Source organism: Podarcis liolepis (genome assembly GCF_965112155.1).
Source record: "Podarcis liolepis genome assembly, chromosome: 15".
Taxonomy (NCBI): Eukaryota; Metazoa; Chordata; class Lepidosauria; order Squamata; family Lacertidae; genus Podarcis; species Podarcis liolepis.
Genome location: NC_139566.1, coordinates 6738333 through 6793817, shown reverse-complemented (window position 1 = coordinate 6793817; position 55485 = coordinate 6738333). Strand labels below are relative to the sequence as shown.

Here is a 55485-nt window from a genome sequence, read left to right as displayed (position 1 = left end):
TGGTTCCTGACATTCATTGGCTCCTATAACTAAAGTCTCTTTATAGCTTCTTGCTGGTCTTCCCCTTTCCCATAAGTTTTCCCCCAGTGAGTTTCAGTAGGAGGAGAGAAGTGGGGAAAGAGGGCAGAAATGTAGGAAAGAAAAGGTAGATAATGAAACAGACTGTTTGCATTGGAATCTTGCAGGAATGACATTTGGCAACACATGGGTTGATTTCCGTCCCGTCAGTTTCTCTCATTTTCTCATTTCTCCAGTCTTCAATTCAGTTCTCCATATTTCTGCATCAGTTCAGATGTGGTTTTAAATCCTCATAGAAATTCATGAGCATTTTAGTACACATTTTCACAAAAGCACGCAATTTGTCTGCATTTTTCCTCCTTCACATGTTTTTGGAAACAATTTCCCTTACTAGCAGGCACAATTGCTTTTCATTTTTGCAGGCATAAAAGCATTTTCATGCCCCTCCCTTTCACTGCTTTTGAACATATTCTTTTGTTGCAAAATTGCGTTGCAAAATTTAGTGAACTGCAAAATTTGTAGGGTGGGACACAGGTGGCGCTGTGGGTTAAACCACAGAGCCTAGGACAATCAGAAAGTCGGCAGTTCGAATCCCCGCGACAGGGTGAGCTCCCTTGGCCAGTAAAGCAAGATGAGCGCCGCAACCCCAGAGTCGGCCATGGCTGGACCTAATGGTCAGGGGCCCCTTTACCTAAAATTTGTAGGGTAGGTGTTTCTGTTGCAGATCATTAGAGTATAAGAGGTTGGTTTTGTCCCAGCCTTATTTGAATTGGGAGAAGCAGTTGATGGGTTTTGAGGGCAGCAAAATAACTTTTGGCAAAGCCAGCAATACCTCTAGGTTCAATCTGCATGACCGCTTGATGTGGATCTCAGGTAGAGGTGTATGAAACAAATACTCTGAAGCAAAACTCCATAACCAAAACCAATATGGTTCTTATTGACAGTCATCTAATTTCCTAGGACATTTCAGAGGTATTTCATCCAAGTAGAAAGGTTTGAAATCTGCTTTCAAATTTTGCTGTACATGAAGGCTGAAGAACATTTTGCCCTCTGGATAATAGATGAAATACAGTTTCCATCAGCCCCAGCAAGCACGGCCAACAGCCAGGGGGTGATGGGAGCTGTAGTTCAGCAACAATTGGGAGACAAAATTTATCCACAACTGTATTAGATAATGAGGTGGTGGAGATGCTCTGGGAGGTACCCCCTGGAGAGCTTATGGTCCATGTTTTCCAACAGAAAATGAACAAATCTTGGAACAGGTACTCCTCTAGCCCCAAGAAAGAGATTGTTCTCAATGAGAACTGAAAGCTTCTACCAGACTGCTTAAGGGCAACAGTGATGAGAAGGTAGGTCACTCTGCAGGTCATTCTCTGGGTGATCTGCCATGGATCTGTTAGGGATTGTAATTCCATATATTTCAGCAGAAGCAAGATGAATTGCCTATGCTTCCTTGGTCAATGTCCAGAGAACCTTCCTATCTGTTAAGAATTGTTTGCTGGTGGAGCAACCAGCCTCTGGGCAGCCATCTTTCAGGAGTGTTATACTTGCATTGAGCAGAGGGTGGTAATGAGTTGCATGGCCTTGATGGTCCTTCTCAACCCTAAAATACTATGATCCTAAAAGTCACGTTTTCAGATTTCATTTCCCAGTCATGAGCACTACATGCCAGCAATGTTAAAGTTTTGTTAAAACAAGAAGAGCTATGTAGAATGACTTCAGATGCTGGCATCTGACTCTGCATGATACATCTTCAGACAGGGCTCTGCCTCCCAGCTGAATGTTTTCCTTGTGGAAAGAACTTCTAATTACAGTAAGTAATTGAGCGCTCTGTTTATGAGCATGAGTTGCTCACAAACCTCAGAACAATAGCATATGCAAGCTACACCCTACAGGTCCTTTTCCTCATAACAAACTAAAGCCACATTCTTGTATGAGATGCAATCTCTCAATTCCTGAGGTTTCGTCAATTGAAATCAAAGGAATCATCAAAACGATCAATGTGTCTCTGGTTTCTTGCGTTTAAGCTGTGCAAGAACAAGGACTGATGGACACAGTCTTGCCACACAAGGTTGTTTCCACTGATCCAAACAATGTTCTGGTGGGGTACAGTAAGCCATCAGAACAGAAGATGATACAGCAGGGGTGGGCAACCCTATTTTTCTTCTGAGGGCCACGCAGTCTCAAGGGTGATATAATAAATAATAATATATTTTTATTTATACCCCGCCCTTCCAGGTTCAGAAAACCGGGCTCAGGGCGGCTAACAACAAATTTAAAACACTCAATTGATGCAACAAAAAACAGTATAAAATACAGTATAAAACGTGAATAACAATAAATTCATAATTCAAAAATCAATTTAGGGTGGAAATCCATCCAATAAACATTAGATGATCACCAGGGCTAGCTGGCTAAATTAGCCCTATTTGGGCCAGCGAGGAGACCAGGGGAGAATTAGCTGTGGGTCCCAGAGTGGGCAATCTTCATAAAAAGTGGAGAGGGAGGGAAGGAAGGGGAATAAAAGATCCAGTAAACCTGAAGGAGCGTCTCCACCTCCATCGTTCTGCCTGGACACTGAGGTCCAGCACCAAGGGCCTTCTGGTGGTTCCCTCGCTGCGAGAAGCAAAGTTACAGGGAACCAGACAGAGGGCCTTCTCGGTAGTGGTACCCGCCCTGTGGAACGCGCTCCCACCAGAGGTCAAAGAGAAAAATAACTACCAAACTTTTAGAAGACATCTGAAGGCAGCCCTGTTTAGGGAAGCTTTTAATTTTTAATAGGTTATTGTATTTTAGTGTTTTATTGGAAGCTGCCCAGAGTCACTGGGGTGGGGAAACCCAGCCAGATGGGCAGGGTATAAATAATATATTATTATTATTATTATTATTATTATTATTATTATTATTATTATTATATCAGGCTAAGTTCAAATTGAAAGCCAGGCGGAATAGTTCTGTCTTACAGGCCCTGTGGAAGGAAGTTAAATCCTGCAGGGCCCTGGTCTCATGGGACAGAGTATTCCACCAAGTTGAAGCCACCACTGAGAAGGCCCTGGCCCCGGTGGAGGATCATCTGACTTCCTTAGGGCCCGGGACCTGTAAACTATGATTATTCATGGACCTTAAGGTCTTCTGCAGGGCATACCAGGAGAGGCGGTCCCGTAAATACGAGGGCCTTAAGCCACATGATGATATGATGTGGGCCTCATGGATACCCTGAAATTGGATGCTCAGAAGGAATGTTTTAATACATAAAATTTCTCATTTGCTTCTTTGTTCACTTTCATCAAAGGTAGGCTGACTCCAAAAATGTATGTTCACTAATGCCTCCTTGGTTGTGATTGAGTAGACGTTGCTCAGAGTTCCAGCCAACCATGCCCTCTTATAAGCTACTCCATTCCATTCTCCTAAACACCCCTCCCAGTTTTCCATTCCCACACCCCAAATACTGTGTTTTGTGCCCCCTGCACATGCTCAACCCTCAATGGGCTGTTTTGATCTACCCAGCTGAATTTGTTTTATTCTTCTAGACACGTTGTGTTTTCTTCCCTGAGCCTGCTCATAGCCCTTTCATGTGCATAGGTGGGGTGGCATTTATTTAATGAATTTGCTATTAGAATCTGATTGCCGGACCAAGACAGCCTGAGCACAGCAGTTCACGGATTCATAAGCTCAAGACTTGATTACTGTAACACTTTATATAATAATAATAATAATAATAATAATAATAATAATAATAATAATAATAATAATATCTTTATTGCCCCTTCGGGGACAACGAAATTACTTGACTGCTCCATAAAAACACTAATTAAACAATACAGTATAATACAGCAAGGGAGATTAGATGACTTTCAAAGTCCGGGCTTCCCATTCAGGGCCAAGATTGCTCTGGAGAAGAAGCTGTTCTTAAGATGGCTCGTTCTTGTCTTCATCGACCTGTATCTCCGTCCCGACGGCAGGAGCTCGAAGAGACAGTGACCAGGATGTGATGGATCTTTTACTATGTCCAGTGCCTTCCTATGGCACCTTGTGGCATAAATCTGCTCTAAGGTGGAGAGTGGGCAGCCAACAATGCTCTCTGCTGCCTTAACAACCCTGCACAACCCCATCCTGTCCTGGGCAGTACAGCTTCCGTACCACACACATAAGCCATAAATGAGCATGCTCTCAATGGCACAGTGATAGAAGGCAAGCAGCAGTTTCTGCGGAAGATGGTTTTTCCTTAGTATTCTCAAAATACTAAGTCTCTGCTGCGCCTTCTTCACAAGCCCCCTTGTGTTGACACTACCTTAACACTTGTTTCTGATGCAGAAGCTGCAACTAGTGCAGAATGCAGAAGACAAACTGGTCGCAGGAGGAGGCTACTGGCAAAAGAGTATGCTACTCCAGTTCAAGAGACCTGCTCGGATTACCTGGGCCTTGCTCCAGGTTATTGTGTTAATTTAGAAAGCCTTAAAGATCACATGGTTCCTTGTGCTCTGCCTCAGTTGCTGAGGTCTTCTGATGGGGGATTTTGGGTGGTCTCACATGACCTTGGTGTTCAGCTAGCTTCTGCTAGGGGGCAAGCTTTCAGTGTACCTTGTTTCCTGCATGGAACTCCTTGTCAGTGGAGACTCAGCAGGAATCATTCTGACAGGGCTTTGAAAGTTTCTGGGATTACTTCTCAACTAACTTCTACTGATGTGGATATTATTATTTAACCTTTTTACAATGGCACCTCGGGTTAATAATTTACCGTATTTTTTGCTCTATAAGACTCACTTTTTCCCTTCTAAAAAGTAAGGGAAAATGTGTGTGCGTCTTATGGAGCGAATGCGGGCTGCGCAGCTATCACATAAGCCAGAACAGCAAGAGGGATTGCTGCTTTCACTGCGCAGCGATCCCTCTTGCTGTTCTGGCTTCTGAGAGTCAGAATATTTTTTTCCTTGTTTTCCTCCTCCAAAAATTAGGTGCGTCTTGTGGTCTGGTACGTCTTATAGAGCAAAAAATACGGTAATTTGTTCCGGAGGTCCGTTCTTAACCTGAAACTGTTCTTAACCCGAGGTACCACTTTAGCTAGTGGCGCCTCCCGCTGCTGCTGCACGATTTCTGTTCTCATCCTGAAGCAAAGTTCTTAACCCGAGGTACTATTTCTGGGTTAGCAGAGTCTGTAATCTGAAGCGTCTGTAACCTGGAGCGTCTGTAACCTGAAGCATCTGTAACCCGAGGTACCACTGTACTGTAATTTGGAAGTAATACTGTGTTTTTAGGTTGTATACCACCTTGTGATCTCTCATACAAACGTGCAATTTAAGTACTTCAATTAGCAAAATAAAACTGTGCTGGAAATGGTTGTTGAAGGACAGCATCAATTCTGTGAAACAAAGCAGTCTCCATTAATGTTATCCGTTCAACTCCACTGTTCCACTGCACTGCGTATACTGTAATGTTTTATTGTTGCTATGGCTAATGCGAATAAAGTTTTTATCTTTCTCTCTCTTGCCACTGTTCAGCTCCACTTATTTAAGGGTTTCTAATGGTTCTCTGGAAGACACTTCTGATGTAGAATGAGGGCCCCAAGGTATTATTTGGAGCTGGATGCTGCTGCAACTGTGCTGAAGCTAAGCTGGTCTAGGTCAGCTCAATTCCTGGACAGGAGGCAACAAGGGAACCGTACGCATTACCACATTTCAGTTCAACCACAGAAGAAAAAGCGGAGGCAAATGCTTTGCGATGCAATTGAAATTTTAATATGAGAGCAAAGAGATGCAAATAGTTCAGTGAAAAGGGCAAACAGAATACAGACTGAAAGACACCATGTTCCATAATACTTTCTTCCCGCAAGAAAAAGAAGGGTCGTAGAACAGGATGGAAGAAGATCACAAACCAAAAGGGTATACAATGCATGTTCAGAAATGGGATCATTCACAATCAGGGTTGCATTCCCTTTTTCTTTTTGGGAGGAGAGAGATCTTCTTAGGACATTACACTGGGGAATTTAGGGAAGGGCCCCAGTGTGGCATTCATATTGCAATCTCTCTCTGGCTCTTTCTCCCAATTCCATAATTCCCAGTTCAGATGCCACAGATTGTTGCTTGTGCCAGTTCTGATGCTGGGTGTTCAATCTCTCAGAAGGCAGTGGTAAGAACCGGTCCAGCTCTTCCTTATTTTTGTTTGCCCCATTGTTCTTCCATGCACATCCTTCTTTGGTCTTGATTTAGAATTGGCAGCTACCATAGTTGCATGGTAGCTGGGGCTGAGAGTAGAAGTCGGACACATTGGAGCCACCACTGCCATACAGAGAAGGTCTTCCGTGAGTGTATCTAGCACATGGGTTGTACTGCTCAATGCAGAAAGGCTGGTCAGGGCAACAGAGAGCTGGCCCTGGGATGGTCAGGACAAAAGGTGGTGGTCGGATGGTCACTGTTGAAGGAGGGCACTGGGCATAGCAAGGATCCTGCCACATACCAGAACGACGGCCATAAGACATCTTTGAGGTTTAGAGGTAGATCTAAAAGAAGAGTCAGTGTTATGCAGAATTCCCAGAAGTCTGAGACAGACACAGGTTAAGGGCTCTGTTGGATCAGACCAAAAGGCCATCTACTTGCACACCATGGAAAAGATAATCTGATTGCTTGGTAACTTCCTCTTTGTGGGAATCATAGCTGGGCAGTAATATATTCTGGATTATCAAACTCTGGATTTTCCTCATTGAGTAGAAAATTGTTCTTGTAAATCTATATGGCCTCCTCCAACTCTACAATTTAGATGAGCCAGTCTTTTGACTCAATATAAGCAATTCCCTTAACCAAATAGGAAAGTGCAGAAGGTCCCAGGTCTAAATAGTGGTGGTATCAGTTTAAAGGACCTCTCATAGAAAGAATGAGAAATACTTCAGCCTGACACATTTTAGGATAGATAGTCCAAGGGCCTGGTAGTTTCCTCTTGGTGGGACTCACAGCTTCATGGCAGAGCTATGTAGAAGGCAACAACTGCCTCCACCACTGCTATTGCTACTGCAAAGCTTGTGAGTTCTAGCAAAAAGGCAGCTACCTTCCATTTGGACCAATGATAAACCTCAATCAAGTATCTCATCTAAGCATGTAAATCAGTGGTGAGGAACCTGTGGCAACAACTGGCAACCATACCTCTACCACAAAGGTTTTGAATTCTACTGAAAAGGAAGCAACCTACCATTGGACTTTCTACCCCAATAACAATATTCAAGAAACATTCTCATCTATGCTGGTAAATCAGTGGTGAGGAACCTGCGGCACTCTAGAAGGTGCTGGACTGCTGCTCCCATTTATTGGAGAGTTGGAGTCCAAAGACATCTGGAAGACTGCATGTTCCTCACCTATATTGTAAGCCCCAGAGAGCTTTTGCCGGTTGCACTACCCCAACCCACTACAATATTCCATCATGCAAAGAAGAAGAAGCAACACAGGCCGATTTGCTTGAAACCCTCCCACAATGCAGCAAATCCCTGAGCCTACTTATCCTCAACAATCAGCAGCTACTGACAGACCCCTGCAGAACTGTGGCACACTTAGAAGAATAAGAAGAAGAAATGGCCACAGTTCCAGAATCCTAGTGGACTTACCTATTTCTCTGAGAAGTGCAGAAATTAAGATAAGTGTTTGGAAGAAGCCTAGAGCAAAGGCTTTTTATACTGCTTGGTGGTAGCAGGAAGCATATTTAAGACTTCCTTTTTTTCTCAGGGGGTATGATGGTGAGCTGATAAATTGCCACAGGGAAAATCCCCGATTGCTTCAAAGAGCTGACACCCTTTCCTTTATAATCTAATATTCATGAATTATCACCTCACTTTCATCATACATTTCTCTCGAACTCCGTATCAAAGTCTTTTACAATACCAGTGGCTGCATGACGAATATTTCAGCCTTGCATGGACAAAGTGCCATGACTCAGCATTTCGTCTTCATGAAGCTGCTTCCCGGAAAATTGTACATCACCATCAACAACTGGTTACGAGACACAGCCGGTGTTAGTGGTCATCAGGATAGAGTCACTGTCAATGCCTTGAAGCCACTAATTTGGCCACTCAATTCTCCCTTCATAGAAGACCCCTGAGAAGATGGGGATCTGGAAAAGGTACGGAATAAGGCAACCCAAATGATCAAGGAGCTGGAGCAATATCGGCAAAGGTTGCAACATTTGAAAAGCTTGCAACTCTTTAGAGAATAGACAAGTAAGGGGAGAGAACATGATAGAGGTCTGTGAGATTATGTTGGTGTGGACAAAGTGGACCCTCTCTCATAATACTACAACTACAATGGGGCTATCCAATGAAGCCGAATATTAGAAGATCCAGGTCAGACGAAAAGAATGATTTCTTCATGCAGTGCATAGTTAAACTATGGAATTCACTCATTAATATATAGTGATGGCAACGAACCTTGGAAGACTTTAACAGAGCAATAGACAAATTCATGGAGGCTATCAATGGCTCCAAGTCATGATGGTTGCCCATTGCTAACTCCACCCCTGACCAGTGGCCATGCAAGCTGGGCCTGGTGGGGGTTGTAGTGCAACCACAGCCAGAGTACCACAGCTTCCCTATGTTGGTACTAAACTAGTGCTTGAACTAAACCTTGCTGCCTATACCACCTCCATCAAAGCACAGTCTTCTTCTAATACAGGAATAGGGAACCTGTGGTCCTTCAGATGTTATTAGACTACAGTTGTCATCACCAAACCTGACAGTTATCCACGCTGGCTGTGGTTGACAGGAGTTGGAGTTCCACAACTTCTCAAAGCAGGGCTTCCACGCTTGGTCTACAACAAATTTTCTTGAGAGTCTTAAGGAATCTCCTATATTCTCTGAATAACTACTGACAGGAAGATGTCATTTTGCAGCTTCTCAGCTAGTTGTTGCTGATTTGCTAGCTGTTGCTAATGTGTTCTACAATAGCTAAATGATTTAAGATGGTTTGGCAAGTAGGAAAAAAATATAACAATATGTGGCAGATTGGTGCTGTTTCATTGTTTATGCAAGCAAAGTTGAAACACCAAGACATGTCCAAGCCACATACAAAACTCAATAGCTGCTCTGAACATCATGGACTTGAATTTTAATACTTCCTGTCAGGTAGTATTGATGGATTAATGTTTATAGTTTGTTTTCAACTCTTGTTTGGAACTCCCCTTGTCTCCTCTACAAGATGAGGAGGGAATTAAAACTATTAAAACTATGTTAATTACAAATTTTACGTTCACCCTAGTGTTGTAGGTGATGCCAGCAAGTATGTGATTATAGACATCCCTGGGATTGTGGAAAAATACAAAAGTCCTGGCTTTCTGTGTTTTAAGAGATAAATGCAATTACAAATTGTAGCACACTACCCACCCCACAGCTGGCTCTCCTAAACATTTTGGAAGAGAATGGTAAAAGATTACACTGTAAGGAGTTCGTTATTCATGTGCTAAATGTGGCCAAAGTCACAATAGCCCAATTTTCAAGGGATCTAGCCAGGGCAGATATTTCTTCAGGGTACCCAAAGGTATGGGAATCAGCCCTACCAGAAAAATAAAAATATAATCTGAGAACCTCAAAAAACCAAGAACAAATTTATTTGTTTGAAATTACTATTATTTGCACCAATAATTCAGAACATAACCAATTTCCCTCCATCTATAAATGGCTGTGGGTAATAAAAAAGGAGTATGTGTAGCTAAAGTTTGTTGGAAATACAACTCCTCCCATCACCCCAGAAAACAAGGAATATCTGTCTATCCACCTATCAGATTTATATCCCATATTTTCCCCAAAGAGTTCAAGTTGGCATACATAGTTCTCCCCATTTTATCCTCACAATAGCCCTGTGAAATAGTTTAGGTTGAGATTGAGTGATTGGCCTAAGGTCACAACCCAGTGAGCTTCATGTCTGAGTGGAGATTTGAACCCTGGTCTCTCAGATTCTAGTCCAGAACTCTAACCACTACACCACACTAACTCTCATTGTCAATGGTGTTTCTTAAACTGTTTATAGACTAACTATAGTTTCTATTATATCTAAAGTCAGGAATGTATTGCTGATGTCTCTGGGCTCTCTTTGCTTTGATCTTTCATACCTGCTTTCTGTGATGGTTTTGTTCTATGCTGACATGAATCCTGACAAGACAGAAGTACTGTTTTTGGGGGACAGGAGACAGGCAGGTGTGGAGGATTCCCTGGTCCTGAATGGGGTAACTGTGCCCCTGAAGGACCAGGTGCGCAGCCTGGGAGTCATTTTGGACTCACAGCTGTCCATGGAGGCACAGGTCAAATCTGTATCCAGGGCAGCTGTTTACCAGCTCCATCTGGTACGCAGGCTGAGACCCTCCCTGCCTGCGGACTGCCTCGCCAGAGTGGTGCATGCTCTGGTTATCTCCCGCTTGGATTACTGCAATGCGCTCTACGTGGGGCTACCTTTGAAGGTGACCCGGAAACTACAACAAATCCAGAATGTGGCAGCTAGACTGGTGACTGGGAGCGGCCGCAGAGACCACATAACACCGGTCTTGAAAGACCTACATTGGCTCCCAGTACGTTTCCGAGCACAATTCAAAGTGTTGGTGCTGACCTTTAAAGCCCTAAACGGCCTTGGTCCAGTATATCTGAAGGAGCGTCTCCACCCCCATCGTTCTACCCGGACACTGAGGTCCAGCACCGAGGGCCTTCTGGCGGTTCCCTCACTGCAAGAAGCCAAGTTACAGGGAACCAGGCAGAGGGCCTTCTCGGTAGTGGCGCCCGCCCTGTGGAACGCCCTCCCACCAGATGTCAAAGAGAACAACAACTACCAGGCTTTTAGAAGACATCTGAAGGCAGCCCTGTTTAGGGAAGCTTTTAATGTTTGATGTATTATAGTATTTTAATATTCTTTTGGAAGCTGCTCAGAGTGGCTGGGGAAGCCCAGCCAGATGGGCGGGGTATAAATAATAAATTATTATATTATTATTATTTTGCATTTTAATAAAATAAGCATTGCAAAAAAGAATAGCAACTGAAGGAGCTGACCAGCTTCACACACACACACACACACACACACACACACACACACCCCACAAACACAACCCTGGTGGGGATGGTGGAGGGTAAAGGAAGATCTGAGACATCTTGCCAGAAGTCTCATCTTCTAAATGTGAGGACAGTTGCAAACCTTATTCCGGCTTTGTTTACATGCAACATTCCAGACAACCATCTTGTGACTCCCAGTTCTGAAGATAATGAACTGTGGTTGGAAGTGTGTTGATTTGCTCAAAGCTACCAGGCAAGTACATGCCTCCACAGGCAACTGAGTCCCAGAATGGTCCACACCTTTGTGACTGAGCTCTGCCCACTTGGACCACACTGAAAGTGTGATTCGTAAGTTAAGTACAGGAAATATGTTGCTCAAACCACAGGTAATACTCGCTATTACAGATGGTGTTGACACTACGAATTGATACATCTCATAATTGCTGGGTGCCCTGGGACACCAGGTAATAATTACCTGGAAAGATATAGAAGGGAAGGTGTAATTATTCGGGCCCAAATTGCAGCGTGCTTGCCATCTGCCAGTGTTAACTGGAATGTTTGTAGGAAGAGAAGTCCAATTTGGAAAATGATTACCAGAAGTAACAGCAATTGCCAAGCAGTTGAGGGTAAAACCAAAGATCATTGCAGCAGGCTATTTGGTGTTCTTGGAGGAAATAGATTATCTTGATCCCTTTCAGTCTGGTATTAGCCAGGATTTCAGGCGACTGAAACCATTTTGGTTGCCTTTAATTATGATCTACTGTGCAAGAGGTACGTGTGTGTGGAGGCGAAGGCTATCAGTGGCTATCAAAGCTATGCTTTGCCTCCACAGCTGGAGGAAGCAATGCTTCTGGATATCCAGCTGCTGCAAACCACAGGAGGGGAGAGGGCTCTTGTGCCTGAATCCTTCTTGTGGGCATCTGGTTTCTCACTGTGAGAACAGGATTCTGGATTAGATGGACCACTGGCCTGATCCAGATGGCCTCTTCTTGTGTTCTTATGTGTGAGAGAAAGAGAAAGTGAGAGGGGAACACGTTTGCCAACTTCTACTTTTAACTATGGATCTCTGTGACGACTCTCATTTTACATATCCATGAAAAAGAGGATGTGTCCTGGAAAAGGAGGATGTATGGCAACCCTTAGCTTAAATTATCTTGATCCCTTGTTGGTTTTGAGTACCACCAGCCATGGTATCTTACTCGGACAGCCGTGTGGGTTGTTTGGGGCACAGTGCTATTGTAGTTCTGCTCCTAACTCCAAGGTTAGTTCTGGAAGGTGGAACTGGGGAACATTTTCTCCACTCCATGGAAATGAAATTATGGGATCCAAAGGGCAGTTCTTTCTCCCTATGCTCTTTATATGAAGCCACAGGGCAAAGCCATTATAAATTTTTGAGCTTGATGGTGTCCGTATGTCGACAACACGTAGCTCTGTTTCTCTATGTACTCTGAGTCAGGTGGAGCTATGTAAGTACAGTGGTACTTTGGTTTACGAACTTAATCAATTCCGGAAGTCCGTTCTTAAACCAAAGCATTCTTAAACCAAGGCGTGCTTTCCATAGCAGCGCGGGACTCAATTTACAAATGGAACACACTCAACATGTTCTGCTTCCAAGGCAAAGTTCACAAACCAAAACACCTACTTCCGGGTTTGCAGTGTTTTTAATACAAGTTGTTCACAAACTAAGCTGTTCTTAAACCAAGGTACCAATGTATTGGAGCTAAATTCAGTCAGACAAAAGCACACAGGAATAATGCAGAAAAGAACAGTTTAACATTAAATCCTTCTTCCTAGGGAGCTCTGGAAATTGTAGCTCTGTGAGGGTAGTATGGGGTCTCCTAACTACTCTCAGCAACCCTTAAAAACTACAGCTCCCAGAATTCTTTGAGGGGGGAGTCATAACTGTTTAAAGTGGTATCATAGTGCTTTAGATGTACAGTGTGAATTTAGTTTAATTGGGAGTCAGGAGGGGTGGAACAGAGGAAAGAGGGAACAAACAGGACCATCCCTACTGTAAGGCATGGGGAAGAAGTTGCCTCAGACAGCGGACACTGGTTGACAGTAAGAAGCTGTTAATGGGTAGAGCTGAGCTGGCTATAAATTGGGGAGAAATTTGATTCCATTGACATTTAAAGGAAAACCTACATAAGTGTCTTGCATTTTTTGAAATATTACTTGAACTGAAACACAGCCAACCTAAGAAATTTGCATCTCTTTGAATTTTGCAATGAGGTCCTCCACAGCCAAGGATCATGTGGGGGGGGGGGGAATTGCACACCCTGTGCTAAAGTGTGCATAAACTTGCACAAATTTATGATGATAACATACAATTTTTTCATTATATCAGAAGAAATTGCTTTGCAGAAAATGTGTATTTTAGGCAACGTTGCATGCAAAATTATGTATATGAGCAGAAATTCATAATAAAATCTTGATGAACTGTCATAGGGACTTCAAAAAAATAAAAATATTCCTGAGCTACTAGGGAGGTCTGAGTAGCAGGGCTTATTTCCTCTTTCTTTCAGTAGAACCCACCCATCAAAGTAAAAAGAAAAAGATTATTCTATTTTATTTTATTTTAAAAGGGAAAAGAAAGGGGAGGGAGCCTTTGTTGGAACTTGGTGGGCCTGTCTGTCTAATCAAAACATAGGAAACTTCAACTATAAAGAATAGTTTCCAACACTGGACTTCTCATTGGGCCATCTGGTTGGCCACTGTGATAACAGGATGTTGGAGAGCCATTGCCAGTCAGTGTACTGTAGACAATATGTAAGTAATGCAGCTTCTTATGTTCCTTTCGCCTATTTTTGACTGGCCTACATAACATAGCCTAATTCATGGGTGAGAAACCTGTGGTCCTCCAGATGTTGCTGGACTTCAACTCCCATCATTCCTGACCATTGACCATGCAGGATTGAGAATGATGGAAAACATGATTCTGCCATAACGCAGGGGCAGAAGGTCCCAGATTCAATTACTGGCATCTCCAGGTATGGTTGAGAATGTCCCCTTGTCTGAAACTCTGGAGAGCCATAGCCAGTCAGTATAGACAATACTGAACTAGAGGGACCAAAGGTTTGACTCAGGATAAGGAATATAGTATAAGGAAAATGAGATATAAATGCTTCAAGATAAGTAGATACACTGTCAGTCCACTTGGTCTCTGTACATCAAATGGAAGATATTATCTTGTACTTTTCCAGAGGAACCTACTGGTCTTGGGTTGGCCCTGGGAGCAGTGGAAATCATTTCAGTGAGTCTTAGTAGTTTCCTTGTATCAGGAACCACCCCTAAGTTCCCAGGGAAAAATGGTGAAATCCCATTTAGATCGTACAGCTGTGAAAGGAGCCTTGTCATCAGTGGATTACCACACAAATCCTGTGTTCTTGGGATGCTTTCAGGAGGATAATTGCCTGGAGAAGGTTGTTTTCAGCATATCTTCCATGTTCATCAGAAGCTTCAATGTGTTATACATTTACCCATCCCTAATCAATAATTGCAACCAAGAAATCTGAGCCAATATATTATGGGAAGCATCTGCCTCTGCTAGATGTCTCAACGGTTTCCCAACTATTGAAATAAAGGCTTGTCTATGTAAAACTCACAATTTAGATGGCGTCTTCCTGCTCATTTTGGTAGATTTGAATATCATTTTGGGACATGCAAATGAAGTATGTCTGTATTAAGATGTTAAATGGCCCAGATGTCTCCCCTATCCCTAGATGTTGCACAGGGAGTCATTGAAGGCTGGCAGACATTGGGAGTGGTTGGTCAATGAGCCTAACAATAGGTAGAGTCAGAGCCAATGATAGCCAGTGCCCAACTCATTCTGGTTTTGTCTCCATCCTTTTCCCCACTGCTGAGTTCCCTTGAGACCAAGGGAGATGAAACTGATGATCTGATACTGGTTGTCAGTATGAAAGCTATCAAAGGAGAAGAAGGCAATTGATGGCTACTAGGCATGATGCCTATGCTCTCCCTACATGGTTGGAGGCAGTTATGCTTCTGCAGGCCTGTTGCTGGAAACCACGTCTGGGGAGATTGCTCTTGTCCTTGAGTCTTGCTTGATGGTTTTCCATAGGCACCTGAGCGGCTGTGAGAACAGGAAGCTAGACTAGATGGGCCATTAGCAAGATCCGAAAGGCTCTTCCTCTATTCTGAAGGCAGATGGGGGGCACTGATTTAGGGCAGACTGAGTTGCTGAAGCAGTGCTCCATTGGCCCTAACACAGCAGCCTCCACTGCAGGGAGTGTAACCAAGAAAGGGGAAACCAGTGGCCAGGGGGGCACACACACACCCCACACTTTGAAGGAGAGGAAACATCTCCCACCTATTCATATTTGGGTAGAAAGCTCTGTGCCTCTATGTGCTAGCTGGAGCCAAGGCAAACATATATGTGAGGAACTTTTGGTGTCAATGTATTTTTTGTGTGGGGAGAACAAAATGTGTCTCCACCTCTGCTACCCCTTGGTTCATATTTCTTTTACCACCACCTGTTCTGCACTGGTACAGCTTCTTGGGACTTCCAACCAGCCTCTCCCTTTGCCCCCCCCCCAAGACAAAAGCATATTCCTTTCAACAATGCTACTACAAGAGCCACCAGCCTCTGTGGTCACAGTCATACCACATATTCAAAGCACAAGGACAGCACAGCCTTGGCCCAGTATACCTGAAGGAGCGTCTCCACCCCCATCATTCTGCCTGGACACTGAGGTCCAGCGCTGAGGGCCTTCTGGCAGTTCCCTCACTGTGAGAAACAAAGCTACAGGGAACCAGGCAGAGGGCCTTTTTGGTAGTGGCGCCCGCCCTGTGGAACACCCTCCCATCAGATGTCAAAGAGATAAATAACTACCTGACATTTAGAAAATATCTGAAGGCAACCCTGTTCAGGGAAGTTTTTTATATGTGACATTTTAATGTATTTTTAATCTTTGTTGGAAGCCACCCGGAGTGGCTGGAGAAACCCAGCCAGATGGGCGGCGTACAAATAATAAATTATTATTATTATATTATATGTAAACAGTTACGGCTTCCCCAAAAGAATGAGGTGAACTGCAATTTGCTTAGAGTGCTGAGAGTTGTTAGGAAGATCTCCCCCCCCCCCGAGCCAAAATTTGCCAAGTGCCTTAACCTGACAACTCTTTGCTCCCTTAATAAACTACCGTTCCTAGAATGTGGCCTGTGGATAGCACCATCATTCTTTCCAGCAAGTTCAGCCAATTTTTGCTCCTACACTCCAAGACATCAAACGATCAAAGAGACCCCTTGACTTTGCCAGATGTAAATGGGGAAGTGAAAGTGGGGTGAGGGCAATGCTGGTTTTTTAGCTGTCCGCTGAAAGGTCTTCAAGGTGGTGTCAGACCATGAGTTCATCTCATTCGCCATTGCTTGTCCTGACCAGCAGTGACTCTTTGGGTGTTTTAGACAGAGATATTTCCAAGACCAACATAAAGATTCCAAGAATCGAACCTGGGATATTCTACATTCAAGACAGATGCTCCACCACTGAGCTATGGCCCTAGTAGTACATTGTCAACACAGCATCAGAGTCTCAGGTTGAAAATGCCCATTCTTATCTGGAGATTCCATGGAATGGACATGGGACCTTTGGCATTTGAAGGAGATTCTCTATCACTGAGCTGTGACCTAACATGAAAAATAAAAATGAATCCATGTCTTGAAAAAGAGACCCACAGAAAACTGGTAGAATTAGTCTTAGCCAAGGGAGGCCACTGCCAGAAGAACTAAACAGAACATGTTTACATGAAAAGTGAAGAATGTAAAATGGTAATGACTTGGCAACTTCACGGGCCAAAGACAAGTTGCCAACAGTTTTCTCTTTTGCCCTGGCTTTTAATTTGAGTCTGGGCAGAAGTACCAACTTGAATAAAATATTGGAGGGGGCAGGTAAGCCCCAGTCTGCATAATCAATCACAAGACGTGGTCTATGCACACCATTTGAATGGCAATGTCCATCAAATTTGGGGAGACCTGCCCTACTCAAATATTTTAATGGGGGCAGAAGGGACTTTGGACCCTAGGAGTTGGCTCCTATCAGTCTACCCAACATAGTCAGAGTTAGACCCACGAAAATGAATGAACCTCAGTTGGAGTAACACATCCTTCAGTTATTTTGCAGACTATCATTTCTTGTGGTTTGTCATTCATGAGCCAGAGGGTTGTTGCTAGTCCTGCTTTAGCTATGCTTTAATTTAACAGCCTGTTACTGTTTTTCTTTGTGGTTTACAGTTGTTATTGTTCTTCCTTGACACTTGAATGTCATTTGCATCTCCAGACTTGCAACCTATATCAAAGGGGAATCTTTATGAGGGAAGATAAACCGCAATTCAGTAAACAAATAAACATGCATCCAGAGGGAGGCTGTTCCATAAGTAGGGCATCAACACAGGCCCACTTAGGGGGCCACATAGGCCCCTGGCATAATTTCATGCATTTGGCAAAGAGGGGAAAATGAAGGGGAAAGGGTGGCTGAGAAAGGGGGAGTAGAGCAGCTGAGAAGGAGAGATGGGGTGGCAGAAAGAGGGGCAGAAAGGGAGGGGCAGAAAGAGACAGAGAGTAAGCAGTGGGTGAAAGAGAAAGGGTAAAAGGTGGCAGAATGAAAGAGAATAAGACAGTAGTGGAAAGATAGAGGGTGAGAGTCAGGAGTGGAAGAACGAGGGGCTGAAATGGGATGGAAGAAAGCGGGAGGGAGGAGAGGGAGAGGGAGAGGGAGAGGGAGAGGGAGAGAGAGAGAGAGAGAGAGAGAGAGAGAGAGAGAGAGAGAGAGAAGATCTCTGCTCACTTCTGGCCCACCACTGGCCCATCCACCACCAGTATGTTACCTCTGACAGATGAACCTTTGAAAGGTACAAAGTCACCCACCCTGCCTATATCTACTAGATCCTGTAGGCAATCACCTCACCACTAAAAGCCAGGAAAAAAATGAAGGTGGCCCATGGATAGTGGCCTCACACAGACCCTCCAAGTGCCCCTATTTTCCAGGAATGTCCCTGATTTAGAGAAGCCATCCTGGCTTCTGATTTGATCCTGGAATGTCCCGCTTTTCCTTAGGAGGTCCCTATTTTCATCAGAGAAATGTTACAGGGTATGGAGTTATCCAGCCCCTGAGCTGTCTGAAGGCAATCCTGTATAGGGAAGTTTTTTAATGTTTGATGTTTTATTAGCTTTATACAGTGCTTTTTTTCTACAAAAATGTTTAGGGATACTCTCATTTTGTTGCAAGAAAATCACCATTTTATAGTTCAAATCAGGAAAAATAAATACAGTAAATCAATATGATACAATACATTGATACAATAATCTTTATTGTCATTGTCCCATACAGAACAATGAAACTGAAAATCTACATCAGACATTCAGAAACCAACAAGCCTGCTATCCCAGCTATCCCAGCCTGGTTAGCCCCTTAAAAATTCTGATACCTCATAATTAAATACAATATAAACCCACAGAGACTCCTTACATTGCGTTTAAAACCAAAATCGCATTTGAATAGAAATTGTTTCTCAGGCGGCTAGTCCTAGTCTTTATGACCCTGTACCTTCTTCCAGAAGGCAGAAGCTGAAAGAGGTCATTTCCGGGGTGCGCACTATCCTGCGCTATCTCTGCAGCTTTCTTATTGCACCTGGAAGCGTAGATTTGATCTAAGGTAGGAAGAGTGCACCCAATTATTCTCTCCGCAGTCTTTACAACCCTGGACAGCATTGTTTTTCCCCTGACTGTGCAGCTCCCAAACCACACACATAGACCATAAATTAATACACTCTCCACAGTACAGTGGTAAAATGCCATCAACAGGTCCTTTGAGAGATTATTTTTCAGGACAAAATGGACAAAAGTACAAAGATTCACAAATGTTTAGGGTTAAGCGTACCCCTGCATCCCCCCCCCCAGAATAAAAGCACTCTGTATAGATATAGATGATATAGATATAGATATAGATATAGATATAGATATAGATATAGATATAGATATAGATATAGATATAGATATAGATATAGATATAGATATAGATATAGATATAGATATAGATATAGATATAGATATAGATATTGAAAGCTGCCCAAAGTGCTGGGGCAACCCAGTAAAATGTGTGGCATATAAATAGTAAATAGTTGCTCCAAGTTGCCCAAGGGAGTAGGCCGGCAGTGGCAGCGGCAGCAACCATGGAGAGGCAATGGGTTGCTCTCTCACAGCTGCTGCCACCGCTGGCAAAAAGCACCAGCTCATCCCCCTCCAGGGACTGTCCCTGGAAAATCAGGGCACTTGGAGGGTATGGGATGGTCTCTATTTTCTGGTCCCTGTCTTGAGAATCCCTGCCCCTGTTTGTGCCCTTAACTCCCTAGAGTCTCAAGAACAGTGATGAAGAAACTCAAGTCCCAGTGACCAGGCCCTCTAAGCCTACCTGTGTGGCTCTTGTGCCTTCATCTAGGCCACAGCCCGCACACTCTCATTGAGTGGCCACCAAGACCATATAACACCGGTCCTGAAAGACCTACATTGGCTCCCAGCACGTTTCCGAGTTCAATTCAAAGTGTTGGAGCTGACCTTGAAAGCCCTAAACGGCCTCGCCCCAGTATACCTGAAGGAGCATCTCCACCCCCATCGTTCGACCAGGACACTGAGGTCCAGTGCCGAGGGCCTTCTGGTGGTTCCCTCCCTGTGAGAAATGAGGTTACAGGGAACCAGGCAGAAGAGTAACTGGGGAAACCCAGTCAGATGGGCAGGGTATAAATAATAAATTGTTGTTATTGTTATTATCATTGAGAGCCCTTGCTGGGCTGGAATATGCCATTGAGTTCTGACTATGCCTGTGGCTTGTCTGGGTGGAGGATGGGTGGGGGTGGGGTGAGCATTTGCAGAAACTAGCCTTCTGTACAAAGGTAAACTTTACATTCATTGCCTTTGGCCGCATCCACCATTGGTCTGTGGCTCCCAAAAGGGTGACCAAGAGGGAATGTGGCCCATCCCATCACAGGAGTTAAATCTCCAGCTACAGAGCACTGGATTAATTGCCCCTCTAATGGGTTTTGATATAAATGTGCATAGACACTGAGGCACGGCAAAGTACAGTGTGGTGTAGTGGTTAAGAGTGGTAGGCTCTGGGGAACCTGGTTCACGTCTCCGCTCCTCCACATGCAGCTGCTGGGTGACCTTGGGCTAGTCACACTTCTCTGAAGTCTCTCAGCCCCACTCACCTCACAGAGTGTTTTTTTTGTGGGGGAGGAAGGGAAAGGAGAATGTTAGCCACTTTAAGACTCCTTCGGGTAGTGATAAAGTGGGATATCAAATCCAAACTCTTCTTCTTCGCCTACACAGCCTGCCATTTCACAGAAGAGCCCGCCCACCCCTCTACTCCATTGGTCACATTGTCAAATTGCTCTTGCTGCCAAGGATTTATCCTTAAGTCCCAGTGGAATCCACCCTCATGTCGCTTAAGCTGGTGAGACCTAGTCCCTTGGGCGTTTCTGACAGAGATAGAACCCTCAAGAGAGGCCTCTCTGCTGAGGTTAGCACCCAAGATTGTCTATAGGGTTGGCAGCACTTGTGATAGATATCAGATTTCCTGGATGACATGCCACATTTAGACACGTAACCAAGAACATGTTCTCCAAAGCATCTTTATTTACCTTTGACCTTTTCTCTCTCTTTTTTTGGTCCGTCTTGTTTTATTAATACAGAAGATAATGTATTTAAAGATAGAGAGACCAGCTCACTAGAGTTTAGTGGCCTTCTTTCTCCTGGGAAAGCCTCTCACATTATAGGGAAAGGCTACTAGTTCACTAGGAGGTCTTGATTTCTGGCACAGCTACCTAGTGTGAAATTCAGTGTGGTGTAGTGGTTAAAGTGTTGGACTAGGGCCTGGGAGATTAGGTTTCATAGCCCACCTGGCTATGAAACTGACCAGGTGACTTTGGGTCCTTTGCTGCCTCTCACCTTAACCTGCCTCAGGTTGGGAATTAAATAAAGAAGGAGGAACTACGTATACCACCTTGAACTCCTTGGAGGAAAAGGTGGGGTATAAATGCAACAAGTAAATAAAATTATACCGCCCTAGTTTAAACAGTGAAAACCTTACATGTGAAGATATCAAAGAGGTCTCACCAATCATGGAAGAAGGCTTATGTCCCATGCTAGTCTTACACAGAATAGACCCATTGAAGTCAGTAGACATGACTAACATAGGTGGTTTAATTTCAGTAGATCTACTCTGAGTTGGAATTAGTGGGATACAATTCAAAATATTCCCACTACCACCCTTGGGCCAAACCTCTCATACATTGCAATCTCAGAAAATCCACCAAGGCAAAAACACAGAATTTCCATTTCAATACTTTTTGGCCACTATGGATCCCAAACACCTGACGTTTTGGGAGTGCCCAAGGTATATATCCCAGGATTAAAGTATTAAAACAGTTCTATAGAGGATGACAAAAAGTAAGGTTAATCCTTGTGCTCCCACATGCTGTCAAAAGTATACAGAAATCAGGCTGTCAAAATAATACAAAGTTAAGGCCACTCCACAAAAGAACATAAGGTGCTTGGCAATGCCAAGGGACAATTATTATCAGGACATCTGAAATGCTACATGAAATCATCATGGTTGGCAACTCTTAACAGCTGGCATTCTCCCTGTGGTTTTTGGTTGAGAATACCAAGATCTATTGATTCCTATGTTTCCAAGGGGTTGCCATCTCCCACTTTTCCAGCGGATCCGGTGAGAACACCCCAAGAAACAGGCCAGTGCTGTTTTGAAATAAAACCAGGTATTTAGGGTGTAACATATTAAAACATAGGGTTGCTGAAACCAGGATAAACTCATAAACACTATCAGGAAGATTATTATTCACAACATTTTGGTAATCACCGTCAAGGATGTAATTATTTCTTTTTCCAGCGTGAAGTAACAGCACACACAAAAATGTCTCAACTTCTCGAGGCCACCCAAGAAACCGTATAAAAAGGCAGAGCTTGAGGGATCTTCAAACCACTTCTTGCGATTTCTGATCCTCCGAGACATCAGGTAAGCTCTGAGTGGAAATCTCAGCGTGCATGGGGTTTGGGAATGGTGGACGTTGGGAGTGGATGATGTGTCAGCTAATTATATCACTGTGGTGGGCAAAAGATGCAAGGCTCTAAACTATTGTGGGGAAGGTCTTTGCGGGAGAGTACCTGCTTTGCTTGCGGAAGGTCACAGGTTTAACCCCCAGCATCTCCAGGTAGGACTGGGAATGTTCCCTGCTTGAAGCTCTGAAGAGGCACAGCCAGTCATTGTAGACAACACCAGACTAGATGAACCAATGGGTCTGACTTAGTATAAGACAAGTTCTTATGTCCCTGTAGCCGACATACTTGATTCCCCTTTGATTGGTAACAAGAGTGAAATGGTCTGAAAATCATTCCCACCTGGCTGGTGTGAATCTAGAAGGGCAATCTAGAAGGACACGGGTGGGCGCTGTGGTCTAAACCACTGAGCCTCTTGGGCTTGTCGATCGGAACGTCGGCGGTTAGAATCCCCGTGACGGGATGAGCTCCCGTTGCTCAGTCCCAGCTCCTGCCAACCTAGCAGTTCGAAAGCTCACCAGTGCAAGTAGATAAATAGGTACCGCTGCAGCGGGAAGATAAATGGCATTTCCGTGCACTCTGGTTTCCGTCATGGTGTTCAATTGTGCCAGAAGTGGTTTAGTCATGTTGGCCACATGACCCAGAAAGCTGTCTGTGGACAAACACTGGCTACCTCAGCCTGAAAGCGAGATGAGCACCGCAACCCCATAGTCACCTTTGACTGGAGTTAACTGTCCAGGGGTCCTTTACCTTTACCTTAACCTTTACTTTAGAAGGGCAATGAATGAGGCAGTTCATCCACCATCTTTTCTCTCACCACCACCACCAAAACCTTTACAATTATAACCTATTTATTTACATAAGATAAGTCAGAAAAGAGGTATCGTTCCTAATTTGGGTTTAGTCACACTCAGCGTTTCCCACAACTAGAAGATCTACCATGTTTTTGACCAACCCACCATGCTTTAGGTCAATCCTCACCTATAATTCTTTTATCTCAACCTGTTTTATTTTATGAAGACATTAGGGCTGAAAGGGCACATCAGGAGCAGACTTTAGTAATATGGCACCTTAAGCGAGCACAAAATTTGGCAACGCGCTCCCTAAATATTTCTTATAATTCCTTTTGGCACAGTTGCTATTTTATGGATCTTCTCAGTAGGTATCCATATAAATATAGGTGGCATTATTATTATTATTATTATTATTATTATTATTATTATTATTATTATTATTATGTGCCCCCTTGACTCAGAACCCTGTTGGGGGGGGGCAGACCACCCAAACTGCCCTAAATTCAGCACTGGACACATGTCTATAAACCCTTAGTTGACTTATATACTGCTTTTGACACCTTTGTTAGAGAACAGTTGTTATTAAAGCTTACAAATTCAAGTGCAGATTTACATTCCCCGTTACTGTGCCAAATGCTCTGCAAGCAGTTACCAAGTTGCAGGTTAAATTCTCTTTCCCCCTAAATACTAATTAAATGTATTTCAGAAAACAGGAGAGGGAATTGAAGGTGGTTCTGCTCACTTACTGCTTTAACTATGCCTAAATAGCTAAACATAGTTTCAGTGGAGAACATTTCCTCCTTCATGGCTTATTACCCTCACTTTATCTGTAATAATAGGATTGCCACTGTAGAAGACGTTACTCTACTACCCTTCACCTACAAATGGGATTAGGCAGATTGTTGGCATATTTGGATACTTACTGCACTATGATTAAGCACATGGGGAGATGGGTTGCTCACAGAGAAAGAGACCTTTCTAGGTTAAGGTTGGGGAACATGTGGCTGTAGCCATGATGGCTATCCTCTTCATAGTAATGGGCAGTAATGCTTCTGAATACCAGTTTCTGGAGAAAGTGCTCTTGTTTTGGGGTCCTGCTTGCATCCAGTTGACCACTATAGGAACAGGATGCTCGGCTAAATGGACCAGTAACCTGATATAGCTATGTCCTTATGCTTTTGTTGTTTTTGATGTGGAACTGGTGTATTGAAAACCATTGACAGTTCCTTTCTAAAAACAGTCCAACCTGGTCATATAGGTAGCGTATAAATTGTTGTTGCTGTTGTTGTTGTTGAATAGGATGTCCCTATTTTTATTGGAGAAGGGACCTTCTGTTTGCAAAGCAGATACTCCACCACTGATCAATAAAGGCTGATTTAAATAGAACATAGGAAGCCTTTCCCAGCCCGGTCTGAAATTGAACCTGAGATTCTCTCTGCGTGATGTGACTTTGCTCTGTCTCAAGCTCTTATCCTTCCCTTTGATTAAACACACACAAACTCTGGACTGGTACTTTTTATGTTTGTACGGTGGTACCTCAGGTTAAGTACTTAATTCGTTCCGGAGGTCCATTCTTAACCTGAAACTGTTCTGAACCTGAAGCACCACTTTAGCTAATGGGGCCTCCTGCTGCCGCCAAGCCGCCAGAGCATGATTTCTGTTCTCATCCTGAAGCAAAGTTCTTAACCCGAGGTACTATTTCTGGGTTAGCGGAGTCTGTAACCTGAAGCCTATGTAACCTGAAGCGTATGTAACCTGAGGTACCACTGTATAGTTAAGAGCTATAACCCCCCACCCCATAACAATCTTCTTCCTGGAAGCTGCCTATCTAGTTCCCAAAAGTAAGTGCTGACTCAGTTGATTATAAAGCTTTTGTTCATGATCTCTCTCCCTGTTGTGTTGTTTCAGATTCATCATCATCCAACCATGAAGGGTCAAGGGTCATTTAACCCTCGGTGCTATGCTAGCTGCCCTCCCTCAACTGTCAGGATACAGCCACCAGCATTCTGCTTAACCATCCCAGGACCGGCCCTCTACTGCCCTGACCAGCCCTTTTGCATCACCCAATGCAACCCCTGTGCCCGCTCTGGTCAGGGCGGTAGAGGACACAAAAGCCTCAGCTTTGCAGAGTTCCCTGCCCCGGCCTTTGCAAGCAATTCAAGCCTGATGGATTTTTATTCCAGGCCATCATACCTAGAAAGAAGATACAGCTACTGCAGCAATTATTAAACTCAGACGGAATACCATTGCTATGAAGGAAAACAAGGAACCCCCACCAACGGCGTGAGATCGCCTTGCCTAAGCTTCTACAAATTCCTGTATCCCAGGAGTGCTGAGCACTCGTAGCCCCAACCATGGACCACAAGAACTCAGCACCTCTGCGAATGAGGCCTGCATCAAAATTTCCCCCTTCTCACTCTAAGCTTCGTTTTAATTGCATACATCTATAGTTAAAGGGCTTTCCAATCTGAATAGCATTTCTCCTATATAATGAGCCTGGGATATTATTTGCACAAAACGGAACGTTTATTCATGCATGTTTAAATTCTGGGAACAGGGGATAACTTGCATGTGTGAATCGGCCTTCAGAACGATGGAGCATTTGTTTTGCTCAGGGTCAAGCATGATCCCTTTCTATGGGAATGGTCAACATGTCTCACCAAGAACTGTCAAGTAGTGGGAGGTGATACTGATATACATCCCATGAATCCAACCCGACATGTGATGGAAGCTGGAACACCTGACTTCATCTGTGTCACATGATCACATAGTTCTTCACTGAATGAAATGGCATGGATGGAAGAGAAGACCTCATCGACAAGGAAGAGTCACTCTATAAAACCAAAATAAAGTCAGCGTTGAGACACTGGACACTATTTGGGGATAGGGAATTGATTCTGCCCTTGAGAGCATTCCCCCCTTCCCCTAATTGTTCAATGGGTCAATTCTAAAAGTCATTCATGGAAGGCAAAGTATCCACATATCTACTATACTTGAAACTGACTACTGATATTCTAAATGTTATCTCTTGACTTGTTACACACATTAAAACCTATGCTATGCTGCAGCACACAATGTCTATCTGTGTTTTAATCAGTAAGGTTTTTCTTTTTCTAAAAATCTAGCAACAAGAAGGGTGGCATTCCCAATTATTACATTTATGCCTGAATCAGGACTTAGTCATTCCTAGAGCAGACCCACTGAAAATTAAAGAAATCATGACTAATTTCAGTCTGGTTGATTGCAATGGGTCTCTTCTAAGCATGACTAAGTTGGGATCCAGTGAGCTGTAACCCACTCCATCCTACACAGAGTAGAACAATTGAAACCAATGGACTTAAGTTAGCCATTCCAATTTGGTTGTAATCCAATGTCAGTCATCCTCAGAGCACACCCATTGAAACCAATTGCTGTATCTCACTTAGGGCCATTCATTTCATCCAGTACATTACCAAGGCAAGACATCGGTCCAGCACGTCCACAGCCACACCTGCGGATGTAAAGAGGAAGTAGAGTTGTGTGTCATCAGCATATTGCTGACGTTGTAGTCCCAAAATCCAGAGTACAAATTTGTCTTAACCATAGGAGAAAGAAACCTCATCTTCTCTAGTCTATAAACAGCTATTCTTTCTGGTAAAAAGCTTCATGAATCACTCTGCAGACCTGCTTTTCCCAACCCTGCTACCTAAGATAATTCCGTTCATTAATTTTCTATCTCAGCCTTCCTTCCAAAGGAGTTCAGGGCAGCATAATATCACCTCTGCTTGATCAGACAAAGAACTCACTCAGCCAAGCATCCTGGTTTTTCACCGTGTCCAGTCAGCTACCTTTAGGGAGCTCACAAGGAGCGCATGACTGCATTAGCCTTTTGAACAGGATTTTAAAATAAGTAGGCAAATAAATAAATAAATCTCCCATACATTTGTAACAGACATCATTCCCAAATTAGTTTACCAATCAATCCATTTTCACAGAGAACTCTGGGAATCGTAATCCTTTGAGAGGAATAGTGGGGGTTTCCTAACAACTTCTACACCCTACAGCTCCCAGAATTATTTGGGGGAAGTCATGGCTGTTTAAAGTGAGTTGTGTTTTGGGGTTGTTTTTTTTTAATAGTTTAAATGTATGGTGTGAATATGGCCTCTGTTGCGCTGTCATCCTTCCGTTTTTTGAAAGAGTGGGTGTGATGTAAGTTGTTTGAGCACAAGGGCCAGTAGGTGGCACTGTGCAGGGTGGTTAAGAATACAGTGGTGCCTTGGTTCTCAAACTTAATCCATTCTGGGAGTCCGTTCAACTCCCAACACCGTTCAAAAACCAAGGCGCGGCTTCCGATTGGCTGCAGGAGCTTCAGTCGGAAGCCTCGTCGGATGTTCAGCTCCTGAAAAACGTTTACAAACCAAACTTCTGGGTTTGTGGTGTTCGGGAGCTGAATTGTTCGACAACTAAGCCGTTCGTGAACCAAGGTACCGCTGTTATAGAATCATAGAATCTTAGCGCTGGAAGGAACCACAAGGATCATCTAGTCCAAGCCTCTGCAATGCAGGAAGCTTTTGCCCGAGAGTAACTCTCTTGTTCTCAGTGGATTTGTCCGTTGTTAGCTTCCATGCTAGAGGTTCTCTGCATGGCAGAGAACACATAAGCTCTCAGCTCATTCTCACATCTGGTTGCATATGCCATCTATATGCCAGGTCACAGAATGACTCAGAACACTGAAAAAAAATACTTCTTTCTCTTAGGGGATTGGTACTTTGAGATTCGGTGTGCTTATCACCTGTACACTGTCACTTGGTAAGCGTGATCCATTGTTTATAGAATCATAGAATCTAGGGAAGATCCTAGGGAAGATCAGCCTGCCCCTCCTCCTGCCCCCAGAATACCAGTGGCATAACTTCCACCCGCCTGCACATTTGCTAGGTGGAATAAGAATATAAACGGCCTTGGTCCAGTATACCTGAAGGAGCATCTCCACCCCCATCATTCTGCCCGGACGCTGAGGTCCAGCGCTGAGGGCCTTCTGGCGGTTCCCTCATTGCGAGAAGCAAAGCTACAGGGAACCAGGCAGAGGGCCTTCTCGGTAGTGGCGCCCGCCCTGTGGAACGCCCTTCCAGCAGATGTCAAAGCGATAAACAACTACCTGACATTCAGAAGACATCTTAAGGCAGCCCTGTTCAGGGAAGTTTTTAACGTAAAAGTTTTTTACTGTATTTTTTGTTTCTATGGAAGCCGCCCAGAGTGGCTGGGGAGGCCCAGCCAGATGGGCGGGGTATAAATAATAAATTATTATTATTATTATTATTATTATTATTATTATTATTATTATTATTATTATTATTATTAGAGGCTGCTGGTTCAGGACAATGGCCTATCTAGTCCAGGATCTGAGCAAAAGAACATTCTCCCCCCCCCCCCCGTGGTTTTCAGCAGCTGGTATTCAGAAGCATTACTGCATTTACCTGTTTCTCTTGAAATAGGTAAAGTCAGTGTCTGATGACCCCGACTTTGAGCATAATAACCTGGCAAGACACATTGCATTTTGGGTCAAATAAGGCCACAACTTTTATTGATTACAGGTGTGAGAGGTTTGGCATAGGCATTGGGTATAACAACCATTAACAACCAGCCCACCTGCTGGAAGTAGGGTTTAGACCAGAGTCATGGAGGACATTTGACCTACTTCAAATAGGCTCGACTGCTGCCTTGCTATGGCCATAGTCCCCACCTGGTTGTCTGGACAACCAGGGATTCCTCCCAGATCCCTTTAAAAGGATATACCTGTCCTTGGAGGGGCAGACAGAAGCTTACAACCTCCCCTCCACCAAGACTAAGGCCAACCTAATGCCTAAACTGGCCAAGCTGTGACAATTGCTATGAGGTAGGCAAAACCCCTAGACAGGGCCAATTAGTCTGAGGGAAAATTCCTGCCTGGCTCAGAATACAACAACCAACTTTGTCCACAACAAGCTCATTCATGAAATATAACAGTTACAGATAGGTAGCCGTGTTGGTCTGCCATAGTCAAAATAAAAAATTCCTTCCAGTAGCACCTTAAAGACCAACTAAGTTAGTTTTTGGTATGAGTTTTCGTGTGCATGCACACTTCTTCAGATACACAGTATCTGAAGTGTGTATACACAGTATCTGAAGTGTGTATCTGAAGAAGTGTGCATGCACACGAAAGCTCATACCAAGAACTAACTTAGCTGGTCTTTAAGGTGCTACTGGAAGGAATTTTTTATGAAATATAACATTAGGCTAAAAGGGGAGAGTCAGTGGGACACCCAATGAGAAACTGCACATGACGGAAGGAGGAGGGCCTCGATATGCTTGAGGAGCGGACCCAAGCGAAGCCTGCTAGATCAGTTGGTCCCGTCCCTCAGCGAACACCCATCCTTTTGCTTGCCTGCCGTTGGTCAATGACACCAACACAACAGACGCATGGTCTGTCCTGTTTGATTTCCGAAAATAAATGGAACAATGTTGTAAAAAGCCGACTTTCAGTTTCAAAACATTTTTGTCTGTTTGTTTCAAAATATATCAATCCTATTGCATCTCTTGAGTGCCCTATTTGTCCTTGTGAGGTGTGCCTGCTTCTAGGGCTGGGGCAAGGGAGGGCCGTGAACTGAGTCACTGGTGGAGATTAATATTTGTCGAAGTGATCCCAAGCTCCTCATAGCTAAGACAAAGGTCACCATGGGCATCCCAGAGCATGTTGAAAGTGGTTAATATTGCTTCTTAAGAGTGCCACCATGTGGTTGCAGCGTGTAGATGCAGCAGCAGAAAGCATGGCTGTTGAGGGTATAGAAATAAGTTGAGATCATAAGAAGAGCCTGTCTGTTGGGTCAAGCCAAAGGCCCACTTAGATCAACTTCCTGTTCTCCATGACCAAATGCCCGAAAGTGTCTAGGAACCTAGACAGACTGCCTCTGGACCTGGAGGTCCAGTAAAAAGAGCCTAGCTGCAGGATCAGGCCAAAGGCCTGTCTAGTCCAGCCTTCTGTTCTCAGAGTGGCCAACCAGAGATCCCTCTTCTAGAAAGCCTGCAAGCAGAAACTGAGCACAGCAGTGCTCTCCAGACCCAGATATGAATCGACGTTCTTTGGGTCAGAAGAAGAACACCTCAAACCCTGCTTCCCTTGATCCATTTTTGTTTGAAAATTCCTAGGGCAGGGCAGGGGAGCCTCGGGCTCAGGAGCTGAATGCGGCCCTTCAAGGCTCTCTAGTTGGCTTCTGGGAGGTTCTCCAAGTCACACCCACTTGCCTTCCTTCTCTCCCCCCAGCTTCAGTGCTCCAAGACTTCCCTTGGCCACCTCCAGTCACCTCCGGTGGAGGTGGTGGCAGCAACAATGGCGGGTGCCATTTTCTGTTTTGCCTCATGTGTTGTGAGCTGGTGTGGGAGGATACTAAACTTGTGAACAGCAGCATATAGATTCATTAAAAAATAGATGAGAAGACATAGATACATCCCCATTTGCAGAATTCTCTCTCCAGGGAGACTTGCCTGGTGCCATCATTATACAGTGGAACCTCGGGTTAAGAACTTAATTTGTTCTGGAGGTCCATTCTTAACCTGAAACTATTCTTAAGCTGAGGTATCACTTCAGCTAATGGGGCCTCCCGCTGCCACCGCACAATTTCTGTTCTCATCCTGAAGCAAAGTTCTTAACCTGAGGTACTATTTCTGGGTTAGCGGAGTTTGTAACCTGAAGCGTCTGTAACCTGAAGCGTCTGTAACCAGAGGTACCACTGTATATCTTTAGGCACCAGGCAAAAACTTTTTTTTAAGCACCTGTGATTGTTTACTGCCCTAACAACAAATCAGTCTTCTCCAATCTGATATACAGGTGGAGAACTATAAATGGTTCCTATGCAGGTATATAAGGGATGCAGGTAGAGCTGTGGTCTAAACCACTGAGCCTAGGGCTTGCTGACGGAAGGTTGGTGGTTAGAATCCCCACGACGGGGTGAGCTCCCGTTGCTCTGTCCTAGCTCCTGCCAACTTAGCAGTTCAAAAGCATGTCAAAGTGCAAGTAGATAAATAGGTACCGCTCTGGTGGGAAGGTAAACGGCATTTCCGTGTGCTGTTCTGGTTCACCAGAAGCAGCTTAGTCATGCTGGCCACATGACCCAGAAGCTGTACGTCGGCTCCCTCGGCCAATAAAGTGAGCTGAGCGCTGTAACCCCAGAGTTGTCCGCAACTGGACCTAACAGTCAGGGGTCCCTTTACCTTTACCTTTATGCAGGTATATAGGAAACTGTCTTATATGTAATCAGAACATGGGTCTGGCCAGTTCAGTTGTCAGTGACTGGCAGTAGCTCTCGGGGATTACAGGGAGGGGACTTCCCAAGCCCTACGTGGAAATGCCATCCAGTAACTTCTGTATGCAAATAAGATGCCCTAGCACTGAGTCATAGTCCTCCCCCTAGGTGGCAATGCCCTAAAAGAACTATGATGTAGATTTACTTGCAAGTCAAACTTTTGGCTCCCAAACACCACAAAACCAGAAGTGAGTGTTCCAGTTTGCAAACATCCTTTGGAACCTGAACATCCAATGGGGCTTCCGTGGCTTCCGATTAGCTGCAGGAGCTTCCTGCAGCAAATTAGAAGCTGTGCCTTGGTTTCCGAACGTTTTGGAAGTCAAACAAACTTCCAGAATGGATTCCATTCAACTTCTGAAGTATACCACTGTACATCTGTGTCAACTGTACAATCGAAAATGCACTTGTAAGTTTGTGTAATTTTGCTGCTCCATCTTGGAACCTTGGGACCCTCTGCATGCAAAATAAACAAATAAATAAATAAAATTCCTGCTACTTTTTAACTTAGTCCCCTTTTCCTTAAAAGAGAATGGAACAAACATCTCAAGAACGTTCTGAGGGCAAAGTCTGCTGGTCCATCCAGCTCAGTCTGGCCCATAACAGGTATATGATCCACGACCTTCTGAGGGTGGATGGGTTCTTCTTCACTCTAGGTCTCCAAGCAGAAGCTGGACTGCCATCTTTTATGGTCTGGATTTCCTTCATTAGGAAGGAGGTTGGATACCTTCCACTCTTGCGTTCAGTGTGCCCTAGCTAACTGATGTTTGCTCAGTTTGCTATGGGTGTTTGGAGGGGATTTGTGGAACTCTGTGGTTCTCTGAAATAAACTCATTCAGTTCATTTTAAATCAAGATTTTTTTTCTCTCCAGCTAATGATCTTTAACCCACTAACTTCCTCCTCTAAAGGGGAATAAAATGCAGAAAGATCCAGTGACTCAGTTTACCTGGAAGGTTTCAGTATACCTTGTGAATAGGCCCCCATGTGGTAATGGCTGGAATTGTTTTTTACAGACCAGCTTGAATTGAAGTGGGTGCAAAATCCCTCTCAAGTGGAAGTGCCCTCATTTGGGTGCCCTTGAACCATTTAGTTCCTTGTTCGTGTGTCAGCCCAACCTTGCTATTTTGAAGCATGAGGGGAATACAAACTAGACAGGAGGGAAAATTTTATGATGCAAAAAAAAGCTTTAATGACATAGGAAATGAAGAAACAGCAGTATTTTTTTTTTTCAGCAGGGAAAAGGGTGATAAATTAGAATGCAATTGATTTTTCAATCTGCACTATTGCTTCATTGGTTGTGGAAACAGAGGTTTCACAATGCTTCAGTGGTTACAGTTCAAGGCATTCAAGAATCTCTTCAGACAGGACATGCAAGTGCACAGTTGTGGGTTGTTCATCGTCAGAGCGGAGAAAAGGGGTGGGCTTATATGCTCTCCCCCACCCGCTTCAAGTCATAGTCGTGAAGTCTGTAGAAAGCAACATAGCCTGGAAAGGATACTACTGCGAGTTATTTCTTCTTGTGTGCAATTGTGGAAACAAAAATGCACACAGAGTTCAAGTGTGGATTCGCTGATCATTCAGTTCAAGGAGCTTGCTTGTCATCAGCAGGCGACAGAAGGTGAAGGGTTTCCCCAAGTCCACTCCTGCAAGTTCAAGCTTTGGGTTCATCGTCTTTTGTTTCTGCGGTTGTCCCGTGACTTCTGGGTTGTTTCCTCTGGGTTCAGTAGCAGGTGTAGCATGCGGTACTAGGCAGCAGCGCCAAGCTTCCACCATAGGAGCCGCCATAAGAACTGCTGCTGTAGCCGCCTCCACCATATCCGCTTCTGCGGCCTCCAGAGTATATAATCCTTCTGGTGCCATAACTTCTGCCACCATATCCACCGCTACCGTATCCACCACCATAGCTGCCGTATCCACCACTGCCATATCCGCCCATGCCATATCCGCAACTTCCACCGTATCCACCACTGCCATATCCGCCACTGCCACCATATCCACCACTTCCACCATATCCGCCACTGCCATATCCCCCACTTCCACCATATCCGCCACTTCCGTATCCACCACTTCCACCATATCCGCCACTGCTGTATCCGCCACTTCCACCATATCCGCCACTGCTGTAGCCACCACTTCCACCATATCCGCCACTGCTGTAGCCACCACTGCCACTGTATCGGCGTCCCCCGCTGATTCGGCGTCCTCCTCCTCCACCACCCATACTGCCTCCAATTCCACCAGTGCCACCACCAACACTACCTCCAGATCCACCAAGACCGCCACCCATGCTGCCACCACCTATGCTGCCTCTACGTCCGCTCACACTGCCACCACCTATGCTGCCTCTACGTCCACTCACACTGCCACCACCTATGCTGCCTCTACGTCCGCCCCCGCTGCCACCACCTATGCTGCCTCTACGTCCGCCCCCGCTGCCACCACCTATGCTGCCTCTACGTCCGCCCCCACTGCCACCACCTATGCTGCCTCTACGTCCGCCCCCGCTGCCACCACCTATGCTGCCTCTACGTCCACCAGATCCACCAATGCCACCACTACCACCCATGCTACCCCCACCTAAACCACCCAAGCTACCTCCACCTAAACCACCCCCACCACGGCCCCCCATACTTCCACCCCCATAACCACCACCAATGCCCCCACCATAACCTCCTCCACCGCCCAGACTGCCACCTGCACCTAAACCACCAAGCCCACGGCCTCCCATACTTCCACCCCCATAACCACCTGCACCACCAAGGCCTCCATAACCTCCTCCTCCACCTATACCACCACCTATGCCCATGCCGCTTCCACCTCCAATAGCACGTCCCCCCATTCCTCCGCTGCCTCCATAACCTCCTCCTCCACCTATACCACCACCTATGCCCATGCCGCTTCCGCTACCAATAGCACGTCCCCCCATTCCTCCGCTGCCTCCATATCCACCGCCATAGCCTGCACATGGGTTGTATTGCTCAATGCCAAAGTTTTGGTCAGGGCAGTAGAGCGCTGGTCCTGGGATATTTAGGACGAAGGGTGGTGGCTGTATAGTCACTGTGGATACAGGACAGCTGGCATAGCACATGTTTCCACCGCCTCCGACGGACATCTTTGCAGGGTGAGAGCTGTTTCTGAAAGAGCACAACGAGAGATCAATGTGGTATGCAACATTTAATTCAACAAACTCGTTCCAAATCCCTACAGATTAATAGAGAGGTTGATAAAGTCATGCCCTCTGCTGCAGCTCACAAAGGTGTCCATGAACAGAAGCGTCCCACAGCTGGATCAGTCCAATGACCCATTGAGTCCTCTTTTCACATTAGCCAACCGGATGCCTACAGAAAGCCCACAAGTAGCCACTCTCCCCACTTGTAGTTCCCATAAACTGGTATTCAATGACATTGTGCCTTTGGCAGTGGAGAGTAAACACAGTCATTGTGGCTAGAAGCCATTGATATCCTTCTCCTCCCTTAATTCAATGGTTCTAGATTGCAACTCCCATAAGCCCTGACTCTGCTGGCTGCATAGGCTGCTGGAAGGTGACATTTGTAAGAACATCAGAAGAACCCTAAAGACCATCTAGCCCAACATCCTGTTCTCACAGTGGCCAATTAAATTCTTCCAGGATGCCCATGAGCAGGGCATGAATGCAAGAGCCCCTCATTGTTACCGATAAAAGAAAAAAGAACCTGACTGCTGGATCAAGCCAAAGGCCCATTTAAACCAACCTCCTGTTCTCACAGTGGCCCACAACCACTGCAACAGCACTCTGCCCATTTATGATACCCAGCAACTAGAATACATTCTATTGTAGAAGCAATTACCTGCCAATTGCCCAGCTGGCATAGTTTACTCAGGTCACATATTAAGGAAATTAGGAGCAGTCTAACATGTTGGTCATGAAGTCACTTTGGAACAGGGTTCTTTAACCTTCAGTCCCCAGAGGTTCTTGGGCCACAGCTCACATCATCTCCAACTGGTTTAGCAAATGGTCAAGAATGATGGGAGTTGCCCAACAACATCAGTGGACCGATGAACATTGCTTTAGACCTTCATGCTTCATGGCAGTATCTAACAGTGCAACTGTCATTGGCAGACAGCAGCCCGTGAAGACTATAATGCCCATGCCCTTCTTGGGGGCTTCTGATTGGCCAACTGTGGGAAACAGGACGTTGGGTCTGGTGGACCTTTGGCCTGATAATCCAGAAGGTTATACAAATCTATGCTGTGGCCACATTTGGAATACTATGTCCAGTTCTGGGCACCTCAGCTCAGGAAGGATAGTTTACATATCAAAAGGGATATTTGTAGAGCTGGAGAAGCTTCTTGAAAGTGCAACCAAAATGATCCAGGGGATGAAGGACAGGTTTGTCCTTTGAGGACAGGTTGTAGCATTTGGGACTTCTTAGTTTAGAGAAAATGTGACTAAGAGGTGACATGATGGAAATTTATAAAATTATACATGGCATGGAGAAAGTGGATAAGACAGAGCTTTCTGTCCCTTTCTCATAACAGTAAAACTCATGACTGTCCAATGAAGCTAAGCGTTAGTAGAAAATGCTTCTTCACACAGCAAATAGTTAAAACTATGGAGCTCGCTCCTGTGGGAGGCCGTGATGGCCACCAACTTGGAAGGCTTTAAAAGTGGATTGGAAGAAATAATAGAGGATAAGGTTACCAATGGCTACAAACCATCATGTGTTGGCTCTGCCTTCATGGTCAGAGGCAGTAATGCGTCTGAATATCAGTTGCTGGAAACCACCGGCGGGGAGTGTGTGTGTGTGTGTGTGTGGTGTGTTCAAAACCCACTTGTGGGTTTCCCACAGGCGTCTGGTTGTGCACTGTGTGGACAGGGTGATTGACTAGATGGGCCATTGGCCTGATCCAGCAGGCTTTTCTTATGTCCTTAGGGATCTGACAGACTTTTGGTCTGATAATCCAGAAAATAAGTTCCTTAGGCAAAGTCCCTGCGTTTAGTGGTTCTTGAACTGGGATCAGATGAAATATCTTCTGAATTAGTGCCATGGGAGTGGATTTGTCCAGGTTTCATTATTTAGTCATTTGTTTTGGAAAAGGATTGATGAAGAAGGCCTTTTCAGGTGGTAGTTATGATCACAGGGAAGTTTGTGTGGGAAGCAGGGATGGAACACTTTGGAAAGAAAATCAAGGGAGTTGGCTGCTCAAAGCCCAAACAAAGTGTCATTACTCAAAAGCAAGCCCTGCTGAAAACAATGAGTTTCCCTTCTAAGTGAACAACCCTAATTTAATTGGCCATCAGTCTTCAGGACAGGGCGATCATCTTAAGCAGCACTGCAAGATGTTGCAACTTGCCCTTAGGTTAGCATGATGCAAATCTGAAACCAACTAAATTGACAATGAGTTTTAATTAAAAACCATTAGAGTAATCTCTTAATATCTGACCCTTTAGCTATGTAGTGCTTAATGCAAAAAGAAGAAGAAATATCTTGCAAACCAGCAGCTCTCAAGTCCAGAGATTCCCTACCTTCCCAATAGACTTGAAGACTTAATGATACTCATATCATCTCTTGCCTGGCTCAGGTTCAGATGGTGCAGAAAATAAACTCCCCCGCTGTCCCCAAATGGGAAACCTCAACAAAGGGCCATCACAGTCTATATTCCTGTCCTGCTACCAATGAAAGAGGATGAGGACTGCAGAACCCTCTCTTTGTGTGGTTAGAGGGCCACCATTGCACTGGCTGCTAAGTTTTGTTTAAATGGAAGTAGATTGAGATTGGAGTGGCTGGTTGGGTTATTCTCTGGCTCAGATTTCAATTAAGAATTATGGAACCTTATTTTCTTTGAGGTGAGGATTCTAAGCATGCAAAGCTCATATCTCGTTCCAGAAAGCATCATCTGCATCTGTATTTTGTATAGTCAAAACTGTTTCTCACAGAAGTGATTGTACCATTTTGGGTGATGGCAAGCTCCTCCACATAATATTAAAACCAAGGAGGACATGTTGCATCTAAATAGCAAACAAGTCAACATAGATCAATCACTTTTGCCAGAAACACACTTAGAAAGCTTTCAGAATGCAAGGTTTTCATTGTCCGTGTTCTGCTAAGGTAGTCTCCCAGTATGTTATGATCTAGGGTTTACAAGCCAACTCATTCCACTTTCAATCATGTATATGGAACTGAACACGCACTCACACATTCATTTGGGTCAAAACACATTCAATATTGGTGCATGCAATGTCTTGACATGAGGGATGCCCCCACAACTTCCCATACCCAAAATTTAGGAAGGGTCATAAGATGCTGCTTTATACTAAATGGGACCATCGGTCCAAAGCAATCTGCTGCAACCTAATCCTTTCCAGGTGTTATGGATTTCAACTCACATTTGCCCCAGCTGGAATGATTGTGCCCAACTGAGTTGATGGGAGTTGAGGTCCAAAACATCTGTAGGGCACCAGGTTGGGGAAGGCTGAACTGCACTGATTGGCAATAGCTCTCCAGTATTTCCATAACAATAGCCTTCCCAGCTCCTCCTGAAGATGCTGAGATGCTACTACTGAGATTCATTCCATGAGGACATTGTAATGCCACTGAGCTATGTTCTTTTTAACATAAGAAACTGCCTTACATCAAGTCTGACCACTGTCCATCGAGCTCAGTGTTGTCTACACTGATTGGCAGCACCTCTCCAGAGTTTCCGACAATGGTTATCCTAGCCCAACCTGGAGATGTTGGGGACTGAACCCAGGTCCTTCCACATGCAACTCTGAGAAACAATCCCTTCTCTGATTTTTTTCCTCTGGATTTCTGAGTCCCCAATAAACTCACCTTGTTTTGCAAGAAGTTCCAGCGAAATGAGAATTAATCACTGCTCTTCTATTGATTTCAAATTATATATTGTGTTGTTGTATGTGCAATTTTTACACATCATTTAGTTCACTCAGCTTTCCCACCCTTCCTTTAAGGGTGGACAGAAATAGGGTCAGTTTAATGGGGTTGGATCAAGTGCCTTTGTGTACATCGTTTTCTCAAGGTGCAGCAGCAAATTTTGCTCATTGGTGACAACAATGTACAAAAAGAATCTTGATGTAATCGAGCCTGCGGTTAGACTGTATTTTGTTGTTTTATTTGTTTGCAATAATTTAGCAATGCACACATGCACTTTCAGGATGTGGAGAGGGATAATGCAAAGGAAGTACCATCTGCAGCAAATTAGGCATTCCAATATTGGATTACTTGCAACGCGCAAGTAAGTACTTGGACTACTGCAATGCACTCTACGTGGGGCTACCTTTGAAGGTGACCCAGAAACTACAACTAATCTAGAATGCGACAGCTAGACTGGTGACTGGGGGCAGCCGCCGAGACCACGTAACACTGGTCTTGAAAGACCTCCATTGGCTCCCAGTAAATTTCTGAGTGCAATTCAAAGTGTTGGTGCTGACCTTTAAAGCCCTAAATGGCCTCGGCCCAGTATACCTGAAGGAGCATCTCCACCCCCATCGTTCTGCCCAGACACTGAGGTCCAGCTCCGAGGGCCTTCTGGTGGTTCCCTCACTGCAAGAAGCGAAGTTACAGGAAACCAGGCAGAGGGCCTTCTCAGTAGTGGTGCCCTCCCTGTGGAACCTCCTCCCACCAGATGTCAAACAAATAAACAACTATCTGCCATTTAGAAGACATCTGAAGGCAGCCCTGTTTAGGTAAGTTTTTAATAACTGATGTTTTAATGTATTTTTAACCCTCTGTTGGAAACTACCCAGAGTGGCTGGGGTAACCCAGCTGGATGGGCGGGGTAGAAATAATAAAATTATTATTATTATTATTATTATTATTATTATTATTATTATTATTATTATTTCTATAAATTCTCCATATTAAATCAGAACTTGAGAGAAGTCTATTGCAATGTGGAAAGAATCCATGTTACACCAAAGGGACAAGGGAATCCTTTCCTCCCTAGTTTACTTGCCAGCTTAGAAGATATTTTGGAGTTCTGAATCATTCATTCTTTCCCCTGCTGCATCCTTTTTATGACTTGCTTATAGCTGTGCTTCTCTGTTACGCTATATAGGCAAGAGGAGATTGCATATGGATAAGAACTTATAAACAAAAGAATTGCAACAGTAAGGCTGGGAGGCAGGACTGGTCTCAAGGAGGGGCATAGGCACAGAGAGAACTTTCTTCTAACTGCTTCTCTAACTGGTAATGTCGATGGGAAGAGCCAGTGGTAGAACTCCTGAATATCATGCAGAAGGCTGAAGATTCAACCCCCAGCATCTGTAAGTAGGGTTGGGACAAACTCCTGTCTGAAATCCCAGAGATTTTTTTGCCAGTCCTTGGAGAAAATGCTGAGCTTGATGGACCAATGACTTGGCTTGGTAGAACGCCACCTCCTATGGAGACTTCCAGCAGGTGGTCACTGCACTTGCTGGAAGCGAGAAGATACTGAGACAAGGGGCTTTAGGTGGGTTATTTTGCTCCAAGGCCCACCAAAACCTGAAGGCAACCCTGGTGGCAAATTCCACTCTGCAGCCTCCACAGCCTCAGAGTTCTAACCTGATGAGAAGCCTTCTACTGCTCCACAGGAATGGAGAGGCCCATATGTGTGGAAATCAAGCTTGAAAAGAAAAGAATCCAGAATCTTGTTGATAAGTTCTAACTTAACATTGGCAAATTTGCCAACTTTTTAAGTTTCCCCACCCTCTAGAAAAACTTGCATCTGTTTCCTTGATTCATAATGTTTAGCAGACGGGCAGAACATAAGGACATAAGACCATAAGAAGAGCTTGTTGGAAAAGGCCAATGGCCTATCTAGTATAGCATCCTTTTTCTCACAGTGGCCAATCAGATTTCTCCAGGAAGCCCACAGGGAGAGCATGAATGCAAGAGTCCTCCCTAATCGTTACCCATAAGAACATCAGAACAGCCTGGCTGCTAGATTAGGCCAATAGTCCACCTAGTCCAACATCCTGCTCACACAGTCGCCAAGCAGATGCCCTAAAGATAAGCCCACAAGCAAGACCAGAGCACAAAAGCACACTCCCCCCCCCCCGCAGTTTCCAGCAAGCAGCAAACAGAAGCTTTAGTGCTTCCAACCATGGAGACATTGCACAAACATCATCTGCTTCGCATGCAGAAGTTCCCAGGTTTGTCCTCCAGCATCTCCAGGTAGGTTTGGGAATGTTTTTCAGCCGCAACCCCTGTTGCTACTCAGTAAAGCTCACACTGAGCTAAGATGGACCAATGGTCTGGACAGCACAAAGGCAGTTTCTCATGTTCCTAGGATCAAAATTCAGATTCAAGCAACATTAAATGTGGGCATAATCAAGCTGAGAGAATCACCTTGAAGAGGTTCATTCATCTCCAAATTCATTTCAACTGCAATATCAGCTTTGAAAGACACCTGCTTTGACTTACCTGTGCTTGTTATTGGAGGATGGAAAGAGTCAAGAGAGATGATGAAGGCAGTCCTTGGGTGCCGACCTTTTTATACAGTTTCATCCACCACCAGGTGAGTATGACACACTTTTGGGTGTGAATTAATCCATTGACACCTCCATGGAAATTGCTCTTAAGTAATCACCCACTCCCCATACTCTCCAGTGGTTGATTATCAAGCCGATAGGAATAATCACCTTATTGATTGTGTTTACTATTTTTTTTTCCTGCGACTCAGCACACTATGGACTCCACCCAACAAGGTTGCCAAATTGAGGTTATGAACTCTTGGTCTTAATAACTTAAGTGGAAAGAAGTCCAACCTATGAACATCTGTGTAAACACTTTGCACACTGTTCCAAATGTGGAATCACATGCCTTGCTTGCTCCAATTGTCCCTAATTATCAGGGAAGGTCCCAATGTTTGGGATCCTGCCTTGGAATGTGTATATATATATATATATATAATCACTCTCCCTATTTTGTCCATAACCTAATGGAGTCATTCAAGGAAACTAAATATTTCCCAGCACATAGTTAAACTTTGGAACATGCTTCCATGAGAAGTAGTGATGGTTACCAACTTAGACAACTTTGAAAAGGGGGCTAGACAAATTTATAGAGGATAATATGACTAGCATGGGACGCGGGTGGCACTGTGGTCTAAACCACTGGGCCTTGGGCTTGCCATCAGAAGGTTGGTGGTTCCAATCCCACCGATAGGGTAAGCTTCCATTGCTCAGTCCCAGCTCCTGCCAACCTAGCAGTTCGAAAGCACGCCAAAAAGTGCAAGTAGATAAATAGGTACTGCTCTGATGAGAAGGTAAACGGCATTTCCATGCACTGCTCTGGTGTCAGTGTTCCGTTGCTGGGCCATATGACCCGGGAAAACTGTCTGCGGACAAACGTCAGCTCCCTCGGATTCTAAAGCGAGATGAGCACTGCAACCCCAGAGTTGTTCACGACTGGACTTAACTGTCAGAGGTCCCTTTAGCTTTACCTTTAATATGACTATCAATGTCCAGAAATTGTTATGGACATATATACTACCACCAAGATCAGAGACAGCATGTCTCTGAATACTGTTTGCTAGGATTCAACAGTAGTAGAGGGCTACTCTGTTTGCAGATTGCTTGGATGCATCTAGATGTTCTTTGTGCAGAAAAAGTTGCTGGTCTAGATTGATCTTTGGTCTAATACAGCAGGGATCTTCCTACATTCTCAAAATCAGCCTGCTTGTGAACTGAACAATTTTTGTATATGTTTCACTTCCATTACCTACAGAGATGGAAAATCTGTCCATTTTGGTTTCTCTCAGTTTCTCATTTTTTCTAATCTTTAATTCAGTTTTTCTCCCATTTCCACACCGACACAAGTCACCACTCACTGGACAGCTGGCTAATCTACACTCAGTGTTGGCACAAGATACATTCAGATACCATTGATTATGTTTCTCCATTGTTTCCTTACCTGATGTCCACATTTTATGTGATCTGCCACATGCAACAAAAATCACTCCTGGAAATCCAGTGGAATATAGTGGAAGTTTAGCCTCATTTCTGTGTTAACTGTTTTCAGAAAAAAAATCAATTTGCTACCTCATGAACCTGCAAAACCACAAGAGTTTTGCACTGCAATTTCCCCCTGATTTTCATGGCTTGTGTCATGAAATGATATATGGGACAGTATTCCAGCATATAGTTCATACTATTCATGACAGCAGAACCACTAACATTATAACCAGGGAAATGAACACTATAATCCCCACTACTGAATGCACCCATTTTCTAGGGTGTTTGCAGTCTTTTTAAAAAATATATCTTTGACCCAATGAGCCAAAAAAACACTGACTATTAAATCACTGAAGGCCAAGCTGTTGTATAGCATAATGGATGCTGCTAACATCTGATCAGTGATGTATAATATTGATGGGGTGTGTGGCTCATGAATTGGCAGGAGAAAAGGGGTGTTCCTGCATAATATCAGAGAGAAATGAGGGAAGGCAGAAAATGGAAGATCATTTCTTTTTTGGCATTTATATCCCATTTTTTTCCTCCGAGGAGCTCAAGGTGGTATACATGTATATTACCCATCCTCACTAAATCCCAGCAACAGCCCTGTGAGGTAAGTTAGGCTGAGAGGTACTGATGGGCTCAAGGTCACCCGGTGGGCTCACCAGTGGCTGAGTGGTGATTCGAACCCTGATCTCCCAGGTCTTAGTCCCCCATGTTAACCACTGCACCACACTGGCAGATGGTGTTGGCTGCAAATGGATTTCTCGATAATGCACCCTACCAATTCTAACCAACACTGCATTTCAAATCTACAACAAACAAACAAGCCATCTCTTAAACATGGGCTGCAAGGAGATATCGCGCCACATCGCACACATATACTCAAGAATCATGTAAAATATTGCAGCGGGTTAACTAACAGCCTGTTTTGCTCTGGGCTGCAAATTCTAGTTATAAACTGTATCAATGAATAGAAATTTCTTAAAATACAGTTTATAAGAAAGGGATAGCGAAGGAGAGAGTATATACTAGGGAGAGAAAGAAAGGCAGGTATAGAAAAGAATGAAGAAATGTGTGTGAGAGAGAGAGGAGTGCCAGCTTGGCCCCACAACCATGGGTGCCCAGGCCATGGGTGCTGTGCAAGATGCATGGCCCTGTCATCGAAATTTGTGGCTGTCCGGTCCATACATTGGGAATTTTGTGGTTGCTCGGGCACCCAGGGCCCCAGGGAGTTGGCACCCATGGGGTGGGTGGGTGTAGGTAGGTAGGTAGGTAGGTATTGGGTTCAATTTCTAGCATCTCCAGGCAGGGTGAGAATGTCCCCTGTCTAAAACACTGGACAGCCACTGCCAATCAGAGTATACAATACTGAGCTAGATGAACCAATGATAAGACTCAGTATAAGGTATCTTCCTCTGTTCCTATATGTTCAGTACCAGGAGAACTGTAACCTTACAATTATTTTTCAGGGAAATGCCATAGCTCAGTAATAGAATATCTGTTTTGAATGCAGAAGACCTTGGGTTCAATATCCAGCATTTCCAACTAGGGCTGGGATTGTCCCTTGTCTGTAACCCTCGACAGCATTGCCAATCAGTAAAGAAATTTTTGAGCTTGATGGACCACTGGCAACTTCCTCTGTTCACCAACTGTACACATGCTTAAAGACACAAATGATAACAGGGACACTTTTGTAGACACCCCCCCCTTGTTTATATATTACAGAGATTCTTCTGCCTGGTGTATTCATTCAATTTGCAGGAGTCCGCCTTGCCCAGGCTTCTGAAGCAAAAGATAGCTAATGTAGTGCTCAGAAGAGTTTTCGAAATAAAGAAAAAAAGCTTAAGAAGCATTTAATACAACATGTAATCTCTCTACAAATCTAGTTGTGCTTATATAATCACCGGGATGCTCAGTCAGCAGCATTTACTACATTGAGGTTACAGGAGAGGAGGGAAGACGTAACCACATTTTGCCAAAAAGGATAACTAACAACTCTTCCCTGGGGACAAAGTGGTCATGATGACTATGCTCTGCCTCCACATTCAGAGGGAGTAACTTCTGAATACCAGTTGCTGAAAGCCACAGGAGAGAGTAGAGTGTTCTTGCGTCCAGGTCTTGCTTGAGGGCTTCTCAGAGGCATTTGGTGGACCACTGTGAGAACGGGATGCTAAACTCTCTGGGCCATTGGCTTGATACAGCAGGCTCTTCTTTTGTTCTTCTTCCAAATATTTAAGGGACTCCCTTAGGCAGTTAAGATCAGCAGAGGTGGTCCTATGGATATTTCCACCACCCTCAGAAGTTTGAGTTGTTGTAGCCTGGGAGAAGGCCTTCTCTGCGGCACCCCCTAAGTCCTCCCTCCCCACAGAGATGCATCTGACAACTTCACTGTACAGCTTTTGGTGAATGCTGAATACGTACCACTTTGCACTGGCATTTCACATCTGAAATGTTTGTTTTTGGAACCTACTTTATGCCTGTGTGACTACAATTTGTTTTAACCCTCATAGGGGGTCAGGTTATATGGTTATAACACACCCTGAGAGTAGGTCAGGGTTTCCCAAACTTGGGTCTACAGCTGTTTTTGGACTACAACTCCCTTCATCCCTAGTTAGCAGGACCAGTGGTCAGGGATGATGGGAACTGTAGTCCAAAAACAGCTGGTGACCTAAGCTTGGGAATCCTTGGACTAGATGATCCTCAGGGTCCCTTCCAACTCTATGATCCTATGCTCTGTTGTTGTTTTTTATTTAAAAAATTAATTAATGTTTGTTTTTAAATGGTTCCCCCCTTATGTTTATAGCTGTTCTTATTTTATCTGCAAGCTGCCTTAAGTCCCTGTCAGGGAAAAAGTTGAGGTAAAAAATAAATACATAAATACATAATAAAACAAGTGAATTCTTTTTTATGGATCCCGATGAACCAGGCCGGTCAAAGTTCCATCTTTTGCAGCCCTATTCTCAGACTGATCAACCGGATGCCCTGTTGTGAAGTCTGCAAGCAGAACAACTTCCATCTTCATAGTTCTAGCCTCATGAGAGAGGAAGAGAAACTTTTCTTTGCCATGTCATGCATGATTTTCAAAATATATGGGCCTTTTGCTTGCCTTTTCTCTAAGCAAAACAGCCCAAATGCTGTCTAAAGTCTACCTAGTTCAGAGCTTTCAGCCCTAGTTCAGGTGGTCCCTATGGTATGAGGTTTTGCTCGTTTATCTCAGTTGGCCTAGGTGGGGCTCTAAACAACATGGTTTACACAACACAGATCTAGCCCTCAATCAATGAAAAGAAGATGTTGAAAAACACCCAGATCACCTGCCTCATCTCTCAGGGTGAAGCCGATGGATGCACACGCCTTTTCCAGCTGCTATGCCTTTCGGCATGAATCAGCTGATGATTACAGCTTTATCTGAACAAAGGGATGCGAACATTAAAAAAGAAAGAAAGAAGACAGCAGGACATGCCATGACCCAATTAAATCCATTTCCATTTTGGCACACTCGTCTCCACCCTTCCGCCAAGAATTGGGTTCTGGGACATATCTGTCCACAAAAGCCCTACAATACAAAACAAGTCAGGCTGAAAGAGGTTGATCCATCGCCATCCTGTTGGCATTGAGGCCTTGTTTATTTGCAAGCCTTTTTGCCTGATCCAGCAGAGCTTTTTAATTTTCTAAAGTCCAGCACGGTTTCAGCATTTCCTACTTATCAACAACAGAAGAAAGGTACCAGTAGTAACAACCTTATTGCCCAGGCAGGTGCAATCTGTGGTCTTGAATCAGTGCAATGACTGACACGGGACAAAGGTATTGGGTGAAAATGTGGTGTTTAGGTGCTTTTTTTAAAGCTGCTAATAGCATTTTATAGATTGTATTTTTATGCTGAGGTCTTTGGATGAAGAGTGGTATATGCATTTAAGAAAGAAAGAAAGAAATCCCAATGGGAACCAAGGGAGGACTTGATAAACGTAGGTTTCTTCGCGCCTTTACGATTTATCGATTGTGAAAATCAAAAGAGGAAGGAGACAGGGAAGGCATAACAGGGTGAGGTTGCCCAGAAGATAAATGTTGCAGAAGGATGCTGGTTTGTTGGTAAAGCACCTGTTTTGCATGGAGATAGTCCCAGGTTGAAATCCTGGCATCTCCAAAAAGATTCCCTGTCTGAAACCCTGGAGAGCTATAGCCAGCCAACATGGGGCAATACTGAGTTGGATGGACCAAAGGTTTTGGCTTGATAAATAAGAACATAAGAAGAGTACAGTGGTACCTTGGGTTACAGACGCTTCAGGTTACAGATGCTTCAGGTTACAGACTCCGCTAACCCAGAAATAGTACCTCGGGTTGAGAACTTTGCTTCAGGATGAGAACAGTGTTGGGAAACTGTGTACGTGCAGCTACTCACACAGAGGCAATTAAGGTTTGGCAGACAGCCAGAAGGCCATCTGAAGGAGTAAGTCTGCCTGGTGGTAGCAGAGGTTGATGGATCGTAACCATCCTCTGCTACCACCAGGCAGATTTACTCCTTCAGATTGCCTTCTGGCTGTCTGCCAGAAATTGTGTGGCGGCAGTGGAAGGCCCCATTAGCTAAAGTGGTGCTTCAGGTTAAGAACAGTTTCAGGTTAAGAATGGACCTCCAGAATGAATTAAGTTCTTAACCCGAGGTACCACTGTATGCTGGATCAGGCCAATGGCCCAACAAGTCTGGCATTCTGTGCTCACAGTGCCCAAGCTGATGTCTACAGCAAACTCACAAGCAGGACACAAGGACAGCAGCTCTCACCTTTAAAAACACTTTTCTTTTAAAACCAGAAGCATTTTTCATTGGGTACAGTGGATAGGGAGATACCGAGGCAAGAGAAAAAATTGTTCTTATACGCAACAACTGCAGCAAGACTTTTGTTAGCCCAAAGATTGAAACAACAGGAGTTACCAATAAAAGAAGAGTGGCAGATGAAACTGATGGACTTTGCGAAACTGGCGAAGCTGACGGGAAGAATCCGGAAACCAGCATGACCAAGCATTCCAAAAGGACTGGAACAAATTTATATTACATTTGAAAGACAACTGTAAGCAATTAACATTATTAGCAGGGTTATCTGAAGATTTGTAAGATGAAACTGCTGCCTATTCAGGTTGAGTAATATAATATTTTAGGTAACGATTTAACTAGGAAATGAAGCAAAGTGGAACGATGCAAAGTTTAATTTTGTAAACCATCAGACAGGAGGGAGGGAGGTCGTTAGGCTCAGTTCAGCCAAAGAGATAAAATAAGAGGATATGATGTTACGTAATGTGATTATGGGGACACGGGTGGCACTGCAGGTTAAACCACAGAGCCTAGGACTTGCCGATCAGAAGGTTGGCGGTTCGAATCCCCGTGACGGAGTGAGCTCCCGTTGCTCGGTCCCTGCTCCTGCCAACCTAGCAGTTCGAAAGCATGAAGTGCAAGTAGATAAATAGGTACCACTCTGGCGGGAAGGTAAACAGCGTTTCTGTGCGCTGCTCTGGTTCGCCAGAAGCAGCTTAGTCATGACCCAGAAGCTGTACGCTGGCTCCCTCGGCCAATAAAGCGAGATGAACGCTGCAACCCCAAAGTCGGTCACGACTGGACCTAGTGGTCAGGGCCCCTTTACCTTTATCTTTAATGTGATTATATGTAAAACCAATAAAAATTATTATTATTATTATTATTATTATTATTATTATTATTATTATTATAAAAAAGACAACAGCAGCTCTCTTCCCTGCTGTGGTTTCCAGCAACTAGTATCATGCCGCTTCTTGTTTTCCTTTGGGGATGGGCTTTAGCTCAGTGGTAGAGCATCTTCTTAATGTTCAGGAGGTACCAGGTTCTATCCTTGTCATCTCCAGGTAGGTCTAAGAAAAGACTTGCTGTCTGAAACCCTGGAGAACTACTGACGCTCAGTGTATGCAGTGCTGGCCTAAGATGAACTAGTGGCCTCACTCAGTATAAAACAGTTTCCTATGATACTGAACTGGGTTGGGGGATGAGGGTAGTCTCTGTAGAGGACAGAATATGGATATAGATATAATAATAATTAAATCAAAACATTAGTTTTATTGTTTTGTAACAGCACGTTCTACTGTTGTAACCCTCCCTAGGGCCTAATGGAGAAGGGGTGGATAAGAAACCCCATTCATTAAGTAATTAATTAGAACGATTGCTCACTTCCTGCTTCAGGCAACAAGGTGACTCACATATGGAAACATCTTGAAGGAACCATAGTAGAAGCTTGACACACTTAGGTTTGTTTTCCTCTTGATACGAGAGAGATAAATTGGAGCAAAAGTTTTGCTGGTTTAGAGGCCAAATAAAAGAAGGCACGTTCCGTTCAGCGTTAGTCGGTTTACACGGGGACAGGAAGAGTTTTGGAAAGGGCCAGTACAATAGGCACTCTTCTGAAATGGATGGCAGAGCCAGTTCTTTATTCCATAAATTGTGCCAGAAAAGAAGGAGCATATGCATACATGCAAAGTGTGCCAGAAAAAAATGGGACATCCTGTTTTTTTATGCACATGATAGCAGTGGCCATTTGGGGTGCCATGCTATTGCGCCATACTCTTGTCAGGAGCCTTAACAACTCTTGCCCTGAAAAAGGACTTTGGGTTGCTATACCGCACAAGATCTCACAATGAAAAAGTGCTTTTTGAGGGTGGGATCACAGTGCAGGTCATGTGGACTGACGCAGGAGCTTCTCCCAGCAGACGTGTGTCCTGTCTCTTTATCTGAAAAAGTTGGGCACTATGCACATGCCATATGCAGCAAATACCCTGTGAATAGACAGGGTCTATTCCTGAATTGCAGGTCGTACCACACCCTCCAACATTTCTCTGATGAAAATAGGGGCGTCATATTCAATTATTTGTATTTGTATTTGTAATTTTACCTCTCTCGTCTGACTGGGTTGCCCCAGCCCCAGTGCAGTTTCCAACATACCGTATTTTTTGCTCTATAAGACTCACTTTTTCCCTCCTAAAAAGGAAGGGGAAATGTGTGTGCGTCTTATGGAGCGAATGCAGGCTGCGCAGCTATCCCAGAAGCCAGAACAGCAAGAGGGATCGCTGCTTTCACTGCACAGCAATCCCTCTTGCTGTTCTGGCTAATGAGATTCAGAATTCCCCCCCCCCTTGTTTTCCTCCTCCAAAAACTAGGTGCATCTTGTGGTCTGGTGCATCTTATAGAGTGAAAAATAAGGTATATAAAAATTTAATAAAACATTAAACAACTTCCCTATATAGGGCTGCCTTCAGATGTCTTCTAAAGGTTGTCTTCTAAAGGTTGCACAACCCCATACAACATTTCTCTGATTCTGTGTCGGTCCCTCAGTTGTGGCAATCGCTCCCGACAGCGGTGCAACTGGCTTCTTCACTATCTGGCTTTCTGCAAAATGTTGAAGACACACCTCTTCCACCGGCCCTTTGAGACCTGAGATATGAATTTTCGGGAGCCACCCTATTCCCGTGATTGCAATCTGTTTTAACTGTCTATACTTCTGAATTGTAAGTTCTTGTAAGCTGCTCTGGCACCTGCTGGTGAAGGGCAAGAAATCATAGAATCATAGAATCGTAGAATCATAGAGTTGGAAGAGACCACAAGGGCCACAAGGACCACAAGGGCCATCGAGTCCAACCCCCTGCCAAGCAGGAAACAAATAAATGTAATGATTACAGTAATAACGATAATAAGAGTAGTAGCAGGTTGTGTGTGTTTGTGTGTGTGTTTGTTTTAATGAAAAGCTGGGCAAAGACATCTGTTTCTGAAAGCTGAAGTCAGCAATATATATTTTTGGGGTGCAAGGAGAATCATAGAATCATAGAATTGTAGAGTTGGAAGAGCCATGAGGATCATCTAGTCCAACCCCCTGAAATGTAGAAATATTTTACCTAATGTAGAGATCACCTAGTTAGCATCGCCTAGGGTACAAAATAGCCTGGCGCTGGCACACTCAGGACCTCAAGTCCCTTGCAAGAGTGGACCAAGCTTAAACTGTTGAGTATAATAGTCCATATCAAATATGTCCATTTCCCCAGTTAGCATCATTTTTCTAAGCACCTAAGATTGGGCCCTCCAAAACCAGAAGTCCACAATTCATGTAAGAGTCTTCTGTCTCGTATAGGCCTCCACTAATTTAAAGGTATAGGTAAAGGACCTCTGGCAGTTAAGTCCAGTCACAAACGACTCTGGAGTTGCAGTGCTCATCTTGCTTTACTGGCCGAGGGAACCGACGTTTTGTCTGCAGACAGTTTTTTCTGGGTCATGCGGCCAGCATGACTAAGCCGCTTCTGGAAAACCAGAGCAGCACACGGAAACGGCGTTTACCTTCCCGCCGGAGCGGTACTTATTTATCTACTTGGACTTTTGATGTGCTTTCGAACTGCTAGGTTGGCAGGAGCTGGAACCGAGGAACGGGAGCTCACCCCATCGCAGGGATTTGAACCGCTGACCTTCTGATCAGCAAGCCCTAGGCTCAGTGGTTTAGACCACAGCGCCACCCACGTCCACTAACTTAGGCCCTCGTTAAGTAGAAGGGAGTGAATTTGCAACAATATTTGCAAAAATAGGGGAAACTGCCTTATAGCAAGTGAGACTTTTGGTCCATCTAGCGCAGTATTGGTCATACTGAGCAGCAGAGGCTGTCGGGGTTTCAGGCAGGGGTCTTTCCCAACCCTACCTGGTGATTGAACCTGGGACCTTCTGAGTGCAAAGCAGGTGTTCTTCCAATGAGCTACACCCCCTAACCCTCTGGAGCAGAATCTTTAGACGTTCATAGGGGTTTAGTTGAAAGGTAGAGTTGGTAAGGTCATCCCCAAAACTCTTCTGCTAGTGAATGAAACTGCTGGATCCAGAGTCCTTACATGAATGAATATAATTTAAGAATATGAGAAAAGGCATGTTGGATCAGGCCAATGCCCTTCTAGTCGACCATCCTGTTATCACAGTGGTTCCAGTGGCGGAGGAAGGGGGAGGCTCATCCCAGGTGCCATCTCTAAGGGGGGTGATGAGAAGGCACTCCATGGGGGGCTCACCCTGCCGCCCCTGGGCACAGCGGCATGAGCCACCACCACTGCCCTGCCGCAGCCATGTGCGGAGGATCCTTCGCTCGCGGCTGCAGCGACGGCAAAGCGATCCTGCCGCTGTCAGTACGGCGCTCGAGTGGCTCCGTTGGCAAACTGCCCCATGGCGTGTGTGCACCACTGCTATGTGCTGCGCATGCATGCGCAGCACTGCCACATATGGTGCACATGCATGCACAGAACATAGCACACCATGCATGCAATGTACATACGGTGCATGCGCATGCCCCGCCGGGCAGTTTTCCCCGCCCCCCGACACCCCGGACCAGGTGCTAGTTAGCCTTCCTTTGCCTCTGAGTGGTCAACCAGATGTCCCAATAAGAAACCCTCCAGCAGGACCCAAGTGAAAGGGCACTCTCCCCTCCTGTTCCTTCCAGCAACTGATATTCAGAAGCCTTATTGACTCTGACTATGGAGACAGTGGACCATAAAGAGGGCTGATCGCCGAAGAATTTATGCTTTTGAATTATGGTGCTGGAGGAGACTCTTGAGAGTCCCATGGACTGCAAGAAGATCAAACCTCTCCATTCTGAAGGAAATCAGCCCTGAGCGCTCACTGGAAGGACAGATCGTGAAGCTGAGGCTCCAATACTTTGGCTACCTCATGAGAAGAGAAGACTCCCTGGAAAAGACCCTGATGTTGGGAAAGATGGAGGGCACAAGGAGAAGGGGACGACAGAGAATGAGATGGTTGGATGGTGTTCTTGAAGCTACTAGCATGAGTTTGATCAAACTGCGGGAGGCAGTGGAGGACAGAAGTGCCTGGCGTGCTCTGGTCCATGGGGTCACGAAGAGTCGGACACGACTAAACGACTAAACAACAACAACAACATGGAGACAGAGCAAAGTCATCATGGCTATGATGAGAGGGGGGAAATACGTTGGAGAAAAAAACTAACAGGAACATCGATGACAAAGTTCTCATCAGGAATTGCAACAATCTCACCTTCACAAATAAAGAACCATATAATTAAAAGCCACTACTCCCTTAAAAGTGGAGTAAACATTGTATTAAATCTTGTTTGGGTGGCAATTAATTGCATTGTGTGTGTGTAGTGGGGGGGTGGCTCATATCCTTGATGCTGCCCCCAAAACAGTATAAAAATGCAGGTGACTCAAAACACTCCTAAAATCTTCATCTGATTCCATTGCGGCTTCTCCTTGCTAGATATCAAGGTAAGAGAGTAAGCAGACCAGCTTCTGAAATGCTCCTTGGTGGCTCCTTTTATTTTTACTTGGTTTAGGTCTGGATTCAGAATTAGAGTTGTGCAGCCCATTGATGCTAGGGAATAGCATGACTTAAGGGTAGTAGATGTGTGTGTGTATGTATGTGTGCTCCTGTTCTTTTGTCAGTTACGTATCTATAGGTATCTTGATTTTCTTGATTCAAATATGTTTTTGGAAGCTCAGGTCTCTAACATCTCAATATCTAGCACTGTAGCTAAGTTTGTTTACTTGACCTTGTTTCCTTATCTGATTTCTCCCATTACATATATTTATTCTACTACATCTGCATGGTAGACAGCATAGTGCTTTCCAAATGATGTTGGACTCCCACCACCATCAAGTATCTAAACACAAGAACTGGAAGATTGGAGCAAAGGAGCTACATTACACCAAATCATACCATTGGTTCATCAAATTAGGCATTGTCTACACCTGGGATGGTGAGCCTGTTGCCTTCCAGATGTTGTTGATGAACAACTCCACTCATCCTTGGCCCAAGGCCCTTCTGGCTGAGGCTGATAGGAGTTGCGGTCCATGAACATCTGGAGGACTTCTTATGGGCTACAGCAGTTCTCAACCTGTGGGTCCCCAGATGTTGTTGGACTACAACTCCCATCATTCCTAGCCAGCATGAACAGTGGTCAGGGATGATGGGAGTTGTAGTCCAACAACATTTGGGGACCCACAGGTTGAGAACCAATGGGCTACAGGTTTGCTCTGCTCTCCAGTCCTCTTCTACAGAATTCTGGTTTAACCAGGCAAGTGTTGGGAATCCCACAAATGGAGCATGAACAGGCCCAGAATGATGGGATAGATTGGGCTGTGGCCCCTTCTAAGACTGGCCAGGTGGTGATGGCCACCAACTTGGATGACTTTAAAAGAAGTATAGACAAGGTTAAGGAGGACAAGCTACTTCAACGGCTGGTAGCTATATGCCTCTGAATACCATTTGCTGGGAATCACCAGCGGGGAGCATGCTGCTGAGTTTAGCCCCCTTGCAGGCTTCCCATAGACATCTGGTTGGCCACTGTCATGAGCCACATGGAGATATATTGACCAGACTAGTCTGACGGGAAGATGAAAATGGGGAATTGTTGACACTGGACTCTGGTGAAGGGCCCAGTAGGCTGGAGGACATTGATTCAGACCCCAGGAAGGTGACAAGCAGACTGTAAGGACAGAATCCTACCTTGGTGCCATCAGGGGCCTCAGATGCTACATCACCTTTTCCTGACGCAGCACCAGAACTATCTCCCATGCCTTCTCCCACTGAGGAGGTTCCTGCAGATAGATCACACATTGAGACAGCCGAGTCAGTTCCACCTCCATCACCAAGGGTATGGAGATGACTGTGCTCAGTTACATGGCTTTGGGTACCACCCACACAACTGACTGTGCCCACCTCACTTCAAAAGAAGAGCCATGGGGCATGTTAAATGTTGGGACAACTGCAGCCCCTGTTGTACCTGTTGAGTGCCGACCAATGTGCTTTTTAACCTGACTTTAACCTGAAGGCCTTTGTCTAAAACAAAGCTGAGATTTTAAGTACTGTATCCACCAATGAGAACAAGGACAGCCAATGTAAGAATGGGATGCTGGACTAGATAGGTCATTGATCTGATCCAGGTGCAGGACTTTTCTTACGTGCTTATGAGTAACAGTGAGGTCGGGCTCTTCCCTCAAGCCCTGCCTGTGGGCTTCCAGGAGGAATCTGATTGGCCTCTATGAGGATGCCAGACCAAATGGGCCATCTTCTTATATTCTTGATGTGGCTTGAAAGCAGAGCTTTGTTGTGGGGAAAGGAGATAAGGTAGAAACTAGCATGGAGAAGGAGTCAGAGTTGAGGCTGAGAGTGATGCAGTCAAACCCTGCAGTTCTTTTGGTAATATCCATAAACTCAGGTTTTCCCCCCATGCAGTTGGAATCTCTTTTGCATTTTTAAAACTAATATCAGATGGCTTTGAACCTTTTCTCTGCACATCCACTGCTTAAAAACACTTATGGGATCCCCATGGGGGAATGCTGATTTTGACACAACCTTCCATGCCTTCAGTTCATTTCGCCTTCCTTTTTTATGTCCTGCTGCACATTGATAAAACACTACGAAAAGCAATTACTGTGAGCAGCTTGTCTCATGAGTCTTCTTGTTTAGAGTTTAATCATGCACACATCCGTTCCTGCAGATCAGGAAACCCCTGCACAAAACATCAATCAGATTCATTCCTTTGTAATGAATTATCAAAGCCTGCATGAGTATTGCTTATGTAGGGCAAAGGTGGCACACAGGTATTCAAAGCTGCTAAGGAGAGGGCCTTTTCAGGGATGGCACTCAGCTCTGGAATGCTCTCCCAAATTCTTATGCTTGGGGGTCAAATGTGCCCCCCCCCCCCAGATCTCTCTATCTGGTCCTCAGGACATTTTCCAGGCCACAACCTTCACTGGTCCTGCTATGCACCCTGAGTGTTTTTGTCTAGCTCGAACATGACCTCGAATTCTGATAATGCCACTAATTTGCCTGGTTAGAAAATAAAGAGAGATTTTTGAGTCAAATTACATTTCTTGCTTTGCCAATTTTTGCTTCTGGCCCAACGCAACACTGGTTCATGGCCTAGATTGTCTAGAAGAAAATGTGGTATTCAGCCTGAAAGTTTCCTAGCCCTTGTCTTAAACCTTTAAAACCTTTAAATTATGTTTAAATCTGCTACTATATGGCTTTGTGGTAGTAAGCTTTTGTAAGTATCACCCAATGGCCATTGGAACCTCTCAGATAATGTATTTTTTTTTAGGAAGGCAAACGGCAAAAAATAAATAAATAAATTCCAATATATGTAAATAAACATTTCTGCAAATTTTAGCCTAAGATCAATGAATTGGCTCCTGGGTAAGGTAAACTTGGCCCTTTTTGAAATCATTGGGGCTCCATACCAAGTTGAAAATAGTTTTAAGGTTAGAGGTTGTATTTCAATATTTTGCGGATATTCATGGAGCCACCCAGAGAAAGTTTTTAGTGGGCACACATA

The 55485-nt window shown here is 44.6% G+C and overlaps 1 protein-coding gene and 2 long non-coding RNA genes across 6 annotated transcripts; 1 reads left to right on the top strand and 2 right to left on the bottom strand.

Annotated features, from left to right (window-relative positions):
- Positions 1-5727: 5727 nt before the first annotated feature.
- On the bottom strand, positions 5728-7819 carry LOC310694342. The gene is made up of 2 exons (XR_014519602.1): positions 7604-7819; positions 5728-6511 (listed from the first exon to the last, which is right to left on the bottom strand). It is a non-coding gene; the product is annotated as an uncharacterized lncRNA (long non-coding RNA).
- Positions 7820-21871: 14052 nt separating this feature from the next.
- On the top strand, positions 21872-25974 carry LOC310694343. The gene is made up of 2 exons (XR_014519603.1): positions 21872-22064; positions 24808-25974. It is a non-coding gene; the product is annotated as an uncharacterized lncRNA (long non-coding RNA).
- Positions 25975-32376: 6402 nt separating this feature from the next.
- Positions 32377-40773, bottom strand: LOC310694217 (uncharacterized protein). Of its 4 annotated transcripts, XM_083477227.1 has the most exons (4): positions 40614-40773; positions 34096-34346; positions 33727-34008; positions 32377-33654 (listed from the first exon to the last, which is right to left on the bottom strand). In XM_083477227.1, exons 2-4 carry the CDS (start codon positions 34322-34324, stop codon positions 32933-32935), a joined length of 1233 nt encoding a protein of 410 aa, XP_083333353.1. In that variant the 5' UTR covers positions 34325-34346; positions 40614-40773; the 3' UTR covers positions 32377-32932. The 4 variants fall into 4 exon arrangements, with proteins under 4 accessions (XP_083333353.1, XP_083333351.1, XP_083333352.1 ...); XM_083477225.1 differs by having other exon boundaries at positions 33727-34346; XM_083477226.1 differs by having other exon boundaries at positions 32377-34008.
- Positions 40774-55485: the final 14712 nt, after the last annotated feature.

Coding starts and splice junctions, on each gene's coding strand:
- LOC310694217 (XM_083477224.1), bottom strand. CDS start 34,324: ATGTCCGTCGGAGGCGGTGGAAACATGTGCTATGCCAGCTGTCCTGTA.